General features: G+C 38.8%; 1 long non-coding RNA gene and 2 pseudogenes across 1 annotated transcript; 2 read left to right on the top strand and 1 right to left on the bottom strand.

The window, feature by feature from the left end:
* Positions 1–8,806: 8,806 nt before the first annotated feature.
* LOC147483772 (uncharacterized) lies at positions 8,807–9,694 on the bottom strand. Its single transcript, XR_015205060.1, has 2 exons — positions 9,502–9,694; positions 8,807–9,219 (listed from the first exon to the last, which is right to left on the bottom strand). It is a non-coding gene; the product is annotated as an uncharacterized LOC147483772 (long non-coding RNA).
* Positions 9,695–31,409: 21,715 nt separating this feature from the next.
* On the top strand, positions 31,410–33,509 carry LOC147483771 (eukaryotic translation initiation factor 3 subunit C pseudogene; annotated as a pseudogene).
* A 14,412-nt stretch (positions 33,510–47,921) lies between these two features.
* Positions 47,922–49,223, top strand: LOC147483770 (eukaryotic translation initiation factor 3 subunit C pseudogene; annotated as a pseudogene).
* Positions 49,224–72,089: the final 22,866 nt, after the last annotated feature.

Genomic DNA, 72,089 nt, shown 5'->3' with positions numbered 1-72,089 from the left:
TTACTTCCCTTGTTGCCCATTGCATTATTTGTTACTTGTTATTTTTCTGTTATTTTAACATTAAACATTTACATTAAACATTTTAACCCGTGAGGTATGGGGATTACTTGTTACCCTCCTCATAGATTACCTAAAATCAAATGCCCATTCCACTATGCCCATTGCAATAATCAAATAACCATTGCATTACCCATGATTTCATGTAACTAGAAAAATAACAAGTAATGCAAACACCATTGCCCACACCATTGCCCATTGCTACACCAAAAAATCACAGATTACTGTAAAAGTTCTACATGAAATCTCTGACACGGATTTCACCAAGTTATTCATACTTTAATTATTGTATAAACAGAGAAATTGCTGATTATATAAACTGGTTGTTAGTTAGAGCTGTAGCGTCTTTCTCATACTGTCAAAGGTGATTGACCTTTGTGAATGAATTTGTCCTGCAGGTTCATATAGTCTTGATATAATGGCTGGTGTTCACTGCGACGCCGATATGAATCCGATAGAAATCGAAGAAGATGTAGTTGGTTCTTCGTCTACTAAATCTCTAGTTCAAAGCACACCGATATTAATTGCTCCACATGTAGGTATGACTTTTAGAAGTGTTGATGAGGCAAAGACTTACTACAGAGAGTATGGTCAACAAGAGGGATTTGAGACTCGTGTTTGGATGACGGAGAAGAGGGGAGCTGATGTGAATGTGGTTACTAATTGTTTATTTGTTTGTGCACGTGAAGAGGCCCCTAACAAGAGAGATTCAGTGAGAGTAAGAAATACATCGACTATCCGGTGCAGTTGCAAAGCTAAAATGCATGTTAAGAAAAGACCACATGAAGAGATATACAATGTCAGCATTGCTCATAATGAACATAGCCACGGTTGCGTGACTCCAGCGAAGAGAATTTGCATGAAAATTAACAAAAATATGCCTGAAGCAGCAGTGAGCTTGACTAAGATTTTCAGTGATAACAGTTTACCTGTTGGGAAAGTGGCATCTATTTTTCATGGGGAGGAAGTTAGGTTTACAAAGAAGGATTGTTGGAACCATCATTATGGTTTGTCTAGAAAGATGCCTAAAGAAGGTGATGCAACAGTCGTGCTAAACTATTTTATGCAGAGGAGTGCGGAGGATCCTCAGTTCTACTACGTCATTGATCTAGATCAAAATGGGACTGCACTAAACTTTTTCTGGGTTGATGGGAGGTCTCGAGTCTAGTATGAATACTTTGGGGATGCTGTCTCTTTTGATACCACATATTGTACCAATGCATACTCTATGTCTTTTGCCCCCTTTACTAGAGTCAACCATCATTTGCAGTCGGTTTAGTTTGGTTACGCGCTGTTGCTTGATGAGACAGAAGATACATTCATATGGCTGTTTAAGGCTTGGCTTGCAGCCATGGGTGGTCATGCGCCAACTGCAATTATCACTGACCAGGATAGAGCGATGACTGCAGCCATTGCTAAAGGGTTTCCTGATACTCGACATCGTTACTGTCTTTGGCATGTTATGCAGAAATTCCAAGAGAAGCTGTCCTTTACTAAAATTGAGACATTGGTAACTGACCTGAAGAACACTATTTCTTTCTCGTATAGGATTACTGATTTTGAAAGAAGATGGTGTACAATCATAGAGAAGAACAAGTTGTCTGAAAATCATTGGTTGACAGAAATATATAATATGCGGGAGAAATGGGTTCCTTGTTACCTCAGTGACACCTTTTTTGCTGGTATGCATACGACTGGGAGAAGTGAATCGATGAATTCTCATTATGACTAATTTGCCAATTCGAAAACTACGCTGATGCAGTTTGTACATGGTAATGAGAAGTCTCTAGCTTCAATTGCTAGGAATGAAAGAGATTCTGATTACTACACCGAACATAGTTCACGAATTGTGGCTGAAGATGTTTTCCTCCTTATGCATGTTGTGAAGGTCTATACGATTAGGGTATTCAATAAATTTAAGAAGCAATTCCAGAAGGCAAAGATGGAGTACAAAATTGATGGGGAACAGATTGACAGGTATGGAACCGGAAGCTACATGGTGAAATGGAGAGACCCGCTGAAGAAGTCTGTTTGGAGAGTGAGTTTTGTAGTGGCAGGATGCAGCCCGGGATATCAATGGTGGAATTTGCGGGTCAAAGATAATACTGAGGCCGCGATTACCTTTGGATGGGGGGTGATAAAGACGTGGTCGTGTGATACGGAAACCCTACACGTGGAAGGAAGAGGACCGCGAGATAAGGGGATAGGTGGAGGGTCGAGATGAAAAGAGAAAAGATATAAAGGAGAAAAGGAGGAAGTGAAAGAGAGGAGAAAAAGAGAGAAAAAAGAGGAGGAGGCGAAGGGTCCGGAGGAGAGGAGAGAAAACAGTGCCTAAGAGATAGCGAATAGTGCGGATAGTAGGAACAAGATTGTGAGGCTTGTAACAGACAATTCATGAGTAGTGTTTGAAGAGTAATTGAGTTACAACATTTGGCGCCGTCTGTGGGGAACAAAAGTAGAAATGGCACCAAAGAAGGCGGCGGGTAGGCCTAGAAAGACGAGAATCCCATAACAAATGCCAGAAGCTGCGGTGGAGGAAGGGGAAGGGTGAGAGGAGGGAAGAGCAGAAGAAGAAGCGCGGCTTATGCGAGAAGAGATTGGGAGACTGAGGGAGGAAAATGAGGAGCTGAGAAGAGAAAGAGAGAGGATGGAGGAGGAGTCCGGGGAAAAGACAGGGGAGGAAGCGGAGGACGAAAAGGCGGAGGATGAGGAGGAACAGGGACCGACCCTAGTGGACAATCCGGTGATTGGGTTAACGGTGGAGCAAGTCCAGCAAATGATTAACAGCGACCGAGAGGCGAATCTTCAACAAACAAGGGTCCAAACGGGCGCGGCCAGTCAAGTGGTGGCGGGGCTGAACCGCAACCCGCTGGCAGATGCGATATGGACTTCTGAGGTACCAAAACGCTTCAATCAGCCGAGATTCGAGAGATATGACGGCACGGATGATCCGGCAGATCACATCCATCACTTCAGACAACAGATGCCTCTTTGGCAAGAGGCGAGGTACGATGGTCTGCGGTGCATGATGTTCCCGGCCAGCCTTAAGGGTGGGGCTTCCGACTGGTACTATCGGTTACCTTCAAAGAGCATAACCAATTTCCAAGAATTAGAACAGGCGTTTGTTGACCACTTTATACATCAGAAGAGGAGGGTTGTGGACATCGCGGCCTTATTTAACGTTAGACAAAGGTCCGCGGAGTCTGTCAGAGAGTACCTCTGTCGCTTCAAGGCAGAGACCTTAAAGGTGGAGAATTTGGATGAGAGGATAGCGGTAATAGCGTTCGAAAGAGGGCTGCGACCGGGGACGGCAGTCCATCAGTCCGTGGCAAAGAACGAGATTGCGACATTGCACGAATTATATCCGTGGGTAGAGAAGTATATTAGATATGAAGATACCATGCAGAAGGAGTCGAAGAGGGGAGCCAAGACAGTATCAGCGGTAGAGAAAGGGAGTGAGCGCAGAAAGAGCGAGGGAACTGACCGAGGCGGGGAGAGGTACTGCGGACAGTCATCAAGGCCGGAAAGAGGAAGGGAAATAGCGTGAAGAGAGCAAAGGGAAAGGAAGCCATACCGCGAGGTGGAACATGTCCTGTTGACAAGACCGTTGAGTGAGATACTGCCGTTGATAAAAAAAATATACAAGGATATGAAGGGCCGCGAACCACTCCGACAGAGATGCATAACAAGCCATACTGCGAATATCACCAGGTGCGCAATCATGAAACCAACGGCTGTTATGCCTTAAAATGGCTAGTCCAGAGATTGATAGAGAAGGGGATGCTGAGGGAATTTGTGGGGGAACCTCCGCATAGGGAGCCTGTGCCCACCGCAGGGCGAATATTGGGAACCATAAATGTTATTTTCAGCAGGGAAGTGCTGAGTCACAATGCCCACCGGGATAAGGTCAGGAGGACGGTGAGTATTCAGCAGGTCAATGAATCTCACAGAGGGTAGAGATACAGAGCGGAGTTAATTAGCGGGGAAGAGAAAATTACATTCTCCAAGGCAGACCTCCGAGCCATGGACACACCCCATGAGGATGCGTTGGTCATTACAGTAGCAATGGGTAATTACGTGGTCAAAAGGGTCCTGATAGACTGTGGAAGTGCCATGTTTTTGCTGTTCAGAGGAGCTCTGGAGGAGATGGGGATCAACCCGGGGCAACTGAGACCTCCGCGGACAAGTTTGTATGGATTCAATGGAAGTGTCACGGAGCCTATAGGGGAACTTCTGCTGCCAGTAACAACGGGACCCGTGACACTGTTCTCAAGGTTCATGGTGGTCGACTCCAACTCCCAATACAACGCGATCCTGGGGAGGAGATGGATACATGAGATGAAGGCGGTGCCGTCGACGTACTATCAAGTTATCCGATTCCCTACCCCAGCGGGAACATATGAGGTCCGCGGAGATCAGGTGGCATCCAAGAACAGTCATCAGAATACCATCAAAAGGATGTCCCGCGGACTAGAAGATGAGCCGACGAGTTCTAGGCAGAGGTTGGCGTAGCAATTACAGTGCGGGGCCGTGGAAGGGGGGGGAGGAGGTCGCGGTGGTTCCAAAGACTTTAGATGAAATAGAGATAGTAAACCTGGGGGAGGGAGAAGAAGAGAAGTTCACATCGATAGGGTCGAGTCTTACAGAGGAGTGGAAAGATAAGTTGGTGCAATGCTTGGTGAAGAACAGAGACGTCTTAGCATGGGGAATAGAGGATGTCACTGGGTTAGATCCGAAATTCGCATGTCATCGCCTGCATATGAAGGAGGACACGAAGCTAGTGAGACAGAAGATGAGGGGTATGAGACCCAAATACGTAGAAGGAATCCGAGAAAAGGTTGCCATGCTAAAAAGGGCGGGGATTATAAGAGAGGTGGAATTCACGGACTTGTTATCCAACATAGTGGCAGTCCCGAAGAAAAATTGAAAGGTCCAGATGTGTGCTGACTTCACAGACGTAAATCTAGAGTGTTCGAAGGACAGTTATCCGATGCCGCGAGTGGACGAGTTGGTAGACCGGACAGCGGGGTTCAGCATGTTCTCGTTTATGGATGCATCTATGGGATACAATCAGGTGGCGATGTATGGACCGGATCAGGAAAAAACCTCCTTCGTAGTGGAAGGGGGCACATACTGCTATACTAGGATGCCATTTGGGTTAAAAAATGCCGGAGCCACATTCCAGCGCTTGGGGGAGAAAATGTTCGAGGGCAAAATTCGGAAAGGCATTGAGATATACATCGATGATATGGTGGAGAAGAGTATGTCAGAACAAGAGCACTTGGAAGGGTTGGAGGAGACATTCCAGATACTGCGAACCCACAACTTGAAACTCAATCCAGAGAAGTGTACATTTGGAGTCACCACAGGGAAATTCCTGGGGTATATTGTGACACAGTGAGGAATAGAGGCAAACCCAGAGCAGATAAGATCGTTGGTGGAGATGCGTCACCTCAGACAGTGAAGGAGGTGCAGCGGTTGGCGGGGAGGGTCGCGACTCTCAACAGGTTCATCTCGAAATCATCCGACAAATGTAGGCCGCTGTACAGACTGTTGAGAAACACCACAGATTTCACATGGACGGCAGAATGTGAACAGGCATTCCAGGGGCTTAAAAAGTATTTGGAAGGAACCCCGTTGTTGTCGCGACCCGAAGAGGGAGAAAAGTTATATTTGTATCTGGGAGTGACAGATTATGCAATCAGCTCGGTCCTCGTTCGAGTAGTGGATAAAATAGAAAGACCAGTGTACTTCCAGAGTAAGACGCTGTTGGATGCGGAAACCAGGTACAGTCGAGTGGAGAAGTACGCCCTCGCCTTGATATTTTCTGCTCTGAAGCTGAAGCCCTATTTCGAAGCCCACGCGATGGTCGTGGTCACGAACTTGCCCCTTAAGCAGGCTCTGAGAGCAGAGAAGTCAGGAAGAATGCTGACATGGGCCGTGATGCTGAGTTCATATGAGATCCAATATCAGGTTAGGACAGCGGAGAAAGCTCAGGCAGTGGCGGAGTTCTTGGCGGAGTTCCCCGCAGAGGACCCTACGTGGGGAGAGGAGATGGTTTTAGAACCAGAGAGGGAAGAGGAACTGGATAACTTGAACCCATGGGACGAAAGGAACGGTTGGAGAGTGTTTGCTGATGGATCGGCAGCGGAATTGGCGTAGTATTGGTCACACCTGACAGCAATAGGCTAGAGTTGGCGACGAAGTTAGGGTTCGCAGCATCCAATAACGAGGCGGAGTACGAGGCGGTAATCGCGGGCATGAGGATGGCAGAAGGCTTGGGGGTGAAGGAACTCACCGTATACTCCGACTCCAATCTAGTAGTGTGTCAGGCGAACGGAGGCTTCGCGGTGAAATGTCCCAGGATGGCAAGGTATTTGGGGGTCCTCCGAAGTTGGGCGTCGAAGTTTGCGCAGATCCGATTTGTACATTTGAACCGTGGGGAGAATCGCTACGCCGATGCTCTAGCCTACGTAGCCGCCGCCATGCCAGAGTCCGAAGAAAGAACAATAGAGGTGAGGAAACTGGACAAACCGAGTACCGAGGAATCACTGGAAATAATGAATACCATGGAGAGTGACGAAGGATGGGTGACGCCTCTCAAGCAGTTTTTGGCAGGGGGGAAGGAGATTGATTCCAAAGATAGACGAAGGTTGGAACAGACATCTCGGAGATACACGTTGGTGGGAGGAGAATTGTATCGGAGGAATTTCAATGGTCCTTTGTTGAAATGCTTGGGGCCGAGAATGGCTCAGGAGGTGCTCAGTGAGCTACACGAAGGGGATTGTGGGAGTCACTCGGCGGGCAGGACGACAGTGCACAGGTTGTTAACACAAGGTTACTTCTGGCCTCACATGAAAAGAGACGCCGTGGAATTCACCAAAAAATGTGATAAATGTCAGAGGTTTTCTCAATTGATATTTGTCCCTGCAGAGCCGCTGCACAGTGTGTCTAGCCTGTGGCCATTTGAGATGTGGGCCCTTGACATAGTGGGACCGCTGCCCATGGCCAGCGATAAAAGGAGATTCCTACTGGCCGCGACGGATTATTTTACAAATTGGATCGAGGCCGTACCATTGCAGCAGGTGAAAGAGGTGCAGGTGATCAAGTTCTTGTGGGAAAACATCATATGCCGGTTCGGTTTACCCTATTCTATCGTTGCTGATAATGGAACCCAGTTCACGGGTTTGAAGGTTAGGAGTTTTCTGCAAGCATATCACATCAAGCAGGGATTCTCGGCCCCATACAATCCCGAGGGCAATGGACAGGTGGAATCCTCTAACAAAACCATACTTAACAATCTCAAGAGGAAACTGGAAGGCAAGAAAGGGTCCTGGGCCAATGAACTAAACCGTGTGCTTTGGGCCTATCGAACACGGACCTCAACCAGGGAGACCCCTTTTTCATTGGCATATGGAGTAGAGGACGTGATACCGACAGAGCTTGTAACGCCCCAAAATCTTAAATAAATATTACGAGGCGTTAAAAGACCACATTCAATATACTAATTTAAAATCAACGATAAACCATCATATATTTTTTTTCTACAAAAATCCGCAGAGTTTTCCTCAGATTTTCAACATTTCATATACCTAAAACCTGTCATAACCTGAAAATCAAATAAAACACTTCCATATGTCATATTAAAACCTCAACTGTAAACCCAACTACTAAAGATATTGATTCGTGGCACCGGCTACTTAACCATCTCGACAAATGCCAGTTAAATCAAGTATCCGCAGCGCCCCGAAACCAATCTCATACCCCAGATCGGTCTTTCACATATATACACAACCCTCCATGACATCATATATAAATTAAAGTCATGCAAAACAAGCTGCGATAATTTATGTACAACGAAAAGGAATCAATATAATATACAGAAATAGGAAGCCACTACTTGTAACAAATATTAAGGTTACTTAACAACCCATATGATTCCAAGACGCTCCTTTTAAGGTTTCGCCTTTATTCTTTAGTATGTATTCAGCTTATAGATCTCGATATGGAGGGACCTGTTCGTCCCTGTCCGTTTACACTCCGACGATCAACATTAGATACGAAGTCAATATATAATAATCAACTTGAAAAGAAATTGAATACAAAAGACAAGGTTGACACGTACCTTTAGCTGCTTACAAAAACTTACCGTTTGCTTATTAAATCATCGTTAGTGCATCGATTAACATAAACCCAAGAAAAGCATTAGCCTTCAAGATAAATTAATCTTTCTATGCATAACACGTACACTTATATATCTTTCATATCCAAACTAAATAACGGTAAAAGAATATAAAAACATCCGGTTCTTCAAAGGGTTAGGGGTTTTCCTATGGAAGTGGCTAAGCCGGGTGGCTGCCTACGTACCCGTTTAGGGATCAAGCCAATCGTAGTTCTCCGCTATATTGAGATGTAAAAATCTATAGGAATGGATTAAGTCATTCCGATAAGGAAAGCGACATGGGTTCTCTACCCTTTGTTCTATTCTTGCCTCTATACTGACATCTATCAACGGTTCCACCGTAACCAAAACACAAATTGAAACCGCTAAAACTATCTACGATTTCTGCGTCATAGCATAAAACGAACATGCCAATAACGTTTTCTTATAAAAACGTTACAATTGTACCAATCAGCCGGGTTTAATGCTAACTCAGAAACAACACCGTACGTTATACGTTATTAATATAAACTTAATTAACACTATCATAACAACCCACTGTACATAATTGTACATAACTAATTAATAGTATAAAAATAAATCGCATTAAATCAAGAATAAAAACTGTAATTAAAGGTATACATGCAATTTAATGTATACAATATACAATATTAAAGTTTACTTACCTGACACCTTTTAAACCACCAAAGATTCAGGAAGAACTTCCCATGTTCAGCTAGCTTCCCAGATACCATATTTGTTGTATTTAAATGACCCGCACTTTAATTTTTTTCTCCGTTCATTAACTGCTTTGGCAGCCCATGGAAATTGATCGGCAATAGCTTTGAAGTGGCTTCTTGATCTTGGTTTTATCAGTATCGACAAGCTCGACTCGATCAGATTTCCTTGGGTGTGAACTCCTTTGAACACATCCTTTCTTCCATATCATATAACTCAATTTCTTCATTAACCCACGACAAGGTGGAGAGGTCCTTTCACATCTTTGTACATGGTATTCAAATAGCAGTGAATAATAAAACCCCCATCTTAAGGTTAGAGCCAACAAGGTCAGGAAGTATTTCTTGAACCTTCATGCTCCAGAAATAAATAAACGAACCATGTGAAATCAAGGAACAGGACAAAGACAACTCATAAATTACCTAAGACCTACCAAGAGAAAAGTCATGTTTTCTAGTCTCATTTTTCTTTCTTTTTTCTGAACGTCCTTTCTCTCCTGTACACATGCTATGAATATTAAAATTTACTTACCCTTATTGACTTACCTTGTTTGCATATGGAGGAGATTGCAATCACCTGATTTGGCATGGGTTCGTCCCTTCTCCAAGCTATCTTCTCCCCACAACAAGCTTTTCATTATCAGATTTCAAAGATTCTATAACATAGTCCACCCACCCAGACCACCAAACCCCCCGACTCCCATATCATCCCTCAAGTCTTCCAACTCTCCCCTTTCTCTCTCCTGCCGACCTCCTCTTCCCAGTGTCCAGGCCCAAAACCAAATACAAAAGAAAAAAGCCCAAAAGACAAAAGCAAGCCCAATAAAATAAAACGGCCCAACATAACAACAAGCCCAGAAAACCACAACAATAGACAAAGCCCAAAACAATATAGCAAGCCTGAAATAAAGAACGGGCCTAGTACAATTGAATAGGCCCACTAACGTAACAGGCGATACATAATCCAAATAGTAATATAGCTTAAAGTATTTGTGTAACTAACCAAATAAATTAAACAAGTAAATACTAATAATTAAACCATAAACATTACCTGCCATGGCGATATTACCAAAATGTCCTTGAGAAAGTTCCGTATTATTACAGAGCTGGTGGCGGCGACCACTAGGACCTCGGCTGTCGAGGACGGGTCAAACTGGGGCATTCTAGCCAGAGACATGAACCTAGTAGAGGAAAGAAGAGACACCGTGCGCATCAAATTGGAGGAATATCACCGCCGCTTGCAGAGGCAATACAACAAGAGAGTGAGATTGAGGAGATGCAAGGTGGGAGACAAGGTGCTTCGGTGGGTGACCCCTAGCACCAAGAAAGCAAGCGAGAGAAAGTTGGGTCCGACGTGGGAGGGACCTTACGTGGTGGTCGAAGTAGGGGGAACAGGCACCTACAGGTTACAAACCTTGGAGGGAACGGCGGTGGACAGGCCGTGGAATGTAAGGTTGTTGAAAAAGTTTCACAAGTAAATGTAATGGGAGTGGCAGAAAACTGCATGAGCTATTTGTACATATATAAAGTCGTAGCACTTTTAAGATGAGTAGTGTTGTATGAATTCTCATTGCCCCTCAGAGTGAAGGGAAGGGAGGGGATGAGCCCTCCAAGGACGAGAGGTCCGAACTTTACTGGGGCAAAAAGAGTTGTCCCACGAGTATGAGGTCTCACAGGGCCAGGGCGAGAGGAGTTGCCCCGGACCTATGTGAGATAGCGGCACACGGAAGCGAAGAGGCTTTCGCGCGCCGCGGGCAGAGTGCCCAACAGAGATAGAGAGAGAAGGCGGAGTCCCGGTCTAGGCGTGGGGCAAGCAAACCAAATATTCCCAGCCAAGGGAATGCAAAAACTGATAGGGGACCATTATTGCTGGATCCATACACAAGTAAGAGTGTTGACAAAAACAAACAAGGCATAAAGGTAAAACATAATATAAACATCCCAGCCTGGGGGAGTGAAAATACGACAAAATGTAGCATAAAGAGTATGACAAAAGCAGTAGCAAAAGGAAGCCTAGCCAGGGCATAAACAAGCTATTTTCAAGACACAATATTTTCGCGGACCACTGACTCAACGGCCTCCGCTATGACTGCATCCGCAGCTACGTCTATTGCCCTGGCTACCAATGCAGTGACCTCTGTACCCTCAGGAGTAGATTCCGGGATTGTCACAACGACCTCGGACATTGGAGCAGCAGCAGGGGCTTCAGGAAGGAGACGACCTTCTTTGATAAGCCGGTCATACTCCTCCTTGACCTTCTTAGCCACCCTCTTGTCGGCTTGGGCCCGGAAGCTGTCCTGGAGCTCGTCCATATCGGCCTCATGTTGTTTATGGAGAGCCGCTACAGCATCCTAATGCGTCCGAGAGAGGGAGTCCAGAGCGGCGGCGTGCTACGCTTGAAGGGTCTCACGCTGGTTACTCAAGCGGTCATTAACCTTATCCATATAAGCAAGGTGGGCGGCCTCAGCAGTCCTGAGCTCATCTTGGGCCCGAAGCTTGTCTAGGTCCGCGGCTGCACCCTTCTCTTCGAGATGGGCCACCTCCTTGTCCAGTTCATCAATCCGCGCCCTTGCACCAAAGAGGCCGCGGATCATAAAGGAGATATCCAAGCTCATCTGAAAGAAGGAACAGAAGTTAGAATATTCTAAGAGAGGGAAGAAAGCTACCTAAGGCAAAGAAAAGGGTACCTTCTCCCAGCCGGTATAGAATGAAGTCCGGTGAGACTCAAAGGAGCCCCCCTCAGCGTACGCCATATCTTTGGGGAGGTGAGACTCGTAAAACAGGGAGGAGGCCACTGCCGGGTTTTCCAAGGCAAAGTCGCTGACATTCAGAGTGCGGTTCCGAAGCTTGAAAGCGGGGCAAAACGAAGGAATGGGTTCAGCGGCCCCCGTATCAGTCCGTGGTGCCACCTCTTTCCCGGGCCATTGTTCAGCATGAGTAGGCGCAGTAGGTTGTGAAGCAGTCTTAGCTTTGGGACCCTCTTCAGGAGCGGAGGGCCGTGGACGGTTGGAGGCCGGGGGAGGAGAGGAATGAACAGCGGCGGGGGGGGGGGGACAACGATGATGACATCCTCGTCCGAGTCACTGTCGAAGAGTTTGCATTTGTTGGCGCCCATATCTGAAGGGGGAGAAGAGGTGGAAGGGGAATGAGGGGATGAGTATTGATCTTCCCAAGTGGTCAGGGATCGATACGGAGTAGGGGCTGCGGAGTGAGAAGTGGTATTGCGAACAGGTTTGGGGTAGAGTGGAGGTTTCGCGGTATGGCGCTTTTTCTTAGGGGGTGGTATGTCCCGGGGCTTTCTCTCTTTTGGGGGAGGAGGACGGAAAAAGGGGGAACAATATTTGCCTATGGATTTCAATTCAGGGTCGGCGAGTAAGGGAGTGGCTGTTGCAGGGTCAATCCCAAGTACCACGGCTTGAGCGGGCCCCAGGTCACGAATCTTCTGGAAAGTGGTAGAATGGAGATGATCGTAGGGTCGCGACTTTGAGTCCGGGCGCCAACCTGAAATAGATAACTGCCAAGTCAGATGAGAAACCAAAAGATATATATCAATGGGGGTAAATAAAGAAGGGGACTCACCACTGGGGAGGAAGGCCAGGTGATTAAGATTCAGTTCGGGTGGAAGATCCGCGGAGAGGAAGTTTCCCGAGATATAAAGAGGGTAGTGATGCCACACTTTGTCCGAGGAAGTGACACGAAGAAGAAAGTGTTGTTTTCTAGGACGGACGCAAAAGGAGTGATAACCCACGCTAACATCCTTGGTACTCTTTTTGATGTAAAAGTGAGCGGTCATGTCGCGAACCGTTATCTTGGGTACTTCGGAACGGTTGTAGTGGTTCGCAGCATACATGACCCTCCAGAAATTGCCAATGCCTTGGCAGGGGGGGATGTTGAAGTGATAACACACCTCGACATCAAGACGGGTGAGGGGCAAACGCAGGCCGGCAACAATTTGCCCTACCGTGGCTAAGAGACACCCCGGCCTATGGGGAACCAAATGAGGGAAATAAGTCAGGTCAGGCACGTGTTCTAAGATGATGTCAGCGGGTATCCCGTAAGCCACTTTAACAGCCTCGAGGTTAGGCCTACGGCTGCGTGGTGGGGGCGGCGGAAGGGCAAAAGCTTGCCCGGAGATAGAAGGGGCCTCGATCTGGTCGGGAAGAGGTGAGGAGGTGAGGCTGCGGGACGGAGAAGAGGAAGAGGCGGCGGATCTGGAAGCCAACGTCGACGTCAGGGTGGAAGACGCACAGCCACGACAAGGCGGAGAAAGAAGGGGAGATGAACAGGTTCTAATACAAAGAAGAAATGCGCAATACAGCAATTAAATGGGGCTAGAGAGGAAAGGAGACCAACCTGAGGAAAAGGGAAAGCAGCTGGAGCAGAAATCTCAGCAGAAGAAACCGGAGAAGATGACCGAGCGAGCAACCGGAGCTAGAAAGCTAGAAGAAAGGTAGAGGGAGAGGGGGAGAGGGGCTGAAGGGAAAATGCGAAGTTAAGTGAGAGAGAGAAAAAATCGAGCGGGCTTTTTATAAGGGGAGGGGGTAAAAGAGTAATTGGAGGGAAGCTGAAATCGAGGGGACACCAAAAGGAACCAGCCAGTGAATGACACGTGGATGCGCAAGAAACGAGGGGGCGCAAGTGGTAATCACGTGGAATTTCGTGAATCCAGCAGTGAGAGTAAGGCGTAAGGCCACGGTGGGAAGGTGGAACACGGTGGACTCTCGACTCCCCGATCGAGGAACTATCGCGGACTCGAGAGGGGGCATCTGTAGTGGCAGGATGCAGCCCGGGATATCAATGGTGGAATTTGCCGGGTCAGCATAATACACAAGGCCGCACTGCACTGGATCGGGGTGACAGCACGTGGTCGCGGTACGGAAACCCTACACGTGGAAGGAAGAGGACCGCGAGATAAGGGGATAGGTGGAGGGTCGAGATGAAAAGAGAAAAGATATAAAGGAGAAAAGGAGGAAGTGAAAGAGAGGAGAAAAAGAGAGAAAAAAGAGGAGGAGGCGAAGGGTCCGGAGGAGAGGAGAGAAAATAGTGCCTGAGAGATAGCGAATAGTGCGGATAGTAGGAACAAGATTGTGAGGCTTGTAACAGACAGTTCGTGAGTAGTGTTTGAAGAGTAATTGAGTTACAACAAGTTTCGATAGAGGAACCTTAGAGGGAGACTGCGAATGCAAGTACTTTCAGTTTATGGGGTTGCTTTGTGGTCATATGTTAAAGGTTTTTATGCGTTACGAGATTGAAGAGATTCCAAGGCATTTTCTTTTGAAGCGGTGGATGCAAAAGGCAAACACGTATAGAGCGGAGTTTGATACTGGATTAGTGGCCGGCCATGAAAACCATGAACCTTTGAGAGTGGCTCATTGTATCAAGGTTGCTTCTCAACTGGCTTACATTGCATCGCATAATCGTTGTTGGTTATTCATATTTTATAGAAAAGATTGGAGAAATGGCTATTGGAGTTTCAAAGTTTAATGAAACTTCTTGCGAAGGAGATGCATATAATGAAGAGCCTCCAGTTGCAGAGCCTTCAATTCCTTCGGTTAATACCTCACAGATTATTTGATTTTAATGTTTAATGTCATTTGATTTTAATGTTTAATTTGATATAAATAGTTTTTTTTTTTTTTTTGATTTTCAAATCTTTATTTCATATATTGATTTTGAATCCCAATATTTCTCAAACAAAAGGGAGGGGGAAGAAGAACGAGGAGAGATTTCAATCTCCCAGGGAGATAGCCCTAAACAATCCAGGACGAATGTGTAGATCCTGTGGAAAGATTGCTAAGCATGACTCAAGAAATTGTCCAGAGAAAAATAACAAGTAATCTGTGAAATGTAAGTATTTTTGGTGTTGTCAATACTTTCCACTATTGTATGACTTTCTTGATGTAATCTTAGAAGTATGGAAGTATTAAAGGCATGTTTTTTTTTTCCGTAGTTTCCATCGTCCACTTTTTGTGATATAAAGCACCTTTACTGTCTAATTGATGCTGTTAGGGTTATCTTGTGCAAGTATTAACCTTCCAGTACCAGTTATCTGTGGTTGGAATAGATGCTTCTTCTCATCATAGTATAGTTACTAGTGCATGAGCAGCATGAATTATGAAGCACTATGCAGCTAAAATGCATAAATCTCAGTATGTCATAAAATATAGTGAGATGTTATTTGTACTAAGGAAATCCAAGGTATATGCAGAAATCAATATAACCTTATATCTTAGTTTATGAACAAACAAGGACATCCCTGTTTTATCTGTATGTGGTCTGCCCTATGAGCAGACCGTGCAGAGGCGCGCATATACCTTGGACTTCCTTTCATGAGCTTTAGAAACTTCCTTTTATGCATTCTTCATATAGTGATTTTTGATCCTTCGGCTTATCAGAACAGGAACCAAGGAATTGAATTTACCCTGCGGTTTCTTTCCAAGTTCTCTCAAGTGGACGATTGAAAGCGTTAAGTAATAAAAGATATAGCACATGAAGATATTGGTGAACAGAGAGATGAGATTAAAAAGGATTTGAGTGAAGGATTGCAAGATGTCAGGACATTTGTATTGGTGTTTGTTGGTTATTCCCTTATTTGACATATGTATACTAGTGCACTTTAAAGTCTAAAATGTTGGTTTCTGTTATTAGCTCAGGACATTTTTGGATTATGAAGAGATTAAAGTAGTGATAAGCATTGGTTGTTGTTACAACTTAATGCACTAGGAAGGAAGGTTTTGAAGCTGAAAACACGACATGTCACAAAACACCCTAGCGTGCAAGGAACATGGACAACAGATGTGAAGTTCTGATGCCTGCTACTGGTGCGACTCACACTGTTTCTTCTTGGCAGTATGCATTCTGATAAAACTTAAAAAAAAAAAAAAAAAACCAAGTGACTATTGATGCCTCATAATCTGTTCTTGAACCTGCTTTCAGTATATTCATTTTCATGTTTCCTTTCACATGATACTTTTTTTTTTTTTGTATATTAAGTTTGCATTATTTGGGTTTGAAGATGCTATTTGCAATGGCAACACATTACGATCGTGTTGATTCGAAAGTCCCATTTGTCCTATATTGTAATCTAGTTCATGATTATGTACATCGTTTGAATTAACAGAGGACACATCGTTATTTTGTATTGTATTTTGCATTGTGTCGTTTGAATTAACAATTGGAAAATCATGTCAGAGCGCGTCGTAGTACTCTTTCTATTTTAGCTTTCTAGCTACAATAGGGGTTAACCGAACAACTAGAGTTTCACTCACACTAGTGTCAAGTATTTCTATTTCTATTTTAGCCTTCCAGCTACAAGTGTCAAGTATCATGTTCAGTCTACATTCACAAGGTTTGCAAAGAGACCAAATCAGTACTCTTCTTTCCTGTACCAAGCAAATTGTACCAAGCAAATTTCATAACACACATTCAACACACACTCAACAGATTCATAACAGATAACCGAAAAAATTTAACAGATTCAACAAATTCATAATAGATTATTAACAGATAACCGAGTAGTTATACCATCTTTTTCAAAACCATCAAAAGCACCATATCACCTTAATTAGGTATTTGATAATACAGATAACCACTAAAAGCATACACACCAACAACAACCTCAAAATGAGCATGCCAATCCAGTGAATAAATGAATCAGTCTTTATCTTCCTTGCACAAATGGAAACTTCACTTTTAGTTCGAGCTGGCGCAAAAGAATTTGTGGATGGAGTTAGAGCTGGGGCAGACGAACAACTTCCATAATTTATCTCATTCTTCTCCCATATAAAATATGTACATCTATGTTCTACCGGTAAATGATCTGTATTTCTTGCGCAAATGAAGAAACGCCGCCATGGATTCAACGCGGTTCTTGAAATTCTATCGAATACAAAGCTTCCGTAAATGGACACTTGCTCTTATTCATGGATGTAGAAATACTACAAAAAGTTTAAAAGACAGTTACTGTAAAATTCTAAACCAGACATTGGCAGTTAAACACTAATATGGGGTGTATATAAAAAGTCTAGTATAGAGCTACAAGAATAGAGCTATGACCTCAATATACATAACATTGAATAACAGCACAACCATGAGCTATGTACTCATATACACTTTCATGGTCTATACAGGACCCTCTAGAATCCCCATACCCGAACAAGCAAAGACTGATTTCCTTTTCATGCAATCGTCCTCCTCACATTAAGTCACTGGAACTTGTGACTCTATCAGAAATTGGTAATCAACTTAGTTGGTCAAAGGATTAATCATTCTAATTAGAATTTGGGAAAATTGGGAAAAATGATCAAGTACTTTTCAATTCCACATGAAAGTTACATATAATAACTAGATAATAACTAGTTACAGACAATAACTAGTTATAGACAGTACGCAAGTAGTTGATCAATGTTGAATGAAATATGGAGAATAGTGAACTGAAATCTTGGGTAATGCAATGGTTATTTGATTATTGCAATGGGCATAGTGGAATGGGCATTTGATTTCAAGTAATCTGTGAGGAGGATAACAAGTAATCACCATACCTCACGAGCTAAAATGTTTAATGTAAATGTTTAATGTTAAAATAACAGAAAAATAACAAGTAACAAATAATGCAATGGGCAACAAGGGAAGTAACTAACATGGGATTAAAGCTTGCGATGACCTTGAATGCCAGAGTGGGATGCTGGAGTGGGTTTTTCAATTTGGAGTTTTTGGAGTTTGGAGTGTTTTTCAACTTAGTTGGTTTCAGACACTGTTTCACGAAGGTATTTGTTCACCAATTTCTGTTTTGTGTTTTGTTGAGTTCGTGGGCTGGGCTTTAAGGACACAAACAATAGTATGTCACGGTAGGATGTCACTCTTGCCCCTCTCTCTCTCTATATATATATATAGAGCCCGACTCCTAAAATGACCTTAAATAAGGACCAAATCTAAAACAACCCACAACTTCACCTACAAAATGATTTAAAACCTAATGTTTTGTGGATATGGTCTACTAACCCTAAAAAACATCTCTACAAAAGTTCAACTCGTTTGATATCCTCGATCTAACTTAGATAAAAATTGTTTTCCACTTTTGAAAAAATATCTAACGGTCCATAAATGTCTAGTTTTTGCAATCATCTTTTGTCAATGTTAAAAATTGTCAAACAAGTTGAATTTTTGTAGAGATATTATTTGTGGTTAGTAGATCATATCCATAAAATATTAGGTTTTAATTCATTTTGTAGGTGAAGTTATGGGTTGTTTTAGAGTTGGTCTTTATTTATGGTCCTTTTAGGAGTCGGGCTGTGGAAGTTTCGAATTTTAATAAATGCCTATTTTTAAGGAGTCTCTCAAAGAGCTCAGTTAAGAAAAAAGTGGGATATATATAAAAGTTTGCGCATTTTCTCTCCTCAAAATATCCCACTTTTTTCTTAGCAAGGCTTTTTGAGAGACTCTTAAAAAATAGGCATTTATTAAAATTTGAAACTTCCACATTTGTTAATTAAAAATTTCAACCACCTTTTTTTTAACATAGGCCATGGGTCTTACTGTCTTAGTGAGCACCAGAATCCGCCAATAGGTCTCTCTTTTGCCCTAATGAACCACTTCTGAGCTTTTCCATGACATTGAGTTAAAGAAAGAAGGGATTGAAAACATTAGGTTAATGTTGCAACAAGTGTTATAACTAATGTATAATGAAGAATAGAAACACACATTATTTTGTTTGGAGGAACACTAGATACAAGGTCTCTTTTTGGAAAAAAAGAAGATAAAGAAACTATAACATACTATGTAACATATTGTTCATCCTAGAGATCAAGGTGATTTAACCTTGGGAACTATTAAAAGGTGCGCCTGTATTTTAGTTATGTGTATTCTTATTTGAGAATGAATGAAGCATTGAAATGTTAGCTATACACGAAATTCTAATTAGTGATTACCACCAATATTTGCCCTTCCATATATGTATGAGGGTGGGTGTACATAATTCACAATGCTATTCCTTTCTTGCAGGTTACATGATAAATCCTTCAGGTTGTGTATAATAATAGTTTTGGAAGAGAATCCCTTCCCAAACTAACATATGTGCGGTGTGCTACCATATATGTCTTCGGATCAGGTATCAACCTATGGAGCACATTTTTTGAAAAGTGAGGGGTTGATGAAAGACATTCATAATTGGCATAAATATAGATACTTGCCACTTGAAGGTTTGCATAACAGGCCATGGATCCATGATCATAGAATGGGGTGGAAACTATGCCATCTAAGTCGGCTATGATTTAAATTGGTCAACGTGGCTTGGCAAGTTCCATTAGTTATATGCCTCCTCATCAGAAGCTCATCTAGAAGTACTATCATATCATTTGGAAAAACAAACAAATGTATGAATGTATTGGAAATGATTTTATAGGTAACAATTTTCAATCCCTTTTGTTATTATTACGTAAATCTCATATATTTCCTGCTTGGTCTGCTATTTTATTGTTTCTTATTTTATTTCATTTTTCTCTTGCCTAATTAGCTAATGCCCCATGGTAATCTTGAACGTTAATAATAATACTTAGATGCATTTGAGCTTTATTCTATCGAAGTAGTAACCAATATTTTACTTTGAGCTTATTCTTTCCAAACAATAACAAACTTTATACTTAGGCATAGCTAACAAATTTTAGTGGTAACTATGATTATAGTGTATGCTGTCTTTTTTGTTATTTATATAGCTATCAGTAGTAGAGCCTTTGTTTTGGCGCGAGTAAGGTTTACTAAATAAATATAAATGTTATGAATCAACAGGCATATATTATAACTCACCAGGATTTATTTTTGGTCACCACGACTTGATCCCATGATCGACAGGTCAATAGTTACCTACACTGCCAATAGATCAATATATGGGTTACTTCATATAAAAGAAAAAAACTCACCATGATTACTTAATATAAGGGTTACTGAAAAATCATAATATGCATTTTGTGAATCAACGAGCATCATAACTCACCAGGATTACTTCATAATTCAACAAGATCTTACTCTATATTTTTGTGTGCCCCCATTTCCTTGGGTCAAAAGCGAAGACCAAAATTTTGTTAGTATGCATTATGGGATAATTTTGTAAATCAAAGGTCTTTGGGCTGAGACACATTATTTGAACTAATTTTGTAAGTATGCAGTATGGGCTTAATTTGAAGTGGACTTACTTCTAATTTCAAATTCAATAGCCTTTATTTGAAGTTGAAAATTCAAATATGCAAATCCAAAAGGTAGGGCATTTTATCAAATTGGGCCTTTAAATTAACTATGGGCTTTAGTTAGTTGTATAAATAGTACATTACAAAGAAAAGAAAAGAAAAGAAAATATGACAATGAAAAATTATAATAAAAAATAAATATAAAAAATTAAACTTCAACAAAATATGAACAGGTAAATTTCAAAAAAGTTGTAAAAGTAAATATAAATTAATATTCACTTTATTTTAGAGTATCTTCATGCAAAAAAATTGTTTCTTAAAAATGATTTCAGTGCACTTATTATTTGAAAGGTTCACTTAAATTGAAAAAAAAGTAGTGAATACTACAACTTCACGTAGAGTCCACAAAAAACAAATTTTATATAATTATTTCTCCATTTTTAGCCCAATAATTTCAAAATACAATACACGTTTATCAAATATGTTTTCACTTATCCATCTTCTACATCACAATATTCTCTTTCTTCTGATGCATGAAATGTCTATTGTGTAAAGTTCTTGATTAAAATTAAATAGATTTTTCTAAAGTACAAATTCATATACTATAGGATCAAATCTAACAAGAAAAACAAATGGTGACCTTTGAAATAAACTGTGTTTTCGTATAAGATTTCTATAATTTATGATTTATATTATGTGCTCTCCAATGATCTTTAACTGATTAGGAGTTGGATATTGTTTTTTATATTTGAATTTGTTACCTATAATGATATGTTAAGGTGCCTCCTCTTTTACAGCTTCCCAAAAGGGCGACATAATTTGTGGCATGTTTCACTAAATTTAATCATTACAATATTTAAGAGTAAATTTTTTTGGTACATAATAATTCATAAACTTAAATTATAAAATATTAACAAAAATAAAAACAAATACATAAAAATGGACCCGTTCGTTGAACGGGTACGAAAACTAGTTATTGCTTTGTGACTGAAAAACAAGTTTTCCCCGTCAACACTAAAACACAATAAAAACATAACTACAACTGAATATGGCATTACTCCTATACATATGGGCTGCGGTATTGACACCCCATAAAATGGGACTAGCACCCCTTTGGTAAAAGGGGGGTAGTGGAATAATGGTTATTCCATCTATGTGTGCCCCCTTCGTTTGTCCAAATAAGCACCCCAAATTTGAAAAAAGAAAACCAAACCTTATATTTCTCATTCTCATCCAACACTTTCCCTCCATTTCTCTTTTCTTGTCCTAGTGAAACCAAACTCCGGCCACCATTCTCAATTCCACCAAAATTTAGTTCCTTCAAATATGAGTGATGAAAATACCACACTCCCTTCCATAAACCCCCAATCAATGGCCTAATGAAATTGAAGAAGACTCAATGATTACAAGTTTCACGTTGGGGATTTTGGAGAATTTGACGTATGAGTCAGTCGAGAATGACAATGACCTTCATTACCACACATCTTACATAAATGAAGAGCGACAATCACCGGTGAGTTTCTTTCTTTAAAAATTTAATTTTTTTTTCACAACATTTTATCATCTAATGGATTTCAGTAGTAAGTTATTCCCATTAACATATGAAATAGAGCAAATCAAGGGTATTCCTTGATTTCCATAGTTAAAACTTGAATGGACCCCGGGATAATAGTATTCCAGTAAAAAGTCGTTCAAGTTCGAAACTTGTATTAGCAGACTAGCATAAATAAGTTGAAGCTTTAGAGACACGTTTGTGAGACTAATTTCACATCAATGACTAAAACATATTAAAATTGTATACAAACGTGTGAATGAAAAAAAATGCAGGGCAAGTGAGTAGTGAGTGAGAATAAAGTTTACCATTGCCTTGAAGACCGTAACAAACAGAATCAGGAAGATGAATAAAATGGCCTTATATCGAAACATAAGAATAGCACAAAACATGTGAATTTATAAAAATTTTAATCATTTTTATTTTATTGCTTTTTAGTTACCGGCGAATGAGTATACAAGTGAATTTATGAGGATTGAAGAGGATTTGCTAGTTTCTCAGGTTTGGTCATAATTGTTTTTTTTTTTATTTGCCAATATATCACTTTCTTTATTTATATATTTTATCAAATTAATAGGATGTTTTGAATGATGAACTCCATGGTCAAAGTAGCGGGATGGAGTACCCAGATTTTAGCGATTCATTTGTTACAGATGTGGTAAGCCATAAAATTTTAGTTTATTAATCAAAGAAATGCTTGTTTTATCTGAGTTAATGATATTATTTCATGTGATTTTGTTTGGCGAATTTAGGTGTTCCCATCTCGTAATAAAATGGTGAATTGGGTCCAACAAGTGGGGAGAGGTTTGGGCATGATTATTGTCACTGGGAGGTCAGATCTAAATACCAGTGGAAGGACTCCAAGAATTTTTTTGGAATGTCAGCGCTCTGGTGAGTATCGAGTGCATGTGAAAAAAAAAATGGTAAAGGAAATCACTTCAAGCAAGAGGAGGAACGAAAAAGTGTGGTAGTCGATTCAAAATAAGAGGAGTTTTTGTTCCTTATTCAAAAGATTGTTGGAAAATTGAGGTGGTTTTTGGTCGTCACAATCATTCTGTTGCTGTACAGCTAGAGGGCAACTCATATGCCAATAGATTAAGAGTTGAAGAGAAAGCTTTAGTCACTGATTTGATGAAAGCAGGGATGAGACCCAAGAATACTCTTAAGAACCTTAAGCAAAGATTTCCAGATAATACATCGACCGTACAAACTCTATACAACTTTCGCAAGAAAAATAAAGTAGAAGTCATGGTAGGTATAACAAAAATGCAACAACTTTTACATTTGATTTCTCAGGAAGGGTATATTCACCATGTTAGATATGTAGACAGTACAGATGAGGTTAGGGATTTGGGTTGGGTGCATCCAGACAGCATATTTTTGTCCAAGTGTTTCACATATGTCTTCATCATGGATGCCACCTACAAAACGAATATGCATGATTATCCATTATTCGAGATCGTAGGTGTCACCCCTACTTACAAGACTTTTTCAAAATTTTATTGTCTAATGTAGAGAGAAACTACAAATGGCTTTAGTTGGGCACTAGAGAAATTTAAGTTAATGTTGGATGGCTTGACACCTTTGGTAATGCTGACTGATGCTGATACTGCTTTGATGAAAGCTTTGGAAGTTGTTTTCCCTCAAGTTACTAAATTGTTGTGCCGATTTCACATAAATATGAATGTTGCACATACGGCGAGAAAATAGCTTCCTAATGTGGAATCGTGCCAAAAAATTTCTAGTTTGTGGGATCGTTTGGTAAGTTCTACAACTGATGCGGAGGTGGAGTGGCAATGGAATTATATTGTTGAGAAGTTCAAGGAGTTTCCAGATTTGATTGATTATCTTCAAAACACATAGATGTCTTGCAGAGAAAAATTTGTTGATGCTTAGTCAGATCAGTGCGTGAACTTTGGTGAGAAGAACATGAACCAAGCCGAAGGTGCACATGCCTCACTAAAGAGAAGCTTAAATGGAAGAAAAAATCATACATTCCTTGACATGTGGGAATTGATCCATCCTAATGTCGCTGCTCAAGTTATCAAAATTAGAGCTTCGTTTGAGCAAAGCTTGAACAACATTAGGCATGCACATAGGATTGCTTTGTTTAGTGAAATTCAAGGCTTCGTGTCAAGGAAAGCGATGGATCTATTGCTTGAAGAGAGAGAAAGATGTGAAAATGTAGGAAGTTCTGCAAAAAAGTGTGGTTGTGTTCTCCGTCTCACACATGGGTTACCATGTGCCCATTCATTGAATGGTCTTATTAAGAGGGGGGGAAAGCTTACTATGAACCTGATTCACCCATTTTGGAAGAAGCTAAGTACAATACCTAACCCAATTGATCGAGGTGAGCTAGACTACCAAGATGAATTTGCTTTGTTTGTTGACCATTACCAAAATTCTTGTGCGGATCAGAAAAAAAAATTGTTGCAAAGATTAAGGGAAATAAGTTGTCCGCAAAATATATACTTGGTTGATCCCTCCTCAAACAAAAGTGAAACTAAGGGAAGACCGGTTGGTAGTCTTGGCAAAAAAACTAAAGGGTCAACAAAAAATGAAAGTAAAGATGAAGACTCGAAAAAAAAAGATCCTTCGGCTTGGGAGAGATCGCTACCTCTTATAGTACCAACCAATGAATCAGTTGCTTCTGTGCAACATGCTACGAAGAAACAAAAAATATCTTAAGTGTAGAAAGCTCCTAAGGAATCTCCGAAGAAGGCTTCACAAAATGTTGTTGCTCCGAAGAAGGTTATTGCTCTGAAAAAAGCTCCAAAAATCATGTTGCTCCGATAAGTACGAAAGAAAAATATCTTCCGCTTGTGCATGAATCTTTTCGCCAATATGTAAAAGATTTTGAAAATGTGAGCGATGATGGAAATTGTAGTTTCCGGGCAGTTGCAGTTGGTATGGGATTTGATAAGGAGATGGGGTGGATACAAGTGAGGCAAGACTTGGTTGAAGAGATTGACACATGGAGGCACGATTTATATGATAAAATGTGGCACGATGATGGAGCCTCAAAACTTTGCACACTCATCGATTGGTATAAAAGCCCGTGTTATTCCTCGAAATATATGTTGATGCCCGAAACCGGTTATTTAATTTCTAGTAAGTATAACGTGGTTTTAATTTTTTTATCCCCCCCTAGTGGCATACATTCTTTTCTTCCATTGCACTCAAGTCCTCCAAGTAATCCTAAAATAATTGGTGTTTTGTGCAACAAAGACAATAACCATTATGTCAATGTAAAACTCTACCAGAATTGTCTATTCCCTAGACCTGTGACTTCATGGAAAGATTTTGTTTTTCAAGGAGGTGGTGAATGGAGAGATTGGGCATTACCTAAAGTCAATGCATACACGGAGGCTTTTAGGAACCTTCAACTTCTGACAGATGCTGGAGTTGAACCCTATGCAATTATCCTATCTAACGTTGTTGATGATGATGATGATTTGATGTAGTTTTTCAGTGAATGTAAGGCTAAACTTTTGTAAAATGATGTTTACTTGTAACTTTTTTTGAATGGTAGTTACTTGTAATTTTTTGTAAATGGTGGTTACTTATAATTTTGTGTAAATGGTGGTTACTTGTAATTTTTTGGAATGATGAGAATGTAATGAAAAAGTGATTATCAAATGTTAATCATCTTTACTTTATTTATTAAATGTTGAATTCTAAGGAAAACACTTACATATCTTTACGTTGTTAAGTTTAAGAGTATTAAAAAATATAGTGTGCATGTGTTTGCAAATGTCATAGATTTAATGCCTTTCACCTCGCTAAGATTGAATTGTACCAAGCAAACCACATAGGAATTATCGAAATGGAACAATATAAATGACCAAATGACCAAGTGATACTCGATTTTAAGATTGCACGCATGTTTATGGATTCAAATGTTAAATGCAAAAGAGACTGTATTTATGAATATATTCAAATGTTAATCATCTTTACTTTGTTTATTAACTATGAAATTTGAAGGAAAACATTTGTATATATCTACCTTGTTAAGTTTAAGAGTATAAAAAAGTAACACTTTAAAATGTATCAAAACAGGCACTCACGACAGGCACCCACCATGAGATAGATTAATTGACAACAGGTATCCACCGTGGAAGACTGAATCTCACGGCAACTCAGAAACATGGAAGACTGACTTTCCCGGCACAAGGGTACCGTGGGTGTCTATTTTCCTACTGGAATGCCACGGCAGCCAGGTGCCGCCAGCAGAACAAACCCACAGCACAAGGGTGCCACCAAAAGACGGCAAGCAACTGTCGTAGCTAACTTTTTACTTGAAAATGATCGAACCCTTGCTGGAATGCCACGGCAGAAAGGTGCCGCCAGCAGAACAACTCCACGGCACAAGGGTGCCACCAAAAGACCACATGGACGGCAATCAACTGTCGTAGCTCACTTTTTACTTGAAAATGATCGAACCCTTGCTGGAATGCCACAAGGTTTGAGTTTAAGCTGAGGCAGCTCTGTTCACTCTACTAGCAAGTATGCTCCATTGATGGAAGAGGGAACTAGCCTTCTATGTAAAATCTTGCATCAATGCATACGCTGTTACACTGTGCATATTTTTCAATTAGGCTGAACTAGTTATGTAGATTTGTTGTTAGCATTTCTAAAGAAATTGTTTCCATGTGTCCCTGCATGTCATTTGTTACATGCTCTTGACATTCACTAGGTAATTAATGTTGTGCATGCTAACATGCCTTATGCGTATGAAGGCAGTGCAGTTGGGCGTCGGGTTTGTGTAGCACAACCACTTCATTTGCAGCAAGGATACAATGAATTGGCTTCCTTTGCCGTAGCTCATTTTTTACTTGGTTTATTCAATTGAGAGTTTAGATTAGAATTTTTCATGGCGGATTAGAATTTTTCATGGCGGATTAGAATTTTTCATGTTTGGTACATATTTACGCTTCAAACACTTTAAAAGGAACTGGACAATATTTCAACACTTTTCATATCAAGAACAAATTTCAGCAGAGTTTCGTCTATATTTTTAACATTAAATCATAAAACCTGTCATACGTGAAAACAAGTTTCACAAATATTTGAAGAGCCCAAGTTTTGTACACCATTATATATTCCAACACTCATCAGAACTATTTCTTTCTACTACCTCGACTTCGACCTTGCACTCGACCTTGAGTTGGACCTAGACCTATAGTCTTTCTTTTCTTCACATTCACAGGACCGCCATCATTCGAAACAACCACAACGCAACCTTCATTCTCAGGACCACCAACCGAATTTGTCGATGCAGAAGTCGCAGAAGAATCATGAACCGGATCTTTGGATGCAAAACATGCAGAAGGGATCTTTGGATGTAGAAGACGCAGAAGAATCATCAATCGAAAGTATTTGGTATGCTTCGGTTATTTGCGCAATAGCACTTCCCCCATCCATCACAGTCTTAAAAATGTTCTTTGCTTTTGATATACGAGAAATCTGCAATTTCATCAATTCATATACTTTTAAAAAAAAAAAAAAAAAAAAAAAAAAACCCTACAAAAATAGGAACTAAAAGTCACGACAAAAATCTGAAGACATGATCGATAAAAAAAACAAACTAAAAGTCTAGGCCAAACATATATTTCTCAAAACACAAAAAGGTAAAAGTTGTCCGTAAGCCAACTTAAAAAAAAAAAAAGACATGAAACTTTCTTTAAATTCAAATTTAAAAGACTACACTGATGATCAAAGGGTTTAGCATATAGATATTGAAAGTCCACTAGCTGCAAACACAATCTAGTGTCATAATGTAACGTGCAAAAATAAAAATAAAAATGACATGACATGATCAAATTCAAGTAACGTCAGAAAAATAGTTTCTGGTTTGCGCAGTCTTGGGAAACAATTCATATAAAATTGAATATAACTCCAAATCAGTCAAATCCAAATCCTGTGAATTCAGACACATATCTAGATTTAGTCTCAAGAAACTTTTATCTAATCAAGTACCTAACTCAGACACATATCTTGAACATGAGGGTGGCTAACACTATAATACCACTCGATATATTTGGGATCGCAGTCTGAAGAATCAACAACAGTCGTTCCACGCATTGTCTCGTTTAACACATGGTTAAACCACTGTGACCACTGATGCCCCTGAATGTTTGGGTAAATGATTTTGTAATTATGAGGAGTACTCACGTCAAGCTCCGGTATAAGCGGCTCGAGTGGAATACCTTGAACCCTACCAAATTGGTGTAATACCCGATCTGGGTGATAAGCAGCCAAATCATCAAGACAACAAAGGCATCCACTGAAGAACGAAACCTCATCAAAAGAAAAAGATGCCCGCACGTCTCTATAAGGATCTCAAGTTACCTACAAAAGAAAATCACAATTCATATTTAAAAAGGCACAACTATACAATCTAACATGATTTTTAATATATATGGAATTTAAATCTTACATCTCTTGCTTCCAACTCATCAAGCTCCCCTCGAACTGAAACCAACCTTGTCATGAGATCACCTGTACTGGTCCTAACAAGCCACCTTTTCATGCGTGGCATGTCTATAGTATATTCAGAATTATAAGGGTGGCCGGAAGCAAGGAAAATGCTCATATACCCATGCCTGAAAATATTTAAGTCATACCACAACCAATGCTACAAAATACCAAAAAAATAAAAATAGAAAACATTTTAACACATACCTCAACTAAAGCTAAACCACAAAATTGTCTTGCGTTGTGCTGAGAAGCAAGGCTTAGTTGCTTGTACAAATACGCTCCGCCAGACATACCCCAAGCATAATCTTTCACTTTTTCCAAATTCAACAAAAACTTTATGTATGCCACATATATTTTATCACCAGACTTATTTGGGAAGAGTACACATCCAAGCAAATATAATAAATAACCCCTCACACAATTATCAATTATTTCGCTATCTTTACTATTTTCCTTTCCTACCAACTTAGAACGAAGCCAACCCAAAGACACAACCTTACCAGCACTACCACAATCGTCTAACTCTTCATCTATCTCGGCTTCTGTTATAGCTGGAGATAACCCTTGCACTAGTAATTGTTTAACATCTACCTTTTTAATATTGACTTTCCCAACCAACGCTTCACTCCTAATCGGAAGCCCAGTAAATTGTTTAATATCGTCCAATGCCACCTCTCGATGAAAGCACAAAGAACGACTTTGTTAACATACCTATGGGTGTGCAACAAAGGGGGAAAGGCCTAAATTTTTAACCTTTTGCCAAAATGTTGTGTATTTTCCCTCCACAACCCATGCCAACATCTTCATTGCATGTTGGTGAGTTTTCAATACTCCGCGCTCCTACAAAACACATATTTTCTCATTACAATGAACACAAATGAGTTATATATAATAAAATAAATACGTTATTGCATAAGTAACACACCTTTCCCAACCAAACAAAGAAAGATACATGCTCATAATACCACCTCAAAACAGAATCTCTACTATCTATCGTTGGGCCTCTAGGTAATGGACCCTCTTTGGGATATTCTTCTCTTACATCGGGACTCTTGGCTTTTTCCTTCTTCTTTTTCAATGAAAGTATAAAAGCTTTGTCAGAGTATTCTTGAGCCCCTTCTTGACAGTCTATGGAATTGCTTTCTTCCAAATTTTCTTCCACAGAAACAAAAACACTTAGAATTTTTTCTTCAATAACATTCTTACCCAACTTTCTTTGATTGTGGTTTTTACGGAAAGAAGCAGTTTGAGGTTGCTTGTCGGCTCTTGACAACTTTGCAGCACTAGGTTGTACTTAGGAAGCCTTTGCACCTCTAGTTTTAGGAGGCATCACTACAAAAATCATACAATTAATCATAGTTTATTCTTTAAGAAATTTGAAATGATAAGCAGTATAAACAACATCATCGCACTTATTTAAAATGGAATAAAAAAAATTAAACATTCGATATATATTTAGCAAAAAATGCAACATCCATTTAGTTTCAATAAAACCAAACTAAAAAAAAATTACAAAAAAAAACTTCATTTTAGGCATTTCATCAAATATCTAGCGCACTTTATCCAACTTATATTTCATACAACCAAAACCAACTTCATTTCAATCCAAAATAATCAACAAATTCATCTATGCAATCGCTCGAAGTTCTTTTACGCATTTAATCAAAAACAACAATGCACTTTACAATCAGTTAAATCAACATTAAACCAAGAATAGCTAAAAACTAAAACTCTAAAAATTCCCATTGCAGAGTAACAATTAATAGAAATTTTTATGAAACCGGGCGACATCAGAATCAGAATCGAATGTAAACTAAAAATAAACCATTAAAGTTTTTTCAAATATACAAGTTAGTTTTTTCAAATTTATCGAATTTAATTTATAAGAAACCATAAGAACAATTACCCAACTTAATTTACATAACAAATTGCGAAGAATAAAAGTCAAAATTGAATAAGAAATTGAATGAATGACAAGAGGAGTATATGAATACCGAAATGTCCGAATTGAAATTGAAAAAAGAAGATGAAAAGTGCAAATTCAGAGGAGCGGGAGAGAGCGCCAATGTTTTCTATTTTGAAGAAGAAGTAGCCCCAGTTCTTTCTTCTTTGTTTTGTGTTGGGGTCAATTCCAAAAAGTGGGGTGGGGTGGACGGAAAATGTCTTATTAAATGGAGGGGTGCCAGTACTATAGATTTAGGGAAAGGGGTGCTAGTCCCATTTTGTGGGGTGTCAATACCGTGGTGAACCCATACATATTACGTGATGTGCAAGAAAGGAATTGTGGGATGGTAGTATGGTATAAATGGGGTGGGGCAGGTCAACCGCGGGTCAAATAGTGATGGGTCGAAGTGAATGGTCCAGGGATACAATCCAGTGGTCCCGACGGGCGCCGCTGGGTGGCGGGCGAGTTGAAGTCAGTATGTCTTGAAATCATCAACCCTACCATTGGGTGTTTACTTCGGGCGGGTTTTGGGTTTTGGTCATCCAGGTCGGGTGGAAATTATCATTTTAACCCAATTTCACAAAAAAAAAACTTTCTAATTCTGCAAGTAATATATTTCCAATTCACAACATAGAGAAAAAAATAGAATCGATCAATAAAAAATAAACAAAAATAAAAAAAAACTTGAACTTGAACCCAAAACCATATCTGTAAATTTAAAACATTTTTCTCGTGATTTACCATTTGTAAATTGATTATTTTCCATAGCATGATAAAATGAAGATGGAAGCGAGGATCTATGGTACAAAACAATAAAATATAAACTAAAAGAATTCAAAATTAATACAAGAATGAATGATTCATCTTCTCCAAAATTTGAAAGTCGAATTTGAACTTTTGATATTTGCCCAATGTTCAAACTTGAATATATGAAATTGATGTTGAACTCATAAGTTTGTATTCATATCTCTCAAATTCCTACAAAAATTAAAAAATATATATAAACAAAATACAAAAATATTAGAGATAGAGTCTTGAATTGTGCGGGTCAACAGGGTTGGGTCAACGGCTTTTGACACGGTATGGGTTGGGCGGCTTGACGGGTCGGGTTTAAGCATAGAATCTACACCCATAGCCCGACCGTGTAAAAATGGTGGCGGGGCGGGGCGGAACGGGTCTGTTTTCGGGTCGGTATGGGTTTGGGTGGCGGGTGAAGACCGGGTAATGGGTCAACGGTTTTTTTTTAACTCCTAGTATAGTATGGTACACAATTGAGTTGGAAACAAATTTGAATGGCAATTGCGTCTATTCACCTATTTTATTCCCAGTTTTAGTAATTTACATCTGCAAAACAGATCGAAGAGTCGGGCTGAAACCGATTATAGTGATTGAGATTGGGTTATAAAAGGATGTTGGTCGTTAAACCCTAAAAAAAGGAGCGTGAATTGAAGTCGAGATAAGTTTTAGTATTGTTTGTAATCATGTATACAATGACAGCAAGTGAGAAAAAGGATATTCCGTTTTCTAGCGACGATGAAACAAATTCGATCGAAGAGGAGGATGAAGTGAGTGATGATGAAGTGACTAATGATGAAGTAGTGATTCGGAATGTGGATCGGGAATTCGATTCGGATTGGGAAACGGATGAGGATGATGGGATAAAATACGAGAAGCCACAAGGGGATAGTTGGACGAAGGAGATGGATAAGATCAGAGGATATTTTGAGGATCCTAGTAAGATTGTTACATTTGATATGATTAACAATATTTTTATAGCTACTAGGGTTCGGAAAGGAATAGCAAGGCTTGAGGAGATAGAACAACTCACGTTGTTGGCAGAGTTTGCAAAAATACCAGCCCAAAAGGTTGACATCCTTGTCTATATTGTATGGACTCAGCTTAAGGTGGTTCCTCGTGGACATGTTCCAGTCACTGTGTGGAAAAAATGCATGCAAAACATGCTTGTCATAGTCGATATCCTTGAAGAGAATTTAAAGATTGTGTTAGATGATTCAGGAGAATTTGGGTTTGAGGATATTAGTAAGGGAATAAACTGTGATGGAGAGGTACGGATCTGGCGGGCAGCCTTGCCTGATTTGTATGCATGGGTGGCTTTTGAATTTTGTATTGGTCTGAAATCAGCGAGACTTGAAAGTTGGGCATATAAGGAGATGCTTCGTTGTGAACCGGTTCTCTTGCTTCTTTCTCAGAAGGTTTTCAAGTATTTACAACTACGGAGAAAAGATTTTGTTGAAGCTGCAATTGTTGCACGAAGAATGATGGAACATTTGTACTATAAACCCCGAGAGGCTTATGATGCGATGCGGAAACTTGTGGAGCAGACAGAAGGTGGAGCTGTTCAAGTGTATTGGTGGCCAACACCTTCTCTTATTTCCAAACATGCACAACAACGACCCACTTTTCCGAGAATGACAGCGCATTGATGTATTGAGCTGCGTGCTTTTATTGACAAGCACGGAATGATGCGGCTAAGGTTGATGCTATGTTATTTGCTATATATCACCATGCCATCAATGACGAGTTCTCCGTATCAAGAGATTTACTCTTGATGAGCCACTTGCAGGATAAGGTTCAACATCTGGACGCATCAACCAAAATACTATTCAACAGGACAATGGCTCAGCTTGGTTTATGTGCATTTAGAGCCGGACTCATAGCAGAAGCCCACAGCTACCTTTCTGAGTTATATGCTGATGGAAGCATTAAGAAGCTGCTTTGTCAAGGTGTCTCAGATTGCAGCTGCCATTACAAAACTCAAAAGCAGGAAATTATGGAAGCAAGGAATCAGATGCCTTACCACACGCACATAAATCTCGAGCTTTTGGAGGCTGTCCATCTGATATGTGCTATGCTTCTGGAAGTTCCTAATATGGCAGTGAAGACTCATGATGCCAAAGGGAAAGTCATAAGCAAGACATTCCGTAAGCTGTTTGAGGAGAGTCAGAGACAGACTTTTACACCCTCCCCTGGAAATGTTTGTGATTATGTAATGGCTGCCTCTAGGGCCCTTTGCCAGGGAGATTTCCACAAATCCTTCAATTTAATCAAGTCCTTCGATTTCTGGAGGTTCCTCGGGAACCGGGATAATGTCCTTGAAATGCTTATGACCAAGATCAAAGAAGTGGCCTTAGAGAATCCGCCTGTTCGATTATAGCTCACTAAGCGCGGACCTGCTAACCACCTGGTTCAACTTACCCGAAGATCAAAGAGCACATCATAGTGAGCAAGATGATGATTCGATCGTGGAGCTTCATGCAAGTGGGAGCTTGCATGCACGCCACATTGTAACAAAGCTACTGGCACTTGTATCCTAGTTGACTAAAAGTCTTCAATCGTTGCTGAAAGCAATTCAAATTCGTTGAAGCTAGGACATGAAAAATGAATGGAATGCCCCCATGTCGCTGGCTTAAGATTGAGGGCCCTTCTGGAGATCTCAGGACCAAATTGTGATTATTGTTATATTCTGCCCACTTTGAACACTGTCGGTGCTAGTTTTGATATGAAATATTTAGATCCTTCAGATGTAGAATGTTCAAGAAATGCTAACGTGTATTTGTGCCGCTTAGTCCAGTGATCAGTATTGATATGAAATATTTTGATCCTTCAAGTTAATAGGACAGAACCAATGTAATTCCTACTTTTATGGTGTGCAGCTAGATAGCGTACAATGTCTTCCCTTGTTTGTTCTGCAGACTGTGGTTTAGTTTCTATGAAGTATGTAATACTGAAATTTGATTATAGAAGCTCACTGTCATCCCTGTAGTCATAATTGAATTTTGAAAGTTTATTAATTGTTAAGTTCCATGTTAGTGTGCTAAAAAGAAATACTACTTGGTTGACAAGCGGTTTGATGTAAATGCAATATAAAATCTCACTTTATACTCCCCCTGTGAGTTTCATTGAGTAATAGTTTCTACTGAATTACAATCTCAAATTTGGTAATATGCATTTCCTGGTTGGTTTGTCGCTTCTCACTGCTGCACATGCTTTAATTAGTATGCGCCCAAATACTAGGAGTGAGGTTTCAGATAGGTTCTTTGGGAGCACTTGTCGCTTTCCCTTGCTGCTGTTGTCAGTATCTTGTTACAGGATTTCTTTCTTGTTTTGCAGGGATGGTTCTCGCTCTAGTATGCAAATTTGTTCTCTGAAGCGTTATCAATCTCCAGTGCTTTGAGGTTCTAATATATCATTGCCTGAGTACATTTTTTAAAATTTGAGACTGCATTTTCTCATAAATAACAAGGTGCGATATTGGTATGCAGGTTGGCAACGTGGAGGGATAGCTGAGATTGAGAGCTTTTCATTGAAGGTTAATGTTTAGTTTATTATGTGATTTGAGAGTAATCCATTGTATGTTCATTTTCAATTATAATTCGGGTTATGAATACAAAGTATTTGTTCACTGTTTATCCAGGGTTATAACTATAACGTTTGCAGGATCTTGCATCCAGTTGACTGAAAAATTATTATTGCTTGCAGAAAGCTTGGGTTGTCATATGGTCAAGGACCTTTAGAGCTTAATGATAGCATGGCTCTCCATGGATCTTTCGGTGATGAAGCACATGAAGTTTGTTTTGCTGTTGTAGTCAGAATCAAGGGGCTTTTCCATTATCAACTTAACATAGATGCCGACTGCAGCCCTCGAGGATAGGTCAGTTCAGATTCTTTTGTTCTGAATCCAGTTGACTTGCTTTCCAGCAGCATTACTGTTTGCAAATTTATTTTTGTTGTTTTCTTTCTCAACATGTCTTAGATTTTTCGGTATATTTGAAAACCATCAATACACATGACATTGAGATAAATAATTATGAGTTTCGGAATAATTTTTGCTCCCTCTCTGAATTATAACTTGATATTGTCCCTATTTGTCTCTGTGACGTATTTCAGATTGAGTGATTTGATTCAAAGCATTTAATTTAACGCGAACAATCGAGATTCGAGGTCATAAATTTCTGGGGAAGAAATGGGGTTTTTTTTTTCGTAACTGCATTTCCTTTGTTTATCTAACATTGCGGAAAATACATACAGCAGTTATATCATTGAAAACTAGACTAGCAATATTAGGGGGTGGTCTATTACACCATACAAAAGTATGTCCCAGAGACATACATTGTAACGGTTCCGGCAAATTTGTACGAGCTACCATTGGTTTTAACCATCATTCATTAGTATTAGCCTGAGCAAAGCCAAGTTTTGCGAGACCATCAGCCACATAATTTCTTTCTCTGTAAAACCACTGGAGTTTAAATGAAGTGTGAGATAGAAGGAGGTCCCAAACATCCATGATTATGAGTCGTATTTCCCACGGTATAGGCTGGTTCTTCTCTGTAATGCCCTGATGCATTGAAAAATATATTGGGAGTCAGTTTCAAAGATGTCATTTGTTTGTCCCAATTGAGCAGCTAGTTGAATACTAGTTCGCAGATCAGTAGATTCCGATCATATATGGTAGAACCCTGTCGGATTGGTGTAGAGAAACCCAACAGAATGTCACCCAAAGCATTCCTTAATACACCACCAGCACCTGCCGGACCAGGATTACTGAGAGAGGAGCCATCAACATTAAATTGAGATGGGGGAGAGGAGGGAAAGTCCAACAAATTGCAACGGAAGTGGAATTACTGCTGTGTGTAGAGAATTTCAGACTAGAATGCAGATTCAGTAACTCACTAGAAAGCCGCTGAGCAGTTCGAATGGCATTGAGAGGACTGGTTTGTGTTTGAAAGTTTATATTTATTCCTCTCCAACCAAATCAGCCACATAGTAATAGCCAATAGGGAACAATATAGCCTGGTATTGAGAATCATTTGACGTGCGAATCATAGAGAATATATCCAATAGCCAGTACTTCTCCTTGCAGAATCTATAGCTTGAGAAAAATTAAGTCCAAACCAGACTGGACTAACAAAAGGACACTGATCAAGTAGGTGCAACTGAGTTTCCTCCTGTTAGTGCATATAAATAGCAAGTAGGATTGGAGAAAAATCAAAGAGGCCAGATAGGGATGACACTTCTAGGAGTTTGGTCTGGGCCTATGACAGTTCACCTGAGGACATGTCACAAAAGAAGCAACTGATTTTCACCTTGAGTAACTCTTTCAATCTCACAGAAACATTGGAGGATGCTTGAGCGTAAATATCATTCACTGTTACTTTTGAGGGAATTCATCTGTCCCCGTTTATCATAATGTCGAGTAGTTGTGCTAAGTGACATTGTTGTTTTGATCTTTCTTCTAGTTTTTCCTGATTAAAGTTTGAAAATGTAGATCGACTGTTTCTACTACTACTTTGCTGCTGATGCAAGTTGAATTTGGAAGTCAACTAGATAACGCTGGCGAGCTACCCCAGTTTGGAGGTAGCACGGTTTTACCTCTCCAAAAATCCAAAAAAAGAAGTACCATAGTGTTCCTCTTTGCAACCTACATTTTGTGAAAAGTGAAAAAATGGCGTTTTTGTTACTTTCTTCTCCCCTCCATTTTCAAACGAATTCAGGAAATAAACCAAAATCTGTCTTCCCTTTCCCTCACACTCAGTTTAAACCAATGCCACCACTTCACTTAATTTGTACCCGATTTTCCAGTGAATCTGTGAAGTTTGCTCTTTCCAGTGCTCTTGCTATTGGATGATCAGTCACTGGTAAGTATAAAACTACTGTTTTAGAAACCATCCATACAGAATATTTTGTTTTTTAGATTGTGATTTAGTTTCTTTGAATTATTTAATCTTGAAATTTGATTGAAGAAGCTCACTGTCATCCCTGTAGTCATAATTGATCTTTGAAAGCTTATTAAAATTTTAAATTCCATGATAGTGTGCTAAAACGAAATACCAGTTTGGTGTAAATGCAATATAAAATCCTTGAGTTTTGCTCTTTCCAGTGTTTTTGCTCTTGGACTTTCACTCACTGTTAAGTATACTACCATAATAGTAGTACCTTTGTAGAAACCATCCATAACATTGAAATTCATACTTATAGATCGCGGTTCAGTTTCTATGAAGTATGTAATCCTGAAATTGATTGAAGAAGCTCACTGTTTAACCTATAGTCATAATTGATATGTGGAAGGAAACTTATTATCCAGTGAGCGGAGCGAACGTTCTGGGCCAGAGTAGTGTGTGTGGCCCAAAATGTTGTTTGGTAGGTTTAAATCCTGACCGTCCAATTCTCTCCCCATCATCTCTACCAAACCGGAGAACTCTTTTCTTCTAAAAACTCCTCTCTCTCTCTCTCAATCACTGATTGTTTCTCCTCTTCCATCTCTCTCAATTACTGATTGTTTCTCCTCTTCCATCTCTCTCAATTACGGGGTTTGCTTTTTGTATAACTAAGAAACGCCCGACATCACATCCTTTGCATTGAATTGTTTAACTTTTGTAGAGATACTTGAAAAGTTTGTTGAGGGTTAAATTGGTTGCTTCTCTGTTTGGTGCACCAAGTTATCAATTCATGGATTCTTAGAGAAGTTGCCTCAGACTTTTATTGAAGAAAATCTCACTGAAAGTGTTTTTTTTTCGATTGATTCTCATTATGTCGAAAGTAACTTAAGTTTTGTCCTTTCATGATATAGTTACTTGTACATGGAATGAAATTGGTTTTAAGAGATGGGTATGCTTGGTTGGGTTTTTATTTTATTTTTTATTTTTATTTTTTTTTGCAAAATGCAAGCGGTTTTATATTAATATAAAAAATATTTATTTACACTCTTCTCTTAGACTCTCAGTCTCCTCTAAATCATTCACCTACAACTCTCAGCCTATGACATAAGCCATGTAAGGCACACTTGACATATTGTAATCATCTACTACGGTTCACATAGTTATTGTATATCTTACCCTCTCTTATCCTCCAAAATAATCTTTGCCATTCTCTCATGTAGGGGTGATGTGGAGTATATTGTTCCTTGTGCTTTTGTCAGCTTTTTTTAGAGACTCTTTATGAACTAGTACCATGGCTACTTCTGCAAACTCACCTATATTATCCCATATTGCATATATTTCATTCTCAACCATCCAAGGAATCATCCTTTTCCTATTCAAAATCTCTATAACTCCTTTTTTACTAGAAGCTATCTTGATTCTTCTGTATCTTGCTTGTCTGCATAGCTTGATCCCTTCATGTATGGCAGTGAGCTCTTGGTGTAGTGTTGTTCTCTCCCTCCCCTCTTGTAGCATGACATGCTACAAGATTGCCTTTGTGATCTCTAAGGGTGTTGCCCCTCCCTGTTTTATCCTTCCCAAGACTGCTTGCCGTATTTATCTTAATGACTCCTTGATTTGGTGGTTCCCATTTGAGTAGGAAGATTTTGTGCCTCTTGAATTGTGCTTGTATACCCAATCCTCGTGCTATGTCCCTATTCCTAGGGGTGTCCTTTATATTTTTGGCTATGTGATATAGGACAATAAGGATGGGTTCTATTGAATTAGGAAGGCTATCTAATTAGTAGTTTCTTATTTGAGTTTAATTAGAATTAGTATTTTTCTTTCTTGGTTATCAAGTATGGTTTATCTATATAAAGAGGCCAATGTAGTTTGGTTAGGGATCAATCAAAAACCAATTATCAAATATCAAATCTCCAAAATCCTATTATACTTTGCTCCATAACTTCTACAATTCTTCAAACTTCAATTATTCTTCTTGATTCTTAATGTAGATTTGACTGGCGAAAGCTTCAGTTAAATAGAATCTACACTTTAATTGAAGCACAATTAAAAGACGACCTAAAAATCACTCTTTTATTGAATCTCTCAATCACAAATCATACACATAAAACACAACTACCCAAACCCTAACTACAAGCCCGTTATTTAGACTAAACCTAAAAAACATAAACCAATAGTAACATGACATGTGTCACAACTAACTAATGGACTCAAACCATGGGCTTCGACTCAACTAAGGGGCTCACGCCCATGAAATGTAGAGGGAACGTAGGCGCACACCTATGTCTTCAAAGCAACGAACTCATGTTCTACATCATTCTCTCCAAGTTGAAGAAGCTTGTCCACAACCTTGTTAACATGAAAACCCATCAATATGCAAAAGCTTTTCATTCTTGTATACATCACCCTCCTGGGGTTCGGAGGAATTCGACCTCGAGTTTTGGCTTTGTATCTACTCACAAAGGGAATAATGCACCACAATATCACAAATGTGCATCAGATTTTTCCGCTTTTGCCGTAGAGAAAATGTCTCAATGTTGGGCGTAAAAAGGATCTAGATAACCACTGCCGAAGAGTAATCGACCCATGCGATATAGGAGGCCCAAATCCGTATCGTCGATTGGCATTCCAAGAATTAATTGATGTTCACTAAAAGTCGCCCCAAAAGAATTTGTGGGTGGGCTTCCTTGGACCTGTTTGTCACAAGCCCATAGTGGTGAGCATCGCTGCTAATGGCATTTGTAATCACGCTCAAGACACAACACAACGGGCCCGGTTCCTTCCTTCTTTTTTGTTGTCATCGATAACAACCGTGTTTTACGTTGGGCTATAGAAGCTCCACCAACGATGGGGTTTTGGGCTGCAAAAGCTCCACCATAGCCTCCTCAACCGACTAGTTGCTTCTTCTAATCGATCAAACCTGTTTTTTGCTAACGCTTTTTTCAACTCTTCTAATCGAAAGCAACCCGAAACTCTAGGGGTTAATATGAATCCATGAGTTCTCCATGAATTCTTCATTTTGACGTTGTACACATATCTTGATCTACAATAATAAAATTGGATTAGCGATGAACAAGAACCAAGTGAACAAAGACAAGATAAATATCACCGATGAACGGTGTTTTCGGTGAACGAGATCGCTAATAGTAACCCCCGAATTAATCTGCTCGATACCAAATAATGTAGATCCGATAGGAAGCTTCAATTAAATAGAATCTACACTTTAATTGAAACACAATTAAAAGACGACTTAAAAATCACTCTTTTTATTGAATCTCTCAATCACAAATCACACACATAAACACAACTACCCAAACCCTAACTATAAGCCCGTTATTTAAACTAAACCTAAAAAGCATAAACCAATAGTAACACGACATGTGTCACAAGTAACTAATCGACTCGAACCATGGGTTTGACTCAACTAAGGGGCTCACGCCATAAAATGTAGAGGGAACATAGGTGCACACCTATGTCTTCAAAGCAACGAACTTATGGTCTACATCAATTCTATTCTCTATTTTGAGGATCTCCGCATCCTTTAATTTCTTTCTAAACCCTTGTTCCTTATCAATTGGTATCGGAGAGCCTCAATTTCTAGATTCTTATTTGGAAATCGATCCACCATCCACCAAAAATAAATAAAATGCTTCCGCACAAACCAAACACAAACAAAAAAAAAACGTCACCTTCAAAAATTCACCCAGAACAGGATACTTGGAGCTAGTCATCGTGCCATACACCATTGGAAAGCTACCAAAGTCTAGTTTCTAACAAAAAAAACATTGAAACGTTTCGAGGTCTGTAGAGAAAGTTATTCCTGTTTTCATCCAGCATGTTCGTTTTGACATATTTCAAAAAAAAAATCAAAGTTCTTCATCAATGGCTCCAAACAATCAAGATTTCATCACAAGGGAAGAGTTTAATGCTCTAAAACAAGTAGTAGAAAATCAAACTCAGAAAATTGATTCTTTTGATGCAAAGTTAGATTCAAAGTTTGAAGCTTTTGAGACGAGATTCATGAATATATTAAAAGAAACCATTGCGGGAAAAACACCATCTTCAACTATTTAATCCCCAAACAAATATCTCTCTTCCATCCAAAAAGAAACCTCCACTTTTGATGTTTCCATTAACCCCTAAAAAGCTCCACCTTCCCCGAGATGTAGCTCAAATTTTACCTAAAACACTTATTTCCATCACCGAACTCCTTAATCAATCTTACAAATCAAATTCTTCCATCACAAAGTTCTCTTCCTCATCTCACACCAACGATCCCGAGAGCATCGATGAGGATATTAATGAAGGAGAGTGGAGACGCAAGTTTGATGAAGATAAGAGACTCAGTCGAGATTTAACAAAGATCAATTATGGAGCCATCCCTGAATACAAACTTAAGGCAGATATAAAGTTTTCAAGTAATTTCAAAATTGAAGATTTTCTTGATTGGATTTATTAAGTTGATGGGTTTTTCAAGTTTATGGATGTTCTTGAAGACAAGCAAGTCAAGATGGTTGTTTACAAATTGAAAGGGGTAGCCGCAGCATGGTGGCTTTCGTTTATTGAACAACGACAACTTGTAGGTAAACCTAAAATTCTTACATGGAATCATATGAAGAGATTGTTACATGCTAAGTTATTACCTAAGGATTATCGCCAACAATTGTTTTCTAAGTTGCAAAATTGTCGACAAGGAGCCGGAACTATTGAAGAGTATGACTGAATTTTATTCACTTATTGCTTTCGTAATGATGTCGTGAAACGAAGAACAATTGATTTATCATTTTATTGGTGGCCTTAATCGTGTTATAAGTAATAGTATGCTTTCGTCTACATACACTATGGCTGATACGATTCAGGTGGCTATCAAGATTAAGAGTTCTTTGAATCAGTTACCATCTCCCCAATTTTCCGTCACTACAACAATTATTCCATTCTAACCATTCATATGACCCAAATCCATATTCAACTCATTCTCATCCTAATACCTCTACCCATTTTCCACCTCCTACTTCCAGCTCCCACAAATCCCCACAATACCATAATCCATCACCTCAAATGTCTGAACCACTACTACCCTTACCAAATATCCCTCATTTTTCCACCCCATCACCCCAACCTAAATCTTAATTTCAAGCTAATACTCGTCCACTTTATAATCAATCCAAACCAAACACTCGCCCAAACCAAACCTACACTCAAACCAGCAATCCATCTCAAAATCCTTATGCCAAACATAGAGGAGAACATTGTAACAAGTGTAACATTGTAACAAGTGTGGTAAGCCAGGCCATTCTTCTATTAAATGTCGTAAGCAACAATTTCTTGGCTATAATGAGAACACTAACGAAGATGATGTTGATGCGACTCCACAATGACCAAGTGGAACAAGATATTGCTTATCAGATTTATGAGGTTGAAGGTGACCCTATTAATGTTTAGTTATTCTTTTCATTTTCATCAACCTCGAGGTCGAAGTTGTTTTAAAAAGAAGCGGGGTGAATGATGTGGGACAATAAGGATGGGTTCTATAGAATTAGGAAGGCTATCTAATTAGTAGTTTCTTATTTGAGTTTAATTATAATTAGTATTTTTCTTTCTTGGTTATCAAGTATGATTTATCTATATAAAGAGGCCAATGTAGTTTGGTTAGGATCAATAAAAACCAATTATCAAATATCAAATCTCCAAACCCTATTACACTTTTCTCCCTAACTTCTACAATTCTTCAAACTTCAATTCTTCTTCTTGATTCTATTCTCTTTTGAGGATCTCCACATCCTTTCATCTCTTTCTAAACCCTTGTTCCTCAAAACTCTCTTTGATTTTGGCCTTGTACACCTTTGTCGTATCACTTCGTGCATTGGTTCTCTTTTTCTTGAATCTTCGATTATTTCTCTCCACAAAGACATTGCATAGAATGCATTTTGAATGATCAATGATATTCAACTGCATTAGTTTGTTTTGTGTCAATAAAGCCCAGAGTAAACTTGCCAACTCAAGAACTTGTGCCTCGATGAACCAAACCAATTTACTCCAATCCACCTCTCGATCTTTCCTCATGATGGCTTCATACCGCACTTCAATGTATATTTCCCCGAGCTTGTTTCTCCCAGCACCATCTGTCTCCCATGCCTCCCTCTGTGAACCTTTGTTTTCTTTATTTCATCTTTGATGGCGGGTTAATAAATTTACATTGTCACGGTTTTCAAGTGTGTCCTTGCAGAAATGTAGCTCACCTTGGCTTTGTCGGTATTCCCCGATGCTTGTCTAGCATGTTGATCTACCACAGTTGCTAGGGTTTGTCAAGCACCCATCTCATGCCAGGATGGCGTGTCTTTCCCATTAGTAATCGGCTTCTTCATCATCCCCCGCGGGCATTTACTCTATTCAGAAGATCTTCCTCTATGAGCATGAGCAGTCTCTTGGGGTTCTTTTCATTGTCCAAAACTCCATTGATTTGATGTTATTCTTGCTCATCCATTTGACCCATAAGTTCTCTTCCTCAGTCATGAGCTTGAATGTCAGACCACAGATTGCAGCCTTATTCCATGCTGCCAATTTATTGATTCCCAACCCTCCATTGCTTTTTTCTCGACATAAAACTTCCTCACTAACATGGTGTATCTTCTTGTTCATCTTTGATCCTACCCATATAAAGGTGGTGCATTCTTTGAAGTTCATTTGTGACTGTTTTAGGTAGTATCGGTAATCGTCGCCTACCCCGGTAGGGAATTGTACATTGGTAAGAAACTTGATTTCACCGCTTGTAGTCTTGATGTTATCCTTTTGACATAGCTTCAATAAGAGGATTACAATCATCGATGCTTAATCTTGATGCTACCAATGGCATACCTAAGTGCTTGACCGGTGGTGTGATCAATTTAACTCCAATGGCTTTAGCTAGGTCTTGAGCCCTTCCGGTTGATAGTCCTAACAATAATGTTACTCTTTCCTGTTGTTCATGTGGAGCATAAGAATATCCTTCAAATTCTTAAAGAATTTGTACAATGGCCCGAGTGGATGAGAGACTCGTTAAGAAGACTATCAGTCATCGACAAAGCATGGGTGGGTTATAAGGGGGTTAAAACATTTTGGGTGAACATTGAAGCTTCTCTTCTGCTTTCTTGTTCTAGCCTCATCGCCAGAGCTTCCATAATCAATACAAAAAGGTAACGAGGATAGTGGATCCCTTGTCTTATGCCTTATTCTCTCTTTAAAGCACCCCATCGCTGCCCATTCACCATAATAGAGTATGAAGGTGTTGTGATACAAACCCCGATCCACCTACAAACTTACATTGAAATCCAAGCTTTACAAGGATGTCAATGATGGTTTTCCATTGTACATTGTCATAAGTCTTTTGTAAAATCTATCTTCAGTGTGCATCTTGGTGAAACTTTTTCTCGTGATAGTTCCTCATAAACTCATGTGATAGGAGTAGATTATCCCGGATTTGCCTTCCTTAAATACATGTTGATGGGTTCTCGTATGAAGTTTGGCTATGTATTTCTTCATTCTGTTTGCAAGCACTTTTGATATAGCCTTTATAGACATTACATCATGCATAGGTCTATTGTCTTCCACACAGTTAGGGCTATCAACTTTAGGCACCGGTGTGATGTTAGTTACATTGACACTTCTTAACATTCTAGATGCCTTGAAGAAATTCTTCTTTGCTTTTAAGAAATCAAACTTTGATAATGTCCTAGTATGCCTTGAAGAAATGAGCTCCAAAACCATTCGAATTCGCTGCTTTTCATCTCTAATATCAAAAAGAGTTTCTATAATTAATAAGTCTGTTAGTTTTCCTTTCCACTATGTTGTCCCTCAATAACTGATTTAGCTTTACATCCTAATGGTAATTTTGCAAAAGATGTCATTTGTATAGTTTGTATAAAGACCCTGGGAAAGTTCCTTTGTAATCTATCGCACCGTTGTTGTACCTCCTTCAGATTTGGTTCACTTGGATTCATCTTTATTGGGAGGCATCACTACAAAAATCATACAATTAATCATAGTTTATTCTTTAAGAAATTTGAAATGATAAGCAAGATAAACAACATCATCGCCAAAGACTTATTTAAAATGGAATAAAAAAAATTAAACATTCGATATATTTAGCAAAAAATGCAACATCCATTTAGTTTCAAATAAAACCAAACTAAAAAAAATTACAAAACTTCATTTTAGGTATTTCATCAAATATCTAGCGATCCTTATCCAAACTTTATTTCATACAACCAAAACCAACTCTTTTTCAATCCAAAATAATCAACAAATTCATCTATGCAACGCTCAGTTCTTTTTTAATGATTTAACTAAAACAACAATGCACTTACAATCGGCCAGAAATCAACATTAAAACCAAGAATAGCTGCATTTAAAACTCTAAAAATTCCCATTGCAAGAGTAACAATTAATTAGAAATTTTTATGAAATGGCGACATCAGAATCAGAATCAACTCAGAACTAAAATAAACCATTAAAGTTTTTTCAAATATACAAGTTAGTTTTTCAAATTTATCGAATTTAATTTATAAGAAACCATAAGAACAATTACCCAACTTAATTATATATAACAAATTATGGCAATAAAAGTCAAAATTGAATAAGAAATTGAACTGAATGACAAGAGGAGATATGAATACCGAAATGTCCGAATTGAAATCAAAAAAAGAAGATGAAAAGTGTAAATCGAGGAGCGGAGAGAGCTCTAATGTTTTCTTTTTGAAGAAGAAGTAGCCGCCAGCTTTTCTTCTTTGTTTTGTGTTGTGGTCAATTCCAAAAGGGGTGGTGGACTTTAAAAATGTCTTATTAAAATGGAGGCGCCAAGATCTCATGGGATTTATGGAAAGGGGTGCTATCCCATTTTTGGGTGTCAATACCGCGGTGAACCCATACATATTACGTGATGTGCAAGAAAGGAATCATGGGATGGTAGTATGGTATAAATGGGGTGGGCAGGTCAAACCCTGGTCAAATAGTGACGTTGGTCGAAATGATAGGTCTATGTGATACAACCCGCTAATCCCGATTTGCGCCACGAAGGGGCGAAGTTAAGTGCCATGTCTTAAGACCATCAATCTACCGCCGGGTCACTTTGTTGGTTTTTAGCGTCATCCGTGCCAAAAGGAAATTATCATTTTAACCCAATTTCACCAAAAAACTTTCTAATTCTGCAAGTAATATATTTCCAATTCACAACATGTAGAAAAAAAATAATCAATCAATAAAAATAAACAAAAATAAAAAAAAACTTGAACTTGAACTCCAAAACCATATCCTCAGAATTTAAAAACATTTTTCTCGTGATTTACCATTTGAAATCGATTATTTTCCATAAAGATTATAAAACGAAGATGGGCGGGATCTATGGTACAAAACAATAAAATATAAACTAAAAAGAATTCAAAATTAATACAAAGAATGAATGATTCATCTTCTCCAAAATTTGAAAGTCGAATTTGAACTTTGATATTTCGCCCCAACGTTCAAACTGAATATATTAAATTGATGTTGAACTCATATTTTGTATTCATATCTCTCAAATTCCTACAAAAAATTAAAAAATATATATAAACAAAATACAAAAAATATTAGAGATAGAGTCTTGAATCATGCGCGTCAACAGGGGGTTGGGTCAACGGGTTTTTGACACACGGTATGGGTTGAAGCTTCCGATGGTCGGTTTAAGTTTAAGAATAGAATTACCCATATAGTATGACCGCGAAGTAAAAAATGGGCGGCGCTTATTCCTATTTTATTCGGGTCTGTTTTCGGTCGGTATGGGTTTGGGTGGGTATTTATCGGTGAAGACCGGTAATGGGTCAACGGTTTTTAACTCCTAGTATAGTATGGTACACAATTGAGTTGGAAACAAATTTGAATGGCAATTGCGTCTATTCACCTATTTTATTCCCAGTTTTAGTAATTTACATCTGCAAAACAGATCGAAGAGTCGGGCTGAAACCGATTATAGTGATTGAGATTGGGTTATAAAAGGATGTTGGTCGTTAAACCCTAAAAAGGAGCGTGAATTGAAGTCGAGATAAGTTTTAGTATTGTTTGTAATCATGTATACAATGACAGCAAGTGAGAAAAAAGGATATTCCGTTTTCTAGCGACGATGAAACAAATTCGATCGAAGAGGAGGATGAAGTGAGTGATGATGAAGTGACTAATGATGAAGTAGTGATTCGGAATGTGGATCGGGAATTCGATTCGGATTGGGAAACGGATGAGGATGATGGGATAAAATACGAGAAGCCACAAGGGGATAGTTGGACGAAGGAGATGGATAAGATCAGAGGATATTTTGAGGATCCTAGTAAGATTGTTACATTTGATATGATTAACAATATTTTTATAGCTACTAGGGTTCGGAAAGGAATAGCAAGGCTTGAGGAGATAGAACAACTCACGTTGTTGGCAGAGTTTGCAAAAATACCAGCCCAAAAGGTTGACATCCTTGTCTATATTGTATGGACTCAGCTTAAGGTGGTTCCTCGTGGACATGTTCCAGTCACTGTGTGGAAAAAATGCATGCAAAACATGCTTGTCATAGTCGATATCCTTGAAGAGAATTTAAAGATTGTGTTAGATGATTCAGGAGAATTTGGGTTTGAGGATATTAGTAAGGGAATAAACTGTGATGGAGAGGTACGGATCTGGCGGGCAGCCTTGCCTGATTTGTATGCATGGGTGGCTTTTGAATTTTGTATTGGTATGAAATCAGCGAGACTTGAAAGTTGGGCATATAAGGAGATGCTTCGTTGTGAACCGGTTCTCTTGCTTCTTTCTCAGAAGGTTTTCAAGTATTTACAACTACGGAGAAAGATTTTGTTGAAGCTGCAATTGTTAAAAATGAAGAATGATGGAACATTTGTACTATAAACCCCGAGAGGCTTATGATGCGATGCGGAAACTTGTGGAGCAGACAGAAGGTGGAGCTGTTCAAGTGTATTGGTGGCCAACACCTTCTCTTATTTCCAAACATGCACAACAACGACCCACTTTTCCGAGAATGACAGCGCATTGATGGCTGAGCTGCGTGCTTTTTTATTGACAAGCACGGAATGATGCGGCTAAGGTTGATGCTATGTTATTTGCTATATATCACCATGCCATCAATGACGAAGTTCTCCGTGACAAGAGATTTACTCTTGATGAGCCACTTTGCAGGATAAGGTTCAACATCTGGACGCATCAACCAAAATACTATTCAACAGGACAATGGCTCAGCTTGGTTTATGTGCATTTAGAGCCGGACTCATAGCAGAAGCCCACAGCTACCTTTCTGAGTTATATGCTGATGGAAGCATTAAGAAGCTGCTTTGTCAAGGTGTCTCAGATTGCAGCTGCCATTACAAAACTCAAAAAGCAGGAAATTATGGAAGCAAGGAATCAGATGCCTTACCACACGCACATAAATCTCGAAGCTTTTGGAGGCTGTCCATCTGATATGTGCTATGCTTCTGGAAGTTCCTAATATGGCAGTGAAGACTCATGATGCCAAAGGGAAAGTCATAAGCAAGACATTCCGTAAGCTGTTTGAGGAGAGTCAGAGACAGACTTTTTACACCCTCCCCTGGAAATGTTTGTGATTATGTAATGGCTGCCTCTAGGGCCCTTTTGCCAGGGAGATTTCCACAAATCCTTCAATTTAATCAAGTCCTTCGATTTCTGGAGGTTCCTCGGGAACGATAATGTCCTTGAAATGCTTATGACCAAGATCAAAGAAGTGGCCTTAGAGAATCCGCCTGTTCGATTATAGCTCACTAAGCTCGGACCTGCTAACCACCTGGTTCAACTTACCCGAAGATCAAAGAGCACATCATAGTGAGCAAGATGATGATTCGATCGTGGAGCTTCATGCAAGTGGGAGCTTGCATGCACGTCACATTGTAACAAAGCTACTGGCACTTGTATCCTAGTTGACTAAAAAGTCTTCAATCGTTGCTGAAAGCAATTCGAAATTCGTTGAAGCTAGGACATGAAAAAATGAATGGAATGCCCCCATGTCGCTGGCGAAGATTGAGGGCCCTTCTGGAGATCTCAGGACCAAATTGTGATTATTGTTATATTCTGCCCACTTTGAACACTGTCGGTGCTAGTTTTGATATGAAATATTTAGATCCTTCAGATGTAGAATGTTCAAGAAATGCGAACGTGTATTTGTGCCGGCTTAGTCCAGTGATCAGTATTGATATGAAATATTTTGATCCTTCAAGTTAATAGGACAGAACCAATGTAATTCCTACTTTTATGGTGTGCAGCTAGATAGCGTACAATGTCTTCCCTTGTTTGTTCTGCAGACTGTGGTTTAGTTTCTATGAAGTATGTAATACTGAAATTTGATTATAGAAGCTCACTGTCATCCCTGTAGTCATAATTGAATTTTGAAAGTTTATTAATTGTTAAGTTCCATGTTAGTGTGCTAAAAAGAAATACTACTTGGTTGACGAACGGTTTGATGTAAATGCAATATAAAATCTCACTTTATACTCCCCCTGTGAGTTTCATTGAGTACTAGTTTCTACTGAATTACAATCTCAAATTTGGTAATATGCATTTCCTGGTTGGTTTGTCGCTCTCACTGCTGCACATGCTTTAATTAGTATGCGCTCCAAATACTAGGAGTGAGGTTTCGTATTAGGTTCTTTGGGAGCACTTGTCGCTTTCCCTTGCTGCTGTTGTCAGTATCTTGTTACAGGATTTCTTTCTTGTTTTGCAGGGATGGTTCTCGTTCTAGTATGCAAATTTGTTCTCTGAAGCGTTATCAATCTCCAGTGCTTTGAGGTTCTAATATATCATTGCCTGAGTACATTTTTAAAATTTGAGACTGCATTTTCTCATAAATAACAAGGTGCGCATATTGGTATGCAGGTTGGCAACGTGGAGGGGATAGCTGAGATTGAGAGCTTTTCATTGAAGGTTAATGTTTAGTTTATTATGTGATTTGAGAGTAATCCATTGTATGTTCATTTTCAATTATAATTCGGGGTTATGAATACAAAGTATTTGTTCACTGTTTATCCAGGGTTATAACTATAACGTTTGCAGGATCTTGCATCCAGTTGACTGAAAAATTATTATTGCTTGCAGAAAGCTTGGGTTGTCATATGGTCAAGGACCTTTAGAGCGAATGATAGCATGGCTCTCCATGGATCTTTCGGTGATGAAGCACATGAAGTTTGTTTTGCTGTTGTAGTCGTAATCAAGGGGCTTTTCCCGTATCAACTTAACATAGATGCCGACTGCAGCCCTCGAGGATAGGTCAGTTCAGATTCTTTTGTTCTGAATCCAGTTGACTTGCTTTCCAGCAGCATTACTGTTTGCAAATTTATTTTTGTTGTTTTCTTTCTCAACATGTCTTAGATTTTTCGGTATATTTGAAAACCATCAATACACATGACATTGAGATAAATAATTATGAGTTTCGAATAATTTTGCTCCCTCTCTGAATTATAACTTGATATTGTCCCTATTTGTCTCTGTGACGTATTTCAGATTGAGTGATTTGATTCAAAGCATTTAATTTAACGCGAACAATCGAGATTCGAGGTCATAAATTTCTGGGGAAGAAATGGGGTTTTTTTTTTTTTCGTAACTGCATTTCCTTTGTTTATCTAACATTGCGGAAAATACATACAGCAGTTATATCATTGAAAACTAGACTAGCAATATTAGGGGGTGGTCTATTACACCATACAAAAGTATGTCCCAGAGACATACATTGTAACGGTTCCGGCAAATTTGTACGAGCTACCATTGGTTTTAACCATCATTCATTAGTATTAGCCTGAGCAAAGCCAAGTTTTGCGAGACCATCAGCCACATAATTTCTTTCTCTGTAAAACCACTGGAGTTTAAATGAAGTGTGAGATAGAAGGAGGTCCCAAACATCCATGATTATGAGTCGTATTTCCCACGGTATAGGCTGGTTCTTCTCTGTAATGCCCTGATGCATTGAAAAATATATTGGGAGTCAGTTTCAAAGATGTCATTTGTTTGTCCCAATTGAGCAGCTAGTTGAATACTAGTTCGCAGATCAGTAGATTCCGCATATATGGTAGAACCCTGTCGGATTGGTGTAGAGAAACCCAACAGAATGTCACCCAAAGCATTCCTTAATACACCACCAGCACCTGCCGGACCAGGATTACTGAGAGAGGAGCCATCAACATTAAATTGAGATGGGGGAGAGGAGGGAAAGTCCAACAAATTGCAACGGAAGTGGAATTACTGCTGTGTGTAGAGAATTTCAGACTAGAATGCAGATTCAGTAACTCACTAGAAAGCCGCTGAGCAGTTCGAATGGCATTGAGAGGACTGGTTTGTGTTTGAAAGCGATATTTATTCCTCTCCAACCAAATCAGCCACATAGTAATAGCCAATAGGGAACAATATAGCCTGGTATTGAGAATCATTTGACGTGCGAATCATAGAGAATATATCCAATAGCCAGTACTTCTCCTTGCAGAATCTATAGCTTGAGAAAAATTAAGTCCAAACCAGACTGGACGAACAAAAGGACACTGATCAAGTAGGTGCAACTGAGTTTCCTCCTGTTAGTGCATATAAATAGCAAGTAGGATTGGAGAAAAATCAAAGAGGCCAGATAGGGATGACACTTCTAGGAGTTTGGTCTGGGCCTATGACAGTTCACCTGAGGACATGTCACAAAAGAAGCAACTGATTTTCACCTTGAGTAACTCTTTCAATCTCACAGAAACATTGGAGGATGCTTGAGCGTAAATATCATTCACTGTTACTTTTTGAGGGAATTCATCTGTCCCCGTTTATCATAATGTCGAGTAGTTGTGCTAAGTGACATTGTTGTTTTGATCTTTCTTCTAGTTTTTCCTGATTAAAGTTTGAAAATGTAGATCAACTGTTTCTACTACTACTTTGCTGCTGATGCAAGTTGAATTTGGAAGTCAACTAGATAACGCTGGCGAGCTACCCCAGTTTGGAGGTAGCACGGTTTTACCTCTCCAAAAATCCAAAAAAAAAAGTACCATAGTGTTCCTCTTTGCAACCTACATTTTGTGAAAAGTGAAAAAATGACGTTTTTGTTACTTTCTTCTCCCCTCCATTTTCAAACGAATTCAGGAAATAAACCAAAATCTGTCTTCCCTTTCCCTCACACTCAGTTTAAACCAATGCCACCACTTCACTTAATTTGTACCCGATTTTCCAGTGAATCTGTGAAGTTTGCTCTTTCCAGTGCTCTTGCTATTGGATGATCAGTCACTGGTAAGTATAAAACTACTGTTTTAGAAACCATCCATACAGAATATTTTGTTTTTTAGATTGTGATTTAGTTTCTTTGAAGTATTTAATCTTGAAATTTGATTGAAGAAGCTCACTGTCATCCCTGTAGTCATAATTGATCTTTGAAAGCTTATTAAAATTTTAAATTCCATGATAGTGTGCTAAAACGAAATACCAGTTTGGTGTAAATGCAATATAAAATCCTTGAGTTTTGCTCTTTCCAGTGTTTTTGCTCTTGGACTTTCACTCACTGTTAAGTATACTACCATAATAGTAGTACCTTTGTAGAAACCATCCATAACATTGAAATTCATACTTATAGATCGCGGTTCAGTTTCTATGAAGTATGTAATCCTGAAATTGATTGAAGAAGCTCACTGTTTAACCTATAGTCATAATTGATATGTGGAAGGAAACTTATTATCCAGTGAGCGGAGCGAACGTTCTGGGCCAGAGTAGTGTGTGTGGCCCAAAATGTTGTTTGGTAGGTTTCTGTCTGACTGTCCACGTTCTCTCCCATCTCTCTTCTCTCTACCAAACTGAGAACTCTTTTCTTCTAAAAAACTCCTCTCTCTCTCTCTCTCAATCACTCGATTGTTTCTCCTCTTCCATCTCTCTCAATTACTCGATTGTTTCTCCTCTTCCATCTCTCTCAATTACTCGGGTTTGCTTTGTATAACGAAGAAACGTCCCGACATCACAGTCCTTTGCATTGAATTGTTTAACTTTTTGTAGAGATACTTGAAAAGTTTGTTGAGGGTTAAATTGGTTGCTTCTCTGTTTGGTGCACCAAGTTATCAATTCATGGATTCTTAGAGAAGTTGCCTGCACTTTTATTGAAGAAAATCTCACGCGAGTGTTTTTTTTTCGATTGATTCTGTTATGTCGAGTAACTTAAGTTTTTGTCCTTTCATGATATAGTTACTTGTACATGGAATGAAATTGGTTTTTAAGAGATGGGTATGCTTGGTTGGGTTTTTTATTTTATTTTTTATTTTTTATTTTTTTGCAAAAATGCAAGCGGTTTTATATTAATATAAAAATATTTATTTACACTCTTCTCTTAGACTCTCAGTCTCCTCTAAATCATTCACCTACAACTCTCAGCCTATGACATAAGCCATGTAAGGCACACTTGACATATTGTCATCATCTACTACGGTTCACATAGTTATTGTATATCTTACCCTCTCTTATCCTCCAAAATAATCTTTGCCATTCTCTCATGTAGGGGTGATGTGGAGTATATTGTTCCTTGTGCTCAGTTTCTTTGTTAGACTCTTTATGAACTAGTACCATGGCTACTTCTGCAAACTCACCTATATTATCCCATATTGCATATATTTCATTCTCAACCATCCAAGGAATCATCCTTTTCCTATTCAAAATCTCTATAACTCCTTTTTTACTAGAAGCTATCTTGATTCTTCTGTATCTTGCTTGTCTGCATAGCTTGATCCCTTCATGTATGGCAGTGAGCTCTTGGTGTAGTGTTGTTCTCTCCCCTCCCCCCCCCCCCCCTCTTGTAGCATGACATGCTACAAGATTGCCTTTGTGATCTCTAAGGGTGTTGCCCCTCCCTGTTTTATCCTTCCCAAGACTGCTTGCCGTATTTATCTTAATGACTCCTTGATTTGGTGGTTCCCATTTGAGTAGGAAGATTTTGTGCCTCTTGAATTGTGCTTGTATACCCAATCCTCGTGCTATGTCCCTATTCCTAGGGGTGTCCTTTATATTTTTGGCTATGTGATATAGGACAATAAGGATGGGTTCTATTGAATTAGGAAGGCTATCTAATTAGTAGTTTCTTATTTGAGTTTAATTAGAATTAGTATTTTTCTTTCTTGGTTATCAAGTATGGTTTATCTATATAAAGAGGCCAATGTAGTTTGGTTAGGGATCAATCAAAAACCAATTATCAAATATCAAATCTCCAAAATCCTATTATACTTTGCTCCATAACTTCTACAATTCTTCAAACTTCAATTATTCTTCTTGATTCTTAATGTAGATCTGACTGGCGAAAGCTTCAGTTAAATAGAATCTACACTTTAATTGAAACACAATTAAAAGACGACCTAAAAATCACTCTTTTATTGAATCTCTCAATCACAAATCATACACATAAAACACAACTACCCAAACCCTAACTACAAGCCCGTTATTTAGACTAAACCTAAAAAACATAAACCAATAGTAACATGACATGTGTCACAACTAACTAATGGACTCAAACCATGGGCTTCGACTCAACTAAGGGGCTCACGCCCATGAAATGTAGAGGGAACATAGGCGCACACCTATGTCTTCAAAGCAACGAACTCATGTTCTACATCATTCTCTCCAAGTTGAAGAAGCTTGTCCACAACCTTGTTAACATGAAAACCCATCAATATGCAAAAGCTTTTCATTCTTGTATACATCACCCTCCTGGGGTTCGGAGGAATTCGACCTCGAGTTTTGGCTTTGTATCTACTCACAAAGGGAATAATGCACCACAATATCACAAATGTGCACTGTATTTCTCTGCTTTGCCGTAGAGAAAATGTCTCAATGTTGGGCAGAAAAGGATCTAGATAACCACTGTCGAAGAGTACTGACCCATGCGATATAGGAGGCCCAAATCCAGAATGTCGCATTGGCATTCCAGCAATTAATTGATGTTCACTAAAAGTCGTCCCAAAAGAATTTGTGTGTGGGCTTCCTTGGACCTGTTTGTCACAAGCCCATAGTGGTGAGCACTGCTGCTAATGGCATTTGTAATCACGTTCAAGACACAACACAACGGCTTCAGAAGTTCCTTCCTTCTTTTTGTTGTCATCGATAACAACCGGTGTTTTACGTTGGGCTATAGAAGCTCCACCAACGATGGGGGGTTTGGGCTGCAAAAGCTCCACCATAGCCTCCCTCAGTCGACTAGTTGCTTCTTCTAATCGATCAAACCTGTTTTGCGTTAACGTTTCTTTCAACTCTTCTAATCGAGCAACCCGAACTCTAGGGGTTAATATGAATCCATGAGTTCTCCATGAATTCTTCATTTTTGACGTTGTACACATATCTTGATCTACAATAATAAAATTGGATTCGCGATGAACAGTAACCAAGTGAACAGTAGCGCATAAATATCACCTGATGAACAGTGTTTTCGGTGAACAGTATCGCGAATAGTAACCCCTGGAATTAATCTGCTCTGATACCAAATAATGTAGATCTGATAGGCGGAAGCTTCAATTAAATAGAATCTACACTTTAATTGAAACACAATTAAAAGACGACTTAAAAATCACTCTTTTATTGAATCTCTCAATCACAAATCACACACATAAACACAACTACCCAAACCCTAACTATAAGCCCGTTATTTAAACTAAACCTAAAAAGCATAAACCAATAGTAACACGACATGTGTCACAAGTAACTAATCGACTCGAACCATGGGTTTGGACTCAACTAAGGGGCTCACGCCATAAAATGTAGAGGGAACATAGGTGCACACCTATGTCTTCAAAGCAACGAACTCATGGTCTACATCAATTCTATTCTCTATTTTGAGGATCTCCGCATCCTTTAATTTCTTTCTAAACCCTTGTTCCTTATCAATTGGTATCGGAGAGCCTCAATTTCTAGATTCTTATTTGGAAATCGATCCACCATCCACCAAAAAAATAAATAAAAATGCTTCCGCACAAACCAAACACAAACAAAAAAACAAACGTCACCTTCAAAAATTCACCCAGAACAGGATACTTGGAGCTAGTCATCGTGCCATACACCATTGGAAAGCTACCAAAGTCTAGTTTCTAACAAAAAAAACATTGAAACGTTTCGAGGTCTGTAGAGAAAGTTATTCCTGTTTTCATCCAGCATGTTCGTTTTGACAGATTTCTAAAAAAAAATCAAAGTTCTTCATCAATGGCTCCAAACAATCAAGATTTCATCACAAGGGAAGAGTTTAATGCTCTAAAACAAGTAGTAGAAAATCAAACTCAGAAAATTGATTCTTTTGATGCAAAGTTAGATTCAAAGTTTGAAGCTTTTGAGACGAGATTCATGAATATATTAAAAGAAACCATTGCGGGAAAAACACCATCTTCAACTATTTAATCCCCAAACAAATATCTCTCTTCCATCCAAAAAGAAACCTCCACTTTTGATGTTTCCACAACCCCTAAAAGCTCCACCTTCCCTGGAGATGTAGCTCAAATTTTACCTAAAACACTTATTTCCATCACCGAACTCCTTAATCAATCTTACAAATCAAATTCTTCCATCACAAAGTTCTCTTCCTCATCTCACACCAACGATCCCGAGAGCATCGATGAGGATATTAATGAAGGAGAGTGGAGACGCAAGTTTGATGAAGATAAGAGACTCAGTCGAGATTTAACAAAGATCAATTATGGAGCCATCCCTGAATACAAACTTAAGGCAGATATAAAGTTTTCAAGTAATTTCAAAATTGAAGATTTTCTTGATTGGATTTATTAAGTTGATGGGTTTTTCAAGTTTATGGATGTTCTTGAAGACAAGCAAGTCAAGATGGTTGTTTACAAATTGAAAGGGGTAGCCGCAGCATGGTGGCTTTCGTTTATTGAACAACGACAACTTGTAGGTAAACCTAAAATTCTTACATGGAATCATATGAAGAGATTGTTACATGCTAAGTTATTACCTAAGGATTATCGCCAACAATTGTTTTCTAAGTTGCAAAATTGTCGACAAGGAGCTGGAACTATTGAAGAGTATGTGACTGAATTTTATTCACTTATTGCTCGTAATGATGTGCGTGAAACTGAAGAACAATTGATTTATCATTTTATTGGTGGCCTTAATCGTGTTATAAGTAATAGTATGCTTTCGTCTACATACACTATGGCTGATACGATTCAGGTGGCTATCAAGATTAAGAGTTCTTTGAATCAGTTACCATCTCCCCAATTTTCCCGTCACTACAACAATTATTCCCGCTCTAACCATTCATATGACCCAAATCCATATTCAACTCATTCTCATCCTAATACCTCTACCCATTTTCCACCTCCTACTTCCAGCTCCCACAAATCCCCACAATACCATAATCCATCACCTCAAATGTCTGAACCACTACTACCCTTACCAAATATCCCTCATTTTTCCACCCCATCACCCCAACCTAAATCTTAATTTCAAGCTAATACTCGTCCACTTTATAATCAATCCAAACCAAACACTCGCCCAAACCAAACCTACACTCAAACCAGCAATCCATCTCAAAATCCTTATGCCAAACATAGAGGAGAACATTGTAACAAGTGTAACATTGTAACAAGTGTGGTAAGCCAGGCCATTCTTCTATTAAATGTCGTAAGCAACAATTTCTTGGCTATACTGAGAACACTAACGAAGATGATGTTGATGCGACTCACAATGACCAAGTGGAACAAGATATTGCTTATCAGATTTATGAGGTTGAAGGTGACCCTATTAATGTTTAGTTACTTCTTCATTTCATCAACTCGAGGTCGAGTTGTTTTAAAAGAAGGGGTGAATGATGTAGGACAATAAGGATGGGTTCTATAGAATTAGGAAGGCTATCTAATTAGTAGTTTCTTATTTGAGTTTAATTATAATTAGTATTTTTCTTTCTTGGTTATCAAGTATGATTTATCTATATAAAGAGGCCAATGTAGTTTGGTTAGGGATCAATAAAAAACCAATTATCAAATATCAAATCTCCAAAACCCTATTACACTTTTCTCCCTAACTTCTACAATTCTTCAAACTTCAATTCTTCTTCTTGATTCTATTCTCTCTTTTGAGGATCTCCACATCCTTTCATCTCTTTCTAAACCCTTGTTCCTCAAAACTCTCTTGATTTCGTCTTGTACACCTTTGCTGATCACTCGTGCATTGGTTCTCTTTTTCTTGAATCTTCGATTATTTCTCTCTCCACAGCATTGCATAGAATGCATTTTGAATGATCAATGATATTCAACTGCATTAGTTTGTTTTGTGTCAATAAAGCTCCAGAGTAAACTTGCCAACTCAAGAACTTGTGCCTCGATGAACCAAACCAATTTACTCCAATCCACCTCTCGATCTTTCCTCATGATGGCTTCATACCCAGACTTCAATGTATATTTCCCTGAGCTTGTTTCTGTCCAGTACCATCTGTCTCCCATGCCTCCTCTGTGAACCTTTGTTTTCTTTATTTCATCTTTGATGGCAGTTAATAAATTTACATTGTCACAGTTTCAAGTGTGTCCTTGCAGAATGCAGCTCACTTTGGCTTTGTCGGGTATTCCTGATGCTTGTCTAGCATGTTGATCTACCAGTTGTGCTAGCGGTTTGTCAAGCACCCATCTCTCATGCCAGGATGACGTGTCTTTCCCATTAGTAATCAGCTTCTTCATCATCCCCTGTGCAGCTACTCTATTCTGTAGTATCTTCCTCTATGAGCATGAGCAGTCTTGGGGTTCTTTCATTGTCCAAAACTCCATTGATTTGATGTTATTCTTGCTCATCCATTTGACCCATAAGTTCTCTTCCTCAGTCATGAGCTTGAATGTCAGACCACAGATTGCAGTCTTATTCCATGCTGCCAATTTATTGATTCCCAACCCTCCATTGCTTTTTTCTCGACATAAAACTTCCTCACTAACATGGTGTATCTTCTTGTTCATCTTTGATCCTACCCATATAAAGGTGGTGCATTCTTTGAAGTTCATTTGTGACTGTTTTAGGTAGTATCAGAGTCGTCCTTACCCCAGTAGAATTGTACATTGGTAAGTACTGATTTCACCAGTTGTAGTCTTGATGTTATCCTTTTTGACATAGCTTCAATAAGAGGATTACAATCATCAGTGCTTAATCTTGATGCTACCAATGGCATACCTAAGTGCTTGACTGGTGGTGTGATCAATTTAACTCCAATGGCTTTAGCTAGGTCTTGAGCCCCTTCAGTTGATAGTCCTGCAACAATAATGTTACTCTTCCTGTTGTTCATGTGGAGCCCAGAATATCCTTCAAATTCTTAAAGAATTTGTACAATGGCCCGAGTGGATGAGACTCTACAGAAGACTATCAGGTCATCGACAAAGCATAGGTGGGTTATAAGGGGGTTAAAACATTTTGGGTGAGCATTGAAGCTTCTCTTCTGCCTTCCTTGTTCTAGCCTCACTGCCAGAGCTTCCATAATCAATACAAAAAGGTACGAGGATAGTGGATCCCCTTGTCTTATGCCTTATTCTCCTTTAAAGCACCCCACTGCTTGCCCATTCACCATAATAGAGTATGAAGGTGTTGTGATACAAACCCCGATCCACCCTACAAACTTACGGTGAAATCCAAGCTTAACAAGGATGTCAATGATGGTTTTCCATTGTACATTGTCATAAGTCTTTTGTAAATCTATCTTCAGTGTGCATCTTGGTGAAACTCTTTTCCTCAGATAGTTCCTCATAAACTCATGTGATAGGAGTAGATTATCCTGGATTTGCCTTCCCGAAATACATGTTGATTGGTTCTCCTGTATGAGTTTGGCTATGTATTTCTTCATTCTGTTTGCAAGCACTTTTGATATAGTCTTATAGACATTACATCATGCAATGGGTCTATTGTCTTCCACCTGGTTAGGGCTATCAACTTTAGGCACCAGTGTGATGTTAGTTGCATTGACACTTCTTAACATTCTAGATGCCTTGAAGAAATTCTTTACTGCCTTTAAGAAATCAAACTTGATAATGTCCTAGTATGCCTTGAAGAAATGAGCTCCAAACCCATTCGACCCTGCTACTTTTCATCTCTAATATCAAAAAGAGTTTCTATAATTAATAAGTCTGTTATTTCTTCCACCATGTTGTCTGCCTCAACTGGATTTAGTTTACATCTGAATGGTAATTCTTGCAGCATGTCATTTGTATAGGCTTGTGTATGTGGGGACCCCAGAAGTTCCTTGTAGTAATCTTCTATCACCTGTTGTACCTCCTTTTCAGATTTGGTTCGCTGACCATCTTTATTTATCAAACCCATATTGAGTATCTTTTCTTTCTCTGCTGAACAATCTTGTGGAAAAAAGTTGTGCATTCATCCCCATCTGCATCCCATACTATTTTTGCCTGTTGCTTAAGCATTTCCATTTCTTTGCTCTTGAGTGAGTTAAGTTGTTGTGTTAGGTCCTCCTCTGTTTGCGCAAGCAAAGTGTTGCTTCGTTTGAGTTGCAATTTCCCCTAAACTTTTGTTAGTTCCTCTCTCACTCTTTCAATTCTCTTTTCTATATTGGAGAAGTTGTTCTTTGCCCATCCCTTAATTTCTTTCTAGCTTAAGAAGCTTTAGTTTCCTTATGAGTATGAACATCGGGTTTCCTTCAATAACTTGCTGCCAGTTCTCTTTAATAACTTGATGTAGACTGTCATTTTCGGTCCAGAAATTGTAGAATCTAAACAACTTCATCTTTTTGTTACTTCTGGTTGCACTTCTTACTACACATGTGCTGTGATCAGACACTCCTGCTGCTTTGAACTCCGCTACCGTGTTATTGTATTATGTGTTCCATTCTTCATTAACAAGGCATCGATCAATTCTACTCATTTTCCTATTGCTTCCAGCACCTTTATTCGACCAAGTGAAATAGCATCCCATACTGTTTAGATCCTCAAGATAAGCTTGTTCCACGCAGTTTCTGAAGTCTTCAATATCCTTCATTTGTACTGGTTCACTTATTCTCTCCTTTGTCTCTAGTGCGTTATTAAAATCACCCACTAAGATCCAGGGATCTTTTGTACTTTTCGCAGTTATCAAAATGTCCTTTCATAGCTCCTTCCTTATGCTCAATTCATTCGAAGCATAAATGAAAGTGGCATAGTAACTTGTTGCTGTCTGAAGATTATCAACCCTGGTGTGTATTAACTGGTTGGTGCAAAATATCTTCGTGACGTTGATCAGTCATGAATCCCACAAAAATCATATTCTGCCATTGGGGTGTCTCTTATAGTTATCCATCCAATTCCAATTGAGTGCCAATGAATTAAAGATGTTGAACTTATTCTGCTATTTAACTCTAGTTTCCATAAGTCCCATTAGAGAGACAAAATTCTCTAGTATAAACTTCTTAACCTCCTTACCTTCTGAGAAGTCGTTTAGTCCCCTTACGTTCCATGCTCCAATCAAGTGTATATCCATTAAGAACTGTGAGTTTGGGTCTGGGACCTGTCTTGTTCCTTCTCTCCTTGGGGTTGGTCCGCGTGGTTCTTTTCCTCCCTTCTTCCCTTGAACTTCATTGTGATTTGTTCTCTTTTCCTTCATGCCACCACTTCCTTTTGTCTTTTGGGTTGTAGTCCGTACTATAGCCTTAAACTTAGGAACTTTTGGTGCCTCGATGCCTGCTCGCCTCTTGTATGTTGACAATTTATGTACACTCATCTCGCTCATTAGAAAGTCTATATTATCATCTGTCTCATTCTCATTTTCCTCATCCTCATTGTTCATCATTAAGCAGTTAGATTGGTTTGATGTTGGAATTTTTATATGAGTTCTTAGTGTGATTCATATTTTTGTTATGTTAACTCACTGTTATTGATTAGTTTGGAAATGGTTTTGGTTTGATACTTTGATTAGTTTATCTGTAATTGTGACTTAAGTTATCAGCATTTCACGATCCAATTATTTATGGGGAGGCACAAATGTCTGTTTTTTGTGAAATGGGTGTGTCTGGATGTCAAGTGGCAACTTATACTTGTTATGATGTTAACCGAGATTCATTTTCTCACCCTTTAGTGATTAAATACACTATTTACGTTGGGACCATTGGTTGCATTTGTCAGACCGCGTTTGATCGTGAGTTGGATTGAGATTGGTAGTATGATTGCATTTGTCATTTTTCATTTGAGCACATTTGAGATTGCGTTTGTCATTTTTTAGTTGGGTGACATTGATTATGACATTTCGAACACGAGCTGAGAGTGACATTCAATTGAACAACAACGACAAAGAAGACAACGAGCGGCTTCTGGCATGTTGATCTCCATTGGGTTGAATTCCTCGGTTTGTGAACGTGTGTTGCTCATGCTGCTCCAGTTTTCTTTAACTTGCTGTCGAGGTATCTCTCTCTCTCTTCCGGCCAACTGTTAATTTTGTTGAATAACCATGGCATGCGCAGGGGCTCTGCTCACTCCCCACTGCAATGCAATATACTAGTAATGTATCCGACTGTCCATACACCACCACCGCCCCCTATCTCTCTCTCACCAAATGTTTTCCTTCCAAATCCTCATTCGTGCAATGCCAAAGCTCATTTCCTTTCTTCTTTCTCTTCCTTCAACAACACTTCCATACAAAAATTCAAACTAGTTTCTTCTTATTCCCCCCCTCTCCTTATTTACAAAAAAAATCCACTCCAATTTCATCAATAGAACTAGACAACGCGATGGTGCTGATGGTGGAATGAAACACCACTCTTCCTTCTCCTTCTTTGCTTCTCCTTAATGGTAAGATTTGTCCAACTGTTTTTTTCCATTTCACTTTGTAAGTTGTTTATGGATTTTGTGTAAGTTTTATTCCTTACAAACTCTTCATTTCAGTGTATTGATTAATGGGTTGTTTTAATAAATTGGGGTTCTTTGAATCGAAGTATCAAGTGACGGGGTTTTATCCTTTTAGTGATATTTGAGGTTTTTGGATACTTTTAGAACTTTGGGTGTTTGATATTTTTTCTTTTTCATGATTTGGGTATGTTTTGTTTTCATGATTTGTAGCTTAAACGTGTTTTCCATGTTTTGATTTGTTTTTAGATAATAGATTGATAGTAAGGTACGGTATATGATTGAGCTTACTAAAAGGAAATGAAATTTGATTTTTTTAATGGAAGACTTAGAGGAATGTACTTGGTGTTTGGGGTTTGATATCGGCATTGTTAATTCAAAGTTAAGCTAATAACAATGTCGTTAGTACTCTCAGAGAAAATAGTATCGGACTTTCTCGTCAATATGATGAACAAGTAGTCCTAATTTGAAGGAATATACACTAAGATAGTCGACAATATGATCTGAGACCACCTTGTAAATAACATGAGCATGAGTTCCTTATTTTTATCCTTTTATGGTGGGAAAAGGCATTAGTCTGCCTTAGTTCCTTCAATCAACTTTCTAGGCATGCTATGCTTTGAAATTTTCGTGACGTATAATGTAGTTTTCTTAGATGAGATGTTCTTAGAATTCATTAGAGAATGTTTTGGAGAGGAGAACCCCACTCTTCCCTGATGGTAACTGGGGACTTGGGAGTGTTATTCTCCACCCTTTCTCCGCTCATGCCCCCACTGCAATGCAGTATACTAGTTTAATGATGTGTTCCAAAAGGAAATATTTGGTTGATGAGAGTTGGGTACGAGAGTTTTACTCCCATGAAGGTGTTGCTCTGTGTGGCTCGAGAGCAGTTGCGAGCAGGTTGATGTAATGCAATCTCAAATCTCAGTTGATAGTCTCTTGTGAATTTGACTGAGATATGAGTCTGCTACATTGCATGAGTGAAATCATTGTATTAGAAACCTCTCTTGGCTCACCTCAATTTGTTGTCTATCCCATCCTTTGGTGGTACTACATCTTAAATGAAGATAAGCGATTGTCGTTTCCTAGTTTCGGTGAAGTCGTTTGGCTCTTTGGATGTCTGCACTAAATTTTGGGAGAATGATTTCATGAAGGATACCACTCTGAGTTTTTCTTGAACCTGTTACTGTGTTTATGCTCTACTACTTCTCTGAATTTTGAAATTACTTGCCATGATCAATTTTCTATTTTGAAAGTCGAAATGCCGCCTTCACACTTAAATAGTTGTAGAAAATGCTTCTATTTCAGTGCTTGGTACAAGATTGGAGTTTTCTTTTGATATAAAATTTAGTACAATACTGGAGTGACGTGCTAGCGTAATTAAATTTGAGTGTCGCGCGAGTTTAAAGTAATGAAATTCTAATAATCTATATAATAAGATATGATTTTTTTTAGCACTGGAGGACAAAATAACAAGTTGCCTAAGATAAAGGACGGTCATGATCGATTTTTAGCACCATCGAATAGCTGGTGAGTGCTGATCTAAAATTCTGAAATGGGACATTGACGGAAAACGGCTCCCACTTGGTATTTTATGGGCTTTTCTTCATGTCAGGTCATGGGTTCGAGCCGAAAAAACCTAACTTTCAATGTTTTTGTTAGAATTATTGAAACTCATTGTGGTGTATCTGTTGAATACTAAGGGTACTCAAAATTCAAAGAAATCTTAGTTCTCACTCTACTTTTCAAAGAAATCATCGTCGAACACTCGAGGTATCTACCCAATTCAATTATTTTGATGTTTTTTTTTCTCCTTTTCGAATTAATTTCTTTGTCTTCTTTGATTACTTACGCTCTATTTATTTCAAAGTTTTAATCTTTTTGTTATTTTAGATTGATGTGTTTGTGTTTTTGAATTGAATAAGAAATGAAAGATGTTTACTTTGTAAATGAATTGAAAGTTTTGTTGTTTTCATCTGTTTGAATTTTGTATTTGAGCTAGAATGTGTGTTTTTTTGGCTTAAAAAAATGATGCATGAAACACTGGCTTGAAGTTGAATAAATGGGATTTAAGCCCTCCCTTATGATGACTTTATTCCTATAAATGACACGGAGATCTTATAATGCATGTCTTACAAACCTTAGTGTGCAAACGTGATTCTGGATTTGATTCTTCAGTTGTGTGTGCAAAATTGGGCAAAGAGTTCAATTGGAAGTTGACGTCTTTGTATGTAAATATTCTTGCCTTCGTTTTGCAGGTGTAGAAACTAATTATTGAGTAGCATAGTAACATAACATAGTAACATTGTGAAAATATAAAGTGATGTAATCTGGCCTGGCAATTGCATGAATCATCCATGTGCGGAAGCTTTTGTTAATATTTCCCACCATTTCTCAGCACACTGTTTTGTTATTTTTTTATCACCTCACCTCAAATTTTATACAATCCAGTGTAGTGGGAAGAAGTAAACAAGTAGTTCATCAACTATTGAAGACTCTGAATCGAACAAGAATGTGTTGATTACTTCAGCATGGTACAGTTATGAACTTCTTGGAATTACGGCTTCTTTTTTCAGGTCACCCACCTCAAATGTTGAAGCCCAGGATAGAGTGCTTGAGCTGGATGGAGATAGGTCTTACATTGCTGATTGTGCCCAAGTCATGGAAAACTTTAAGGAGGACTTTGAATAGTCTTATTTCATTATAGGTTTGATAGCTCTCAATTGTGTCCATAAGTTTGTCTTACAGTTTATTAATTTACAAGTAATATTAGTTTCATAGTGTACATGTACATAATTAGGCTTTGTTTGTGACACAGTGACACTGTAACAGTTAACTTGGACAACTACATGCACTATGAGCAAAGCAGACCAATGACGAATCTGATCATAGTTTAACGTCTTCTCTTACCTATTTGAAATGTTCATTATTCACGTATAAAATTGAAGAAAAAAAATCCTAAGTATTAGCTCTATTGATTTGGCTTTAGGCATTTTCTTGCAATTTCAAGAAATTTAACACTTGATGCTTATGAAGAAGGCTGTGAATTTGCTGATCCGACAGCATCTTCAAAGGACTTCGTCGATTTACAAGAATCTGTTCCAACTTTGGATCCCTGATTGAAAAATCAAAGATGAACCTAACAAAATGGGAGAAATTCAAGGTAAATCCGGTTTATTGTCACAATGACTGTTTGGAAAATAGAGATCGCCTTTAGAGCATTTTGCATTTATCCTTGCTTGGATAATACTTTGGATGCAGGATACGGGAATAAGCCATTAGAGTTTTAGCTCCATATTATTGTTTTCTTGGAGACCCATTCTTTCTGGTAGAAGCCCCTTAACTCCTTTTGAAATCTTGCTCATAGACTCCTGTCAACATACATTAAATATAGGCTCTTTTTAAATACAGATCATATAACTTTAATTTGCACTGTCCAAAATATTTATGTGTTAGTCTGATGATTCATAAAGGATACTGGTATTGAATAGGCGTGAGGTTCCAGAAGTCGAGTATTCGATTGTGACAATCTTGCTCATAGAATTGGCAATCGAATACTATATGATGCATGGCATGGAAGCTTCTAATTTTATTATTAGTAATCTTATTAAGTTGGAAGAGTTTCCTATTTGTTTTAGATCTAGGTTATTTAGTAAGGTTTCTATTTTGGTTTCTAATTAGAATTAGGAACATGGTTTATTATATAAAGGCATCTAGGCCTTCATTGTTAGGGTGGTTGTTATTGAATATTATTTGGGATAATTTGAGATACCCCCCTGTTTTGCATTTTTTTTTTTTTTTTTTACCCCCACAGGAAATTGACATGGTGGATGATACATGTCATATATCATGATGATACATGTCATGTATCATCATGATATATGATATGTATTATCCTCTTACACAATGATACATGACATATATCACGATGATACAAGACATGTATCATCTGCCACGTCACTATATCGGATAAATGTGTCATCAGTAGGGGGGTATATCAAATGAATTTGAAAATAGGGGGGTATCTCAAATTATCCCATATTATTTCTTTCTTCATGTTTGAAAGTTTCTACTAATCCAATATTAACTACTTAACTAAACAACTCGGAATAAAAATTCTACTAAAACAGGAAAATATTCCTAACCATAATACAACTAACGAACTAGCCACGAGATGAGGAAGGGCCAGAGCCATCCGTCCTGCGTCGACGACGCTCACGCCTTCCTGAGTCAACAGAAGAAGAACCATCATGAGGTGGTAGGCGTCGTAGGACTTCTTCTTGAAACGTGCTCTGCTGGTCCATGAAGGCATCCATGGCTTCCCAACGCTCTTGATGAGTCTAAGCGAGAATCTCCATGTTAGACAAGAGATCCTGGTGACTATCACCTAGCAACTGAATATTGTTCTGAAGCTTCTCTTGGTTACGTTAAAGATGACTTTGCTTAGTCTGAATAGCCTCACAGAGGTCATTAAGAGAACGTTGGCTTGTACGAATCGTCTCATACTAGTTATGGAGAGTACGCAGACCACGATGAAGTTAGGAGACACGGGCTACATTCATAGTAGCCCTTTCCAAAGCTCCTATATCAAAACAGGCTGTATCATCGTCCTCGTCCTCTTCCTCATCCGATTCCATCTCAGCAGCCAAAACCTCAGCCAAATTCCACTCCTTCTGAATACACTCCCTATAAATACGTGCATTCTCATACACCTTTAACTTAACCTTACTCGACTCCGGAACACATTTCTAAAACAACATAATCTTTGTAATCAATGCAGGGAAAGCTGTTGTAGTTTGCCTAACTGCTATAATCTCATGTATCATAAACTCAAAAATGCAAAACTCATACAACCTGTTCTGAAGGATCTAGAGAATGTGCAAACAACTTGCATTGATGTCATTGGCTTTCGTGGTGGCAATCACATTCTTACCAATCTACTGAGCCACAGCCAGTTGGTTTCTTTGCAGAGACGTCTGGCGAACACAATGCGAGCCAGGATTTTAACGTCCTTTCAACACTGTCTCCGTCATAAACGTACCGATTCCACCAAGCTGAGATTCCTGTGTGGTGATCACGATATCTCTTTACTCAATGCCAGTAACCTCAGCTAACACTGTTGTAGTCAATTCCTTCTTACTACCATTCACCTCCACAAAAATCCTACGACCATTAACCACCCTCTTCTTGTAAAAAGAGAACACCAAGTCCGGGTAATAAAAATCATCCGTAGCATACCACAACCCTACCCACTTCCTAATGCGCATTTCTGTATAGTAGAAGGGTTCAAACTGTTGAGCAGTAAAAACTTGCTTAGGAAGAATTTTAGGGTTTCTAAGAGCCATTGAGATCTGGATTTGAAATTTGTGGTGAAAATTAAGGTGTGGAAGAGTAAAAATTAACTCGGTTGAAATTGGAACTGGGGGTTGTGTGGAGGTTAGGGCGCGAACGCTCTCAAGGTTTTCTGGGTTCAGGCGATGTTCTTGAGTATGGAGGCGAAGAAGAAAAGAAGAAAAACCGCATGGGGTTTTTAAAAGGAAGTCACGTGCGGGGTTTAAAAATTTCGGGCCCAAGCCCAAAACAAATCTGTAATACCCATCTTGTCCTATGCCTCATATAACTTAAAACTAAAATTCCCGATTCGTTAACTGTCCAATTTTGGCGAATGATCTATGAAAATGATCAGCAAAGAAAGTGCAATCCAATGATCTATAAAAAAAAACTCAAATCTAACCGTGGTTGACATATAAGAAGATGGAAAATACCTCAGAACGCGTGCATGGCATAAGTTATGTGATCAAAAGAAGTCTAAATTCATAGATAGTGTTAACCTGAATCAAAGTACGACTAAACAGCATAAACAACAAGACTATGAAGCTGAGCGATCAAGAATGGAAAGACCAAACACCCCACCCCAAATAATTTTTTGAAAACAGGGTTTAGAAAATTTGTTTAAAAACGTGGGTCTTTTAAAGTCAGATTCCCGAGACTTACTAGATTACTGTTTATACGGTTTTAATATTTTTTTTACTTTTTATGCATAAGGTTTAATATAAAAGAAAACAATAAAGCAATAAGGACGTAAATCACTCTATAGAGAAACATGACTCAAAAATGAGAAAATATGCAAGAGTGGAAAGCGTGAATTACGTTAAACGTGAACTTAGGATCCGGTAATTACAACCACACACTCCAAAGGGAGGGCCCGGATTACTTTAATGGTGCACTTACCAATATATGGAAATAAAAGGAAGTACACCAAACATCAAAGGTCAGTCCTCATAGACAGGGTCCTGTAAAAGGACATTCTCCATATCTGGGGACATTAACTCGTGAAAATGTTTTAACCATTGGCCATTGACTTGAAAGGTATTATTATCCTTGGGATTTACCAAGGTAATTGCCCCGTAAGGGGTGACTTCAATAACCAGAAAAGGACCAGACCAACGGTTTTTAATTTCCCTAGGAAAATATGCAAACGTGAGTTGTAAAGCAAAACCTTTTGACCAACTACAAACTCTTTACGCAAAATATGTTTATTATGAACACGTTCCATGTTAACTTTGTAATCCTTCGCGAGATCATAAGAATCGCTACGGATTTCTTCAAGCTCATTTAATTGCAATTTGCGCTTGACACCCGCCTCATCAATATTGAAGTTTAGGCTTTTTATAGCCCACATAGCACGGTGCTCCAATTCAACAGGCAAGTGACAAGGTTTTCCAAACACAAGTCTAAAGGGAGACATTCCTATAGGAGTTTTAAAAGCTGTCCAATACGCCCATAAGGCATCTGTTAGACGCTTAGACCAATCTTTCCGATCAGGATTGACTGTCATTTCTAATATTTTTTTTATTTCCCTATTAGAGACTTATACTTGGCCACTAGTTTGTGGATGATAAGGAGTTGCCACCTTATGGATAACTCCGTACTTCTTAACTAAAGAAGCAACAACTCTATTGCAAAAATATGTTCCGCCATCACTGATGATGGCTTTAGTGATGCCAAAACAATAGAAAATGTATTCCTTAACAAAAAAACACAACTGTCTTATGGTCATTGCTGCGGCAAGCCATGGCCTCTATCCATTTGGAAACGTAGTCCATGGCAACAAGAATATAAATAAAACCGTGGGAAACAGGAAAAGGGCCCATAAAATCAATGCCCCATACATAAAAAAATTCTACTACCATAATGGGATTTAAAGGCATCATATTACCTTTAGTGATACACCCAAGTTGTTGGCAATGAACACACGTCTTGCAATGAACTTGGGCATCTTTAAATAGGGTAGACCAATAAAAACCACATTGCAGAACTTTAGCTGCCGTTTTCATACCACTAAAATGGCCACCACACTCTTTATCATGGCAGAAGGATAGAACCTCATTATATTCCCACTAGGGAATACAACGATGAACAATCTGATCCACACAATACTTAAAAAAGGTAGGGCTCATCCCAGTAGTATAGCTTAACTCTATCCAAAAATTTCTTATGTTCATTTTTTGACCAAACATCAGGAATAATATCATAAGCTAAAAAATTCACAATGTCGGCATACCAAGGTGCATAAAAAATAGAATAAAGATGTTCATCAGGAAAAGAATCAGGTATGGACTCAGAATCACTATCACTGTCATTTGTTAGTCTAGATAAGTGATCAGCAACTACATTTTTGACCCCTCGTTTATCTTTAATTTCTAAGGGAAACTCTTATAGGAGAAGGATCTATCAGATCTGTAGGAGGGATCTCCCATCACTAAACAGATGACACGTGTATGGGAAATAACCTACGATTATAGATGTCCGGAATGAGATGAGGACCATTGGATTAGTTCTGTGAATAAGTGATCTCGTGCTTAGAGCGAGTGTTTAGTGGACATGTGCTACGCACATGACTGACTGCCTTCAAACATAACAGTTACCCCAGTCGTTAGGAGCTGATATAGACAGTTCCTGAACAGAAGGAAACTGAAGATGGCGATCTTTGATGATAAGGAAGGAATCGTGATGGCATATCTTAGAAGTCACCTTTTAGATATAATATTCCCATACACGATGGGACATTATGATCAACAAGGAAACTTACCTCTTATAAGATATGGTCTAGATTCAGACTTCTATAAGAAGAGGAATCCTAATAGGAAGGCAGAGTCCAAAGATGGAAGGGAACTCACAAGCGGTGAGGACAACCCTAACCCTAGGACTCTCGTTGCCCTTCCTATATAAACCATAGGGATTTGCTCTTAGGAACTTTGCAAAATAGGGTTTGATTCTCCAATAGAACAAAGGAGATACGTAGGCAGCCGTCAAACGATTCAACCCTAAACTCACCATCATCTCATCCCTTCTCTATTCAGCAAAGGATCCAAGATCACAAGGCACAGAGGAAGATCAGGGGATACTCAAAATTTACCCTACAGGATCAATCTATGTTTAGCATCCTTCTTGGCGAGAAGGTACCTAAGAGCTGCATGGTCAGTGTATACTAAGGTCTTTGAACCAACCAAATAAGGACGGAACTTATCTAAAGCATAAACCACAGCTAAAAATTCCTTTTCCGTAGTAGTATAATTTCTTTGAGCATCATTTAAAGTCTTACTAGCATAATAAATAACAATGGACTTATCAACTAGTTTCTAGCCTAACAGAGCGCCAACAGCATAATCGTTAGCATCACACATAAGTTCGAAAGGTTTAGACCAATCGGGAGGCTGTATAATCGGTGCAGATGTTAAAGCGGCTTTTAATGTTTCAAAAGCCTATTTGCAGTCATAATTAAAATCAAATATGACATCTTTTAAAAGTAGAATAGTTAAAGGCCTAGCTAATTTTGAAAAATCTTTGATAAAACGCCTATAGAAACCCGCATGGCCTAAAAAGGCTCTAATGTCACGGATAGTCTGTGGTATAGGTAGAGACGCTATTTTATCTAATTTGGCCTTATCTACTTCAATGCCGTCACTAGATACAATATGACCTAGCACTATTCCCTTTTAACCATAAAATGACATTTTTCCCAATTTAAAACCAGATTCTTTTCCTCACATCGTGTCAACACCTTGGAAAGGTTAGACAGGCAATCATTGAAAGAGTCTCCATAAATAGGAAAATCATCTATAAAAACTTTCATGAAATGCTCTACCATGTCACTAAATATATGAAGCAATCACCGCTGGAAGGTACTAGGAGCATTATAAAGGCCGAAAGGCATTCGTTTATAGGCGTATGTTCCAAAAGGACATGTGAAGGTAGTCTTGTCTTGGTCATCAGGATCAATATTGATCTGAAAATAGCCAGAGTAGTCATCTAAAAGATATTAATAAGCATGACCAGCTAGACGTTCGAGCATCTGATCTATAAAAGGTAAAGGAAAGTGATCATTTCGTGTCATGTCGTTTAAACGTCGGTAGTCAATACAGATCCTCCATTTCATAGGAACTCGTGTGGAAACATATTCACTAGCAGTATTACACACCATGGAAACCCCCAATTTCTTAG

The sequence above is a fragment of the Coptis chinensis genome, chromosome 8, assembly GCF_015680905.1.
Source record: "Coptis chinensis isolate HL-2020 chromosome 8, ASM1568090v1, whole genome shotgun sequence".
Taxonomy (NCBI): domain Eukaryota; kingdom Viridiplantae; phylum Streptophyta; class Magnoliopsida; order Ranunculales; family Ranunculaceae; genus Coptis; species Coptis chinensis.
Note: the sequence above shows the minus strand (reverse complement) of the source record. Positions and strands in the feature narration are given on the sequence as shown.